At 41.5% G+C, this 72089-nt stretch overlaps 1 protein-coding gene across 3 annotated transcripts; it reads right to left on the reverse strand.

Moving 5' to 3' along the window:
- Window positions 1-42050: 42050 nt before the first annotated feature.
- On the reverse strand, window positions 42051-46630 carry LOC147880388 (putative potassium transporter 17). 3 transcript variants are annotated; one of them, XM_087371247.1, is made up of 9 exons: window positions 46326-46630; window positions 45993-46216; window positions 45505-45719; window positions 44732-44983; window positions 44327-44377; window positions 43938-44198; window positions 43772-43824; window positions 43279-43648; window positions 42051-43088 (listed from the first exon to the last, which is right to left on the reverse strand). In XM_087371247.1, exons 2-9 carry the CDS (start codon window positions 46214-46216, stop codon window positions 42151-42153), a joined length of 2364 nt encoding a protein of 787 aa, XP_087227373.1. In that variant the 5' UTR covers window positions 46326-46630; the 3' UTR covers window positions 42051-42150. The 3 variants fall into 3 exon arrangements, with proteins under 3 accessions (XP_087227373.1, XP_087227372.1, XP_087227374.1); XM_087371246.1 differs by having other exon boundaries at window positions 45993-46219; XM_087371248.1 differs by lacking the exon at window positions 44327-44377 and having other exon boundaries at window positions 45993-46219.
- Window positions 46631-72089: the final 25459 nt, after the last annotated feature.

The raw sequence follows: 72089 nt of genomic DNA on the forward strand, positions 1-72089 counted from the left end.
GGCTCTAGTAGGATTATTTATTGGCTGTAGTGTGAGTTTGATGATCTCATTGTCATTATGTAGTTGCCAGCATGAGATTGGCATCACTGCCATTCTCCATTAGTGGTAGTGCCAATGCACATGTGAGTTTAGGATTCCTTGTGCATGTGAGTTTAGGCTTCTCAATGACATTTCTTAGGGCCTAATAAGAGATTGGCACCACTATTCTAGGAGGGGTATTCCATTGTGAATCCAAAATTTTGAATTAGGACATTCCATTGGGAGAATGGCACTAGTGCCATTCTCCATTTTCCATGGGAGAAGGGCACTAGTACCAATTTTGAATTAGGACATTCCATTGTGAATCCAAAATTTTGAATTAGGACATTCCATTGGGAGAATGGCACTAGTGCCATTCTCTATTTTCCAATGGGAGAATGGCACTTGTACAAATTTTGAATTAGGACATTCCATTGTGAATCCAAAATTTGGAATTAGGAAATTCCATTGGGAGAATGGCACTAGTGCCATTCTCCATTTTCCAATGGGAGAATGGCACTAGTGCCAGTCTCCATTTTCCTATTACAAAGCCAAAAAATTAGGACATTCCATTGGGAAAATGGCACTAGTGCCATTCTCCATTTTCCAATGGGAGAATGGCACTAGTGCCATTCTCCATTTTCCTATTCCTAGTGCCATTCTCCATTTTCCTATTACAATGGAGAATGGCACTAAACCTATAGATTGATACTCCACTAATTCCAATGGGAGAATGGCATTGGTGCCTTCTACCTTTGTGAAGCCAAAATTTTGAATTAGGACATTGGGAGAATGGCACTGGTGCCATTCTCCATTTTCCAATGGGAGAATGGCACTAGTGCCATTCTCCCTTTTCCAATGGGCGAATGGCACTATTGCCAGTCTCCATTTTCCTATTACAAAGCTAAAAACTTAGGACATTCCATTGGGAGAACGGCACTAGTGCCATTCTCCATTTTCCAATGGGAGAATGGCACTAGTGCCATTCTCCATTTTCCTATTCCTAGTGCCATTCTCCATTTTCATATTACAAAGCCAAAAAATTAGGACATTCCATTGGGAGAATGGCACTAGTGCCATTCTCCATTTTCCTATTCTCCAGTGCCATTCTCCCATTGCAATGTCCTAATATAAATTTCAGTTTTGAAATACAATTTCAAACAGAATAATTTGAATTTGAATTTAAATTTAATATTGGAGAGAATGGCATATGTGCCACTCTATATATCCAAATTCAAAAGGGAACAATGGTGGGAAGAGCACTAGTGCCACTCTCACGGACTTCTTATGAGGTCTTGGAGAATGGCACTGGTGCCATTCTCCATTTAAAATTAGAAATTCAATCTCTAAATTTGCCATTCAATCATGAAAATCAAAATTGAGATTGAAGTTTAACTTGAAATCAAAATTTAAAAACTAGAATTTAGGTTTTGAAATACAATTTCAAAAGAATAATTTCAATTTGAAATACAAATTGAAATTAAAATTATCAATATGAATTTGAATTTAAATTTAATATTGGAGAGAATGGCATAAGTGCCACTCCATATATCCAAAATTCAAAAGGGCACAATGGCGGGAAGACCTATATTTCAAAATTTGAATTATTTAGTAGTTTCAAATCAAGACCTTTTCTCTCATTTCAATTGATGCCTTTCCCTCATTTACTTTCTATTCATTCCAAAGTGGATTGGAGAGGAGTATCAGAGTCTGAGAGTTTTACTCACCACAGCTCGCACGGAGATTCTTGAGGCAAGAAGGCTGAACTCCACCGAAGCTGCGAAGTTGATGGAGCTGGAAGCAAACAACACAATTGATGCTCAATCAGTTTGGTAGCTTCCTCTCTAATTCACGGATGTTTTACTTTGAAACGCTGATTTTCTATTGTTTAAGGAATGAAGCGCTCCCTTGGATTCGCCATAGCCAATTCCTTTATTTTATTAAGCTTTCCATAGTTAAATTCAAGCAAAGCGTACGTATGAAAGCTTACGAAAGTTAAAGTTTTGAAAGCTTTTGTTAATCATCTCAGAAAGCTTAAGTTTTGAAAGCTTACTATACGTTTAGATCATTTGGAAGTGTGAATCCCTTCATTCTTTGGAAAAGTGAATCCTTCATGCTTCCATTCTTTGGAAAAGCGAATCCTTCATGCCTTTTTGGAAGTGCAAATCCCTTCAATCCTTCGAAAAGCAAAGAGAATGAATAACAGTGAGCCGTGAATCCTTCATGCTTCGTTGGAAGAGAATCCCTTCAATCTTTGGAAAAGCAAAGAGTAGAGAGGCTTGCTAAACAGTGAGTAGGTGAACGATAGGCGGCGAGTCGAGCGGCGAGCATAGGAGCGATAAGGGTTTGAGTAGAACGACAATAGGCGGCGAGTGATGAGCGATAGGATTTTGAGTAGATGAGATGAGAGTGAGTTTTAGTAGATTAGCGATAAGATTATGTAGTGAAGCTAGAGGCGAGCAGACGAAGGCATGCTGTGATGAAAGAAAAGAGAGGGCCAGTCGAGCGGCGAGCAGCAAGAGGAAAAGCGAGGGCGAGTCGAGTGGCTAGCAGCAAAAGGCAAAAGGCAAGCTAAAGTTAGGAACTCGAAAAAGCGAAGGGAGGAAAGTCATGCGAAAGTACAAATGAGATAACGATGGGCTCGAAAGCAGCACAGCATGCGAGGCAATCAACCTAGGGCAACGAGATGAAGGTACTAGGGGCTTTTAATTTTTTACCTTCATTAGTTTAACCTTTTGCATTTAGTTAAAAAAAACGTTTAATAAACCACACAAGGATCTAGAAGCCTCTTGTAATAGGCTTTACAAGAACCACACAAGGCTCTAGAAGTCTCTTGTAATAGGCTTTACAAGAACTATAGTCTTTTCAAGAGCATAAGAATATTAATTGTGGCTTTAATGAATGCTTAGTTAAAAGAAAGTGTTAATAAATTGTATGTAACCTATCTACTAAAAAAGTAGACGAAGATGGAGAGTATCAGCATTTGATTGTGCCAACCAAAAATCTATTTTTGGTCGATGCCATCCCATTCGGCAAGATATTATAGGGAACGAAAACCTTACATATAAATTCTTTACGAATTATGTTAATTTAGAGAATGGAAACATACACACACACACCATCGACACGGACGTGCATGGATGCACACATGTAAACATATATACACACCCAAGCACACACACACACCTATGTGCATGTGCGTGGAACACACACACACACATGCGGGCATGCACATGCTCGCACATGCATGCAGAGAGGGGGGGAGAGAGAGAGAGAGAGAGAGAGAGAGAGAGAGAGAGAGAGAGAGAGAGAGAGAGAGAGAGAGAGAGAGAGAGAGAGGTTCTTAGCAAATGGTTGCTTTTAGTTCAGATGACATTCTTACTTACTCTACCAGACCCTGAATGAGCAATGGGAAGTAGAATAAAGAGAGATATTCCATTTGTACTAGGATGAAGCATCTTCCTATACCAATGTGAGGAGATCTTACCCTACGTACCACTACTTGGCTTAATGGGATTTAGCCTCTAGTAGACTTTGTTCTCATGTCTAAGTCAAATTAGTATGCCTTATGGAGATTAGGAGGGTCCAATCAGGCACTCTGTGGCTAAAACAATTCTCACAAGAAGTTCCTAAAACACTTTCAAACCCTCATACTTATTATTAATGAGAAAAGAATCTCCCAATCGCCATCAAAATCAAGAAACATAACAATATTGCAACTTCATGTTTCGAGATTGAGACGCTAGAACACAACCTCCATTTGTGTCATTAGTGCAGATGTGGGGAGGTACTCTTGCATTGGGAGGTGCGAGATCCAAGAAATAAGTTCTCATTGGAGTTTAGAATGCAAGCTTCAAGAGCAACACATAAAAATATAGTCAATGTTGTCTAGACATACTCATAGTGATGTAGAAATCGTAGACTTTGTGCAAATTCACAAACCTCTGCCTCTCTCTCTCTCTCATAGACGGGAATTCCACACACAAATCCTATCAAACATAAATTTCAAACAACAAGAAAATGAGTTCCTAGGGGGCTCCTACAATCAAGCTCCAAAGCTCTCAAATATAAATGGGAACTATACTACTCAAAGAAATGGTGAAGATGGGCAATGTTGTAGAGGGAGGGCTTTTGAGCGTAACAAAACCAAGGGCTTACAAGAGAGAGACACTATACTACAGGGGGGAGAAGAACACCATGGGCTGATATAAAGATAGGGGTGAGAGAGAGGCATTCCAATGGAATGGATAGGGTTGAGTCTCTGCTTCCATTCAGCTACTTCGACTTATGTCATGGCTTTGTTTCCTTCATCTCTATTGTCTTCTACAATTCTATCACCTTTGTAGTCGATGCATCTCGTCTTTGCTCACCACTCTGTGCACTATGTCTATGAGCACCCCATAACCACTTAGGTGCTTGTATAAATACACAGCATCAAACATCGGTTTGTTAAGTGGCTTGAGAGCCTAAGAACATGACAATGGCACCCTTTGTAACACTTCGAAAACCCTTTTCCCATCTTGAAAATGTTTCAGTGGTAAGCTCTTGATGAGTGAAGTTGATTGTTTCATTTTCTAATGCCACTACCTACTTTGTTTACTCCCACTGTATATTTCATGAAAGAGTGAATTCAATTGCAAATCAATTATTTTTCATCTACTCCTATATTAACTTCATAACTAAAAGTTAGGAATACTCAACATTAAAAATGGAGAATACATAATTAATAAAATACAAATATAGTAAACACACAAAAAACATACAGAATATATATATTATCATATTTAAATATAATCAAATATATCAATGAAATTGATGTATATTTCATCAAAGAGTGAATTCAATTGCAAATCAATTATTGGGACGAGTTTCATTGATAGATGGTGCCCATTAGCAAGACAAGAATGACTAGATTATAGTTCCCCATTGCCCATTGCCCAATCTCCCCTCCCCACCCCACCCCCCCTTCCCCATTGGGAGGATGGCACTAGTGCCATTCTCCATTTTCCAATGGGAGAATGGCACTAGTGCCATTCTCCATTTTCCTATTACAAAGCCAAAAACATAGGTCATTCCATTGGGACATTCCATTGGAAGAATGGCACTAGTGCCATTCTCTATTTTCCTATTCCTAGTGCCATTCTCCATTTTTCGATTACAATGGAGAATGGCACTAAACCTATAGATTGACATTCCAATAATTCCAATGGTGGAATGGCATTGTGCCCTTCTACCTTTTGTGAAGCCAAAATTTTGAATTAGGACATTCCATTGGGAGAATGGCACTAGTGCCATTCTCCATTTTCCAATGGGAGAATGGCACTAGTGCCAGTCTCCATTTTCCTATTACAAAGCCAGAAAATTAGGACATTCCATTGGGACATTCCATTGGGAGAATGGCACTAGTGCCATTCTCCATTTTCCAATGGGAGAATGGCACTAGTGCCATTCTCCATTTTCCTATTACAAAGCCAAAATGTTAGGACATTCCATTGGGACATTCCATTGGGAGAATGGCACTAGTGCCATTCTCCATTTTCCTATTCCTAGTGCCATTCTCCATTTTCATATTACAATGGAGAATGGCACTAAACCTATAGATTGACATTCCAATAATTCCAATGGTGGAATGGCATTGGTGCCCTTCTACCTTCTGTGAAGCCAAAATTTTGAATTAGGACATTCCATTGGGAGATTTTTCAATGGGAGAATGGCACTAGTGCCAGTCTCCATTTTCCTATTACAAAGCCAGAAAATTAGGACATTCCATTGGGACATTCCATTGGGAGAATGGCACTAGTGCCATTCTCCATTTTCCAATGGGAGAATGGCACTAGTACCATTCTCCATTTTCCTATTCCTAGTGCGATTCTCCATTTTCCTATTACAAAGCCAAAATGTTAGGACATTCCATTGGGACATTCCATTGGGAGAATGGCACTAGTGTCATTCTCCATTTTCCTATTCCTAGTGCCATTCTCCATTTTCCTATTCCTAGTGCCATTCTCCATTTTCATATTACAATGGAGAATGGCACTAAACCTATAGATTGACATTCCACTAATTCCAATGGGAGAATGGCATTGGTGCCCTTCTACCTTTGTGAAGCCAAAATTTTGAATTAGGACATTCCATTGGGAGAATAGCACTAGTGCCATTCTCCATTTTCCAATGGAAGAATGGCACTAGTGCCAGTCTCCATTTTCCTATTACAAAGCCAAAAAATTAGGACATTCCATTGGGACATTCCATTGGGAGAATGGCACTAGTGCCATTCTCCATTTTCCAATGGGAGAATGGCACTAGTGCCATTCTCCATTTTCCTATTCCTAGTGCCATTCTCCATTTTCCTATTACAAAGCCAAAATGTTAGGACATTCCATTGGGACATTCCATTGGGAGAATGGCACTAGTGCCATTCTCCATTTTCCTATTCTCCAGTGCCATTCTCCCATTGCTAAATTCACATGGAGAATGGCACTGGTGCCATTCTCCCCCCGCTACAAGGACAACTTTGTTGGTCTTATGAAATCCTTTGGTTGTAGTTTGTTCATAATCAATTTCCTGTCATCGTAATGAGAGGGGATGGCTACTATCAGATGCATGAATCAGGTCATGACGATGGTGAAAATAATTCATGCTTTAGAAAAAGTTTTATCAAATTGCTAAAATTTTTAGGGAAATAATTCATGCTTTCATGAAAATTTTGTATAGACTCATTCATGCTTTATAGAGATTTGCACCAATGCCATTCTTCCCATCTAGAAGGACATGTTTGATGGTCTTATGAAATTCTTTGGTTGTAATTTGTTCATAATTAATTCTCCGTAATGGTAATGATAGAGGATGGCTATCAGAAGTGGGGACAAGGTCATGATGATGGTGGGGAATGAAGTGGTTGGAATTGGTGGAGTGTGTGCAATAGATCCGGAGGCCTACTGTAGTGGTATGAAGATTGGGACAGAAAATATATCGGTGATAGTGGAGAAGTCTATCAATAGTGAAATGCTCTTGCCATTTCCCACTATGGATGCAATGCTTGTTGGTGAGGCAATTTGGAGCATTGTCAAGTGGCCTAAGGGCTCTCTAAAACATGTTGGTAATTCTTTAGATGATGCGGTAACTGAAGAAGCTGCACCAAGTGAGCCTAGCGACCTTATGTTGAGGCAATGCCAGTTTCTTCATTGGAAACTGACAATTTCATTCGTGAATCTTGGAAAGAGAAAAAGGTTGTCTTATGGGATGAGAGCAAAACAAAGACCGTGGGGGAAGGTGTGATCTTATATGTTTTCCCGGGAGACTCTATAAACTTTGACCTATTGGGTAACGATTGCATTAGTGTGGGTATTGAAAAGAAAGAACAAATTAGAGGAATTGACTCAGGGTCTTCTATGCAAGATGTCGGCTCTCTCAGCCTAGTAAAGTGGCCCATCAAGCAGATTACCTTACTTGATGGAAGCCCATTGCAACAATATGTGCCCATGGACCACGTTGCTGGTATAAATGAGTTGGTCAATGATCAAATGTTGAAAAGGGATGATCCAACATCAAAGAAAAGAAGGTACACTTTCATTAACAGGGTGCCTAAACAAAGAGAGCCTCCAACAGCAATGTACAAAATGTCACTAGATTCGGTGCAGTAGGTTTCTTCCATCGATTGTTGTGGGAGTAGGTGTTGCCAACATGCAGAGCGAGATCTCTTAATGAATCTAAGGAAGAACTTTTGGGGCAGCTCCTTGGAGTCTCGTACAAACTTTATATACGATGTGTTGTCAACGTCTTGGCATCATGACTACACAGGGAGGATATGCTACAACTTCAGGATAAAAGGTTGGGATGTCTGTTGTAGAGCATGGTATGAGATGCATGGAACTCCAAGGACATCATTTTATCGATATAGGGAGCAATTTCAGAGTGGTGTGCAGCGATATGTGCATGGCAATTCAGGGATTGTGAGGAGGAGAAGGGAGCACATAGGTATGGGAAGGGCTCTCATTCAACACTTTGTGGATAATAGCACAGAGCATATGCCTCACAAGAGTAGAACCATGCAGGATGGTTCTAGAGAGACACAGCAAGTGATACTTGAAGTGTATAAGAAGATAGACGTCCTACGTGAGGTCAACACTTCACTTAATCAATGTGGTTATCAGAGCCTATCCACATCCACATTTGGTAGGATTTGGAAATCAGACTTAAAAAATGTACCCCTTGCTAAGACGAGTGAATTCTCTAAATGTAGCTTATGAAGCCGGATCAAGGCTCAATTGGCAGCCACAAAAAGTCAAGATGAGCGCAATTCGCTGATGGAAGAGAGAAAGATGCATATGATACAGCAATAAAGTTGTAGGAACTTATACTATGCATGGCGTAGGTACTCCGAGATGATCCAAAAAAGTATGTATGCATAATCCATGATAAGATGGACCAAAAAAAGACGGCAATTCCAAGACTTCGGGTGAGGTCTAAGGACACCGATTCTGCATGGCAATTACAGGTTTCACTCATTGGAATGATTACCCATGGGCATGGAAATGGTCATTATGGACACTTCACCCTCAATGGTTTGTGGCCATCTGATCCCAACCTGACGATTGGATCGCTCTCAATTTGTTTGCGCAACCTCGAGAGGATGGATGTGCATGACCTTGGAGACCTTGCTATCAATGGGATTCCTAGAAGCAATGCTCGCCTTTTGAATGCTCTATGTTCAAGAAATGCTTTGGACTCCCATTACAGTTCTAAAGTTGCACATGTTTCCATAAGTGGAGCTAGCTTGTCTGAAAATGTAGATGTCACGATCACAAATGCAAATCTAGAAACTGTATCGAAAAGTGGCACGAAGTCTATCATGGAGGCCATGCCAACTTCCATTGCAAGGGCTACAGACACATGTGTGAATTTTTTTCCATCAAATACAAGAGAAAACCCACCCTCTTTAGAGGGGAGTGTTGCTATTGAGCCACCATTCCAAAAGTTGCCAGAGAACTTGCTACTCCAACTAGATAATTGTGGGTCTGAGAACAAAAATAGATACTTGTTTGCATACCTTTCTCTTCTTGTAGCAAGGAGCATTTTCACGACAGTTCAATTGGGCTTCTTGATGGTAGGGCACACACATGAGGACATTGATGCAATGTTCAGCAGGTTTTCTAAGAGCTTGCGGGTGGGACAAACATTCACTTTCCTGCATCTGATGGATACATTCAAAAAATGTACATCATCTTCACCGGCACCATTTGTTCTTACACGGGTTCCTAACTTCAAGGATTATGTAGATGGCTACCTATGTGATGGGCAAGAAATGCTAGTTGGACATGCAAAGCCATTACAATTTCGATTTTACATGCAAGTTGACATGCCAATGATGCAGTACAAGGTGCATCCAAAATCACCGAATTGGATGCCCATTGAAGGGGGAATCGAGCTATGGAAGAAAGATAGTGAGGGTCGATCATTGTTGCCAATAGGTTGTCCGGATATAGTGCCAATGGCTTCATTTGTGAGAGATCACTTGCAAGTAATATCAGGGATAAAGGATTACATTAAGTTTTGGGAGAAATGTGCAAGTGGAAAGAATGCATCCTATGAGTCCTACATTAGGCCAGTGATAGACTATTGGAAAACTATCAGAGATAGGAGTGTACAGAGAGTTTTGGCCAAGAACACAATCTCCTGATGAGGAGGATGATATAGATGCTTGCATTAATGATTTCCAAGGCTATGAGGAATGGAATGATCACTATTGTGGGCCTCTAAAAGGTAAGCCAAGGGAAGAGTTTAGACCAATGGTGGATGTTAAGCAAGGTGACTTCGTCTTGGTGAGGCCATCAGATCCTATATACCCCATATGGCTTGGGGTTGCCATATCAAGTGCCGAGATGGATGCTGCTTCTCCTAATTTCAAGAAATTATTAATTCAATATTGGGCACCATCAGTTAAGAGAAAGGGGCTCAGTCATGCAGATGCCTATGTTGATTGCTAGAACAAGTATTGGGCAGAGAATAGGTTGGATCCACAGGTATGGGAGTGTATTGATGCAATTGTCTGGTCATGGACATCAAAATTCATAAATAGACCCAAGAAGATCAAGATTCCACAGAGCGTATGTATCAAAGCACAGGAGAGCTTGCTTGGTATCAGAGCATAGAAAATGGTGTCGATTTTCTCCCTCTTAATCTCCCAAACTTCCATTGTAAGGTGTGTTCTCATGTGATGTTTTTCAATTGTTGTTATCTTGTCAATGGGTATTTGCATATTATTAATATGACAATTTTCAGAAGCTGACCTTCACCAACAACTGCTTTGTTTCTAGTGGAACTCACTATGCATGGTGTTTGTTAACACCACCAACTGGTGTTTATTAACACCTCAAGTAAAATATACATGTTGTCCCTAGACGGTGTTTATTAACACCACCAAATACATGATTTTCAAACTCTGCCACAAATGCTTTGTTCTGGTTTTTATACGCAATGAACTGTTTCACAACCAATGAAGTTTTTCATAATCATTGGAATTCCAAATATTAGCTTATTTAATATTGGTAAAATTCCCACAATCAATGGAAAATTTCCCAAATTTAATGAAGCCTTTCCCAATTTTAATGAAATCCACCCAATTTCGAAATTCCCAAAATGCAACTTTTGTCCCACTTTATCTAATACTGTGTTCTAGGATATTAATAGCCCCACCAATGCGGTGGTTTGCTTCTATTATTACAACATGAATGGATTTGTCTCGGAGGGGTGTCATCATATGTAACCCTATCACATGAGTTCAACAGAAGGATATGTTTAATATCTAAATTTTATAGAAATCAATTTACATCAGGGAGTGATTAAAATGATTTTGGAAAAAAATTATAGATTTGTATAGAAAAAGGGTACATTTTAAAAATGGAAATGTTACAGATAGGGGATTTTCCAAATAGTCCTTGAAGGCACGTGATATAGAGGGTTCATGCATAGTGACCCCCGAGAGGGATTTTTAGGATGTGTGGATTCATTATGGAAAACCTGCACGGTGGTTGTTGGGATATACCAAAAACAATCATGGGATAAAATCTGACTGTTATATTGAATTGATAAATAGTCTAAAGGGCATTGTTTTAGTATAGCACTATGCAATGAATTTTAGGATAGCACGGCAGTAGTGTAGGGATAGCACGGTCGTAGTGCAGGATTAGTGTAGGATAAGTTATCACTAGCATGGTCGTTGGTTTGTACTAGGATATTAATAGCCACCAGTGCGATGGTTTGCTTCTATTATTACAAGATGAAACTTGCTGCTGCTTTGCAAGGAGTCTTCTTTCTTCTTGTTGTTTCTCCCTTTGCAGACGTTGCAAAAGTGTCTTGCATTGCCGATTCAATACCGTGCTAGCGCTTTCCTTGACCCGTACTCTATTCCTTGTGCCTTGACTTGGCTTTTTACCTTTCATGTCTCGCAACCTCTGTCTTCTTCTCTTGCAAGCCATGATGAGCTACATGTTGCCATTGATGCCATGGCCATGATCAGTCCAGAATAGAAATAGAGAAGCTAGTTGGTGAGGCAAGCAAAGAATAGAAGACAATTTACCCGAAAGAAGACAATGGCAAACCAAAGTCTACGCAAGGTCATGTCGAGGTGCATGCAAATTGCAAGGCATTTGCAAGGTGGGGATAGGTTGCAGGTACTTAATCTTTCAAGATTTGATGGGCGGGAGGTGTGAAAATTGAAAATTCACACATGTAGCAAAATTTCAGCTGCCAATTTCCCCCTACTCCGATGATACATGTCAGCAGATTTGGACATCCCAAACAAGTGCAATGTGGCCTAAAATGATTCAAAACACAAACAGGCAAAAGGAAACACTATCGGGTTTGATGATGTGTATTATTAAATGCAATGACCTTTGGCACGCTTAAGAGCCATATAGCAAACAAGTGCATGGAAAAAGAAACAATTCCAAATTGTAAATAGTGTTGGATTTATTAAAATATCTTGGCAAATGCACAAATTGCACTTCTCCAACTTCTTCCATTTTAGGGTGAATCTAGATATCGATACCAATAACTATCAATGTTTTAAGACCATGCACCCACCACGCATTAGTCCCAATAGGCTGAGTGAATTGGGGCTACGTGCTTAGTTACAGGGAAGGTCTCCTAGATGCAACTTGTAATCATTTCACTGTGAAATATAAAGAAATACCGAAAGGGGTGCCACGGTGTTTGGGGCCAATCGGGTGCACTTGTCTATGTTTGTTGAGCAGGGGCATTCTAGTCTCCATCCCTTTTTTAGTGGTTTTGTTTGTGAACAAATGGGTAAATGCCAAATGGTGATCATGCAATGGTTAATGGTTGTGATATATGCTTTGTGAGTTGTAAATAAGTGATTAAAGGTTTAGTTCCACTGCCCTCTGAGTGATTAGAGGTCGGTTTCAGGGCCCTTGCGAGGAGGGTGGTGACTTAGGTTCAGTCAGGTGCATACAGATTTCTGGTCTATGGAAGCTTGAGTTTGTTTGAATTTATTGTGTGGTTTAGCAGCAGAGATGTTGATTTCAGAAGCCTCTTCAGTCCCCTCTCTCCCTTTCTCCTCCCCTAGATTTCTTTCTTTCACCATCCCTAACTTTGGAAAGTCTAGGAAATTGGATGGACTATTTACCCTATCTGGAAAGCGAACATCCAGGGTCATTTAGTGGCTCAAAAGCTGTGGAAACTGACAACGGGAGTGGAGGCGAAGCCAAAGGATATGGTGGTCAACAAGGGGGGAGATACTCATACGAGTAGATGGAGAGGAACTCGAAGCTTGGGAAGATAGAGATGCCTACGCCCTGGCATTGATCATAGGGACTACGGCGGACTTTGTGCTTCCTCACATCTAGATGGTTGACACGTCAATAGAGGTGTGGGACATTCTGAAGGATTTGTACAAGACAGATAACACATTCTGGATCTTGCTTCTTCAGCATCAGCTCTACAACTTGGATGTGGATGACCGCTTCACCTCTCCATTGACAAGCAAGGCTACATTGCTCACCTTCTCATATAATTCCCATTGTCCTACTAGATCTCCAAACACTTGAGGAATAAATTGATCAAGTATTACTTTAACCTTTGACCACATGATTTGACTACGATCGGGCCAGCTCGTGTAAATAAGGTCAAGTATTTAGGATATTTTTTGATCACGTAGAAATGTTGAGCTTGCATGGGCTCAGTTTCTTCTTCACTCAATCCTATCAAGTGCTCAATTGTTGTATTACGGGCAACCATATGAATCTCAGTCTTCAACTTCTCTTGCGTTGCCATCAAAGATGGGTGTGTAGACGTTGTAGTGATCTAGTGCATGCAACAGTTGTTTTGTAAGCACTCAAACTTCAAAATAAAGAACATCCAAAATACACATGCAAAATTGCAATGCTGGTGTAGACTAAATTCCTGTTATTGCATAACCATGTGGTTTAGCAGCAATGACCTAGAGGGGTGTGTGAGGGTAGGTTAGCCGCAAGGGTTGACGGTTCAGATCTCCAAGCGGTTGGGGTCTTCAACGGCTACTTCTCTAATCGTCAGACGATTCTGTACGCATGCTATTACTAGCATTACGAGGTCATTGTGTACACATATGTTTTGCGACTTATTGCTCTGAAATACAACATTCTTTAGCATTTTCTCGTTCTTGTGCATATCTGTATTTTGTTCTCATGGATGTTATGTGTATCATTTGTATATTGTTTCCCGTAGCATCTATCCATATTTATGATGCCACACATTGGCAATCATGATGCGCATTCTTACCATCACACAAGGAATTCATGATCGGGAAATTGAGCACTCATGTCGCTCCTTGCCATCAGTGTGGAGGCACTTCACATGGAGGTCTACACATAGTTGCACTCTCTCCGAAGGAGATTTGGGAGGAGATTGCTACGGTGAGGAGGCACATCCATGGATTTCAAGATGAACTCTATCGGATGCGATCCGACCCCCATCACCCTACTTATGGTCGAGCGAGTGTGGAAATTCCTATGAAGAACCTCATTCGGTGGTCATGGTAGTGAATTATGCGGTTGTTATCTTCCCAATAGGCATGCATGCACACATGCTAAAGGACCTCCTAATCCCTTGACATTGACGACGTGGCTATGGCGGCACAATAGTGATCCTGAGCATGGTGACGACAGTCTGCAAGAAGCTCTGGGAGGGGTCGATTGGAGTTAGAGTCCACCTGCTTAGTCAGTTTCACCACCAAGGCTGTGGGTATGGGTCTTGATTGATGCATGCCCAGTGTTGAATGCATCTTCATCTCCAACTACGGTTTTGGCATCTTCTCGATGTCAAGTATGCCAAGTTTTCGTAGACAGATGTTCGAAAAGGTGTATGGGATCAACAATCTGGAAGTTGTGGTACTGCTCCAACAAGAGGTGGTTTTTGAGTCAACCTTATTGGGTAAGGCGGCACGGTCGTTGTTGACAAAGTATGCAGTGAACCATTTCGTCACATATGATGCAGCCCGTGATGCATTATGGAGGCAATTTTGTTAAGAAAAAATGATTCCGCAAACTTTGGAGAGTTCATGTAGCTTGGAGCAAGGCACGATTAGGATGTGGAAGATTATGCATCCAAATTCAATTTAATCTTGCAACGTGTGCCTGCGGCTCAAAGCCCTACTCAGGAGGTACTCAATGACTACTTCATTTTGGGGATGTCATGGGATCTATGGATGGCGTTGGCCATAGTGGATCGGATGCGGACAATGCTCATGGCAGTCATGGCACAAGTAGTGCGAGTGGGGCAATCGTTGTAGGGGAGGACATTCAAGAAATGCAAATCTGGGAAGAGAAAATCCAAGAAGAAAATGTCCAAATCAAGGAAGTAGGATGATAGTGAGGGAGATTCAGATGCGACCAGCTTAGATAGAAGGTCTGAACGTACCAGTTCGGAGGATTTCGACTCGAAAGTAGAGACAAAGACTCGGAGAGCCTCTAAAGGGGATAAGGGCATGCCAATGGCTTATGGAGAAGGATCCATCCCTAAAGGCTTGAAGGTTATATGGTGCACTCACTGCCACAATCCAGATCACTCCACAGTCGAGTGTGCTCTTAACGTGAATTGGTGCACGATTTGCTTGACCAATACACACAACATAGCGGGATGCCACTACAATGGGCACAGTCAGAGAGCGGTTGGTCAGCAACAAGATGCAACTACATCTTTTGTGTAAGAAGAGCTGCAGTAGCAAGCGTTCCAGTCCCAACAACAAACATTCCAATGAGGTGGGGGTGGAGGGGAGGTGGAGGTGGCGGTGGTCGCGGATGCGGATGTGGAGGCAGGGCTCGTGGTCAAAATCGATCGAAAACCTATCTGTTTTGCTTGGGCAAAGGCCATTGCTGGAACAAATGCCTAGAGGCTCAGAAATGGGATCGAAAATGCGCGGAGTGACAAAAGATGTCCGGGAAAATGCCTAGCACTTCGATGGTACACATTGTTGATGATCCATTGGTGTGCCCGAAGATTAGCATAATCACTCGTGGTGGCACTAAGCTACGAGGACCAAATTTCAAGAACAGTGACAAGCTGCTGGATTGGTCAGCTCAGGAACACGTTTGATGCCAAGTCTGCGAGTTGGTAACAACAGAGCCTCCATTGATGTATTTGCCAGAGTCCGCAATCAACGATGCCTAGTAAGGCATGTAAGGTGCAGTTCACAGAACCAGTTGTTCAATCAGAGGCAGAGACTCAAGCCAAGTTCAAGTTACACTTACCAAGAAATGGTCCCAAGGTAGTCGAAGCTAACCAAGCCAAGACAGGTTACTTCTCCGCAAAGGGAGATGGGGTTGGAGTGCATTTTGGAGCTCCTATCCAAATTTCATTGGACAGGTTGCTTAATTTGGTTCCCAAATTCCACCAAAAATTGTTGCATTCCCTACACACAAGGTCTGAACTAGAAGAGGTGGGGCTATGTCAAGCTGATTCATGCCTAGTTCCGATGAGGGCAGTTCGGGGGTCAATATTGTCACTTTGAAGACTTGCCAAGAAATGGGATGGATGTCCTAGGAGCCGGTGCCATTCTTAGTCCGCATGGTTGATCAACGCCAGGTTTGACCACTCAGAATCTTGCAAGCCGTGGGTCTGGAGGTAGTAGGCATATCATTCATGGTGTCCTTTGTGGTGCTCAACATGGAAGCTGCAACACCAGAGTATAGCGTCCTTTTGGGTAGGCCTTGGTTGTGGCAAGAAAAATTCGAGAAAAATTGGGAGCAAAACATCATTTCAGTGCGGAGAGGGAAGAAGAAAGTGCGGGTCACAATGGGAGTGGCAGTGCCATTGGCAGATGCGGTCTGTGTGTGTTGGCCAAGACAGTGAACATGGCGGACGGATTGGAGGATGATGAGGAGGAAGCCTTTCTCAAGGCAAATCTGGAGTTGGGGTTCCTATCTTCACTATTGATGTGGAAGGCATTAGAGACAGTTACATCCATCAAAGTTTCCTAGCAGACGCAGTCAAGCCCTGGTTCCGAAGGAGTTTGAGCCCCAACAAGTAGCAGCAAAATTGGATGTACGAGATCTCCTGCAGTAGGAGAGGGAATTCAAAGAATGAATAAGCAGAGTCACGCGAGTTCAGGAAGATGCTCTAGATACGGTTTACGGAGGGTGCATCCAAACCAATCAAATTCAGCACTTTGTTGACAACTGAATTCCACAACGAATTGATTGCCCTCTTGCATGAATTTTCCAATGTGTTCACCTAGGACTATGCGGATATGAAGGGTTTGGATCCAAAGTTTTACCAACATCGGTTCAACCTCAAACCAAATGTCACTCCGACGAAGATACAGAGGTAACGTATGAATCCACACATGGCCAAGCAAGTGTGTGAAGAACTGGAGCGATTGTTGCGGGTGGGATTCATCGCACTGATTGAAAATCTAGAGTGGATTTCCTGATTATCATTGTGCCAAAGAAAAACAAGAAATTGTGGATTTTTGTTGACTTCCGCAAGCTAAATGTGGCCATGGTACCTAATCCATTTCCCTTGCCCTATATGGATCCTTCACATATAGGTGGTGTGGGAAGTGTTTTCACTAGTGGGGTGGTGATTATGCAAATTGTTGTGTCTACACCTATGGCATTACTAGTCATGGCAGAGCGGGTGATGGTGACTCTAGTGTCCATTGCAGTGGTGATTCCAGGAAATACTCCGATGGTGGGAGGTTCCCTTATGTAGTGGTGGATGGAGCAGCTTTAGCAAAGTGCAGCAACAACAAATATGGTGACTCCTACAACAGCAGTGGCAGTCTCTGATGCAGTGAGGGTGTCAGTAGAAAAAGTGTTAACCATGATCTCAGAGTCTGCAGGTGTGTCCGGTTTCATCCATCGGGTTTGATTTTTGGGCATAGCCTATGTATTTGCAGCTATAGTTTTGTTTTCATTTCCTCACATGGATAGCTTCACAAATTGGTGTGGGGGGTGAGTCTGCTAGAGTGAGCAACTTAGAGGCAGAAGTCACACAATTGCGCATGGAAAATGAGGCTCTGTGAGGTTAGCACGAACGGGTGCGGCAACTAGAGGACCGGATGATAGTCCTTGAAGCCAGAGCTCAAGTGGCGGAAGCACATTCGGAGGCCATGCAGCAACTACATGTAGAGTATGTGTCAAGCGTTGAGCATGAGTTGTTATGTCGACGTACTACAGACGTGCTGACGGAGTATTTGTGGGATTTTTTGAGGAATGTGAGTGTTAACATGGAGCAAATGGGCTCGCTCCTAGAAGCTCTTCAGGGTGACATGCGGGCAGAATGGGATAGGCAGGTGGCAAGATGGAGCGCAGCTGTTGTTTTGTCGACCTGTCGGGAGCTGGTTCCACATGAACGACAACCCAGTATGGATGGAGATGTAGGAGCTGGTGCAGGTTTCAATCAGCAACATGGTTTGCAGGTGCTGACTAGTTCTGGACCAAAGGGGTCTAGTAATTCTTTTGGTGGCGGTGGTGCAGATAAGGGAAAATGAGTGGTTGTGGAGTCTGTGTAGATTAAAGAGGATTGGCAGGCCAAATATGAAGAGCTGGAAGAAGGCATTGTGGAATCCGTTCTCCGCAATAGCAAAAGAATAGATGCGCTGAAGTGGTAGAGGCATTCACTTGTCTGTGGTTGGAATTGTGTGCCCATTATTTTAGTCTGTCACTACCTCCTCATCCTCCTTGGTGGAAAGAGGCGGATAGGTTTCTCAGGAAGTGTTATAATAAGCACATGCCTTTTTTGGGGTTGCCAGATCCCCCTTTCTATGAGCCGATGGGTGACTCAAAGACCTACGATGGCAGTAGCAATTACCATCGGGTGCATGGATAGACGAAGTATTGCCCATGGAGCAGTGGCCAGAACAGCAGAGGTAGTGGATAGAGATCTAAGCCTCATACGTTACAATGGCTGATGGAGCTAGAGTAGGATCAAAGATTGAAGATGTTCATGTGGAAGAGGCAGTTAGAGACGATTGTGGCTACTAGCTCGAGTGGAGTGATGATGCAGTTGCAGACAGAGTTAACTGAGAGTAGTGATGTGGGACTGAGCAAGGTGGGTGGCATTGTTGCACCTATTCAGTATATTTCTAGCTCATTTCTAGTTCGGATGAATAGTAGGACTATGATGATGGCTGCAAAAGGGCCTCGTAGAATAAAGTGTCAGTGTGCAGCTAAGTGCATACGTAACTATAATGTTTGCTTTTGGACAGGCAACATCAAAGATGTCTGAAATGCAGGGATGCTTTTGGACAGGCAGGAGAAATAAAAAAAGGACATTCAGACAGGCATTGTGACTACAGAGAGTGGATCTTTTTCGGGATGTTTTCGGAATGAGATGCTTTCCAATTCTTGTGTATTGAGTGAAAGGTGAGATTTAACTTACCACACCTAGTTCTCTACTGACGCTATGCCTAAAATGATTGTTGCACATACACTTTGCACCATGTAAGGCATGTGACTTCAGTTAGGAGATGTGCCAGTGTGGTTTGTATAGTCCACCATGAGTGCCATGTGTTATTGCATAATCATGTGGGTTAGCAGTAGTGACCTAGAGGGGTGTGCGAGGGTAGGTTAGCTGCAAGGGTTGATGGTTCGGATCTCCAAGCAGTTGGGGTCTTCAATAGCTACTTCTCTAACCATCAGACGGTTATGTACGCATGCTATTACTCGCATCCGAGGTCATTTTGTACACAGATGTTGTGCAAGCTATTGCTCCAGAATATAGTATTCTTCAGCATTCTATCATTCTTGTGCATATCTATATTTCGTTCTTGTGGATGTTTTGCATATCGTTTGTCTATTGTTTCCCATAGTGTCTACATGTATTTATGATGCTACAATTCCACTCAAAAGCAACATGCAACATGAACATCATTAACGTTTCTGAATAACTTTCGATCCTTAGAAATAAGCTACTAACTTTTCAAGCTAATGGTATATTATGTCAAGTAATTTGTGATCTCGCAACATAACTACTATAGCAATCACTACACAATCTTCTACTATGATAGAGCAAATTTCGTAAAGTCACTATCGAGTGTCAATCTATCAGCTAGTGGAGGCAAGAATAGAAAACATATAATAGCTTCACATAACCAAGATGATCTAGATTAGCTTTGCCAATCACACATCCGGTTGGGAAGAGTTTTATCGAGAGGAACTGACCGACAAAAGCGGGCCATCATCTAGATAAAAATCAGTTCTACTGACAACTATGTACAGAAATAGATATGATATATAAGAAAATCAAAGTAGGGGGAACCCGACTAGCAAATGCTAGCCATCAATTGGATTAGATCTTTAATATTACACACATCAGTCGAGGTGAGGTGAATTTGATCCAACCAAAGAGGATCAGATCTGACTGAGACATTAAAAAACATCTCTCCCTCTCTCTCTTTTACTTTCCCTCTCTCTATTTTACTTTCTCTCTCTCTATTTTCCTCTTTCTTTCCCTCTCTCAAACAACCTACTGACAGTCAGCCAGGCGAGGTGAATCCAACCGACCGAGGGGGGTCATCACCTAGCCTGATTGAGTGACTCTAAAAGCTCTAGAATCTCACCAAAAAGCTTGGGAGACAACTGTGGTGGAAAGCGATAGGTTTGGTAGGCCAAAAGTGGCAGGAGCAAGGTCCTTTTATAGGATTTCTCATAGACACCAAGCAGTACCATCCTACACCGCACAGTATGTCAATGTACAAGATTTCTTATCCTTCCCAACCAAGCCAATCCAAGGTGTCACACGTGCCAGTTGGACATGTACCATGCGATATAGGCAGGTTACCGGATGGTGTCTTATGGTTCTCTAAAAAACACTGCATGGTGTAGATGAGGGACCGTGTGGGGTAAATGATACCACTTGGTATGATTAGATATGGTGCGGTATTCATGTTATGATACGGTGCGGTAAGAGTGTACATCGTGCAATATTCTCTCGGTTGATAGCCGATGTAAAGAACCACATTTTTTTGCATTTATGGCATTAGGCCACGGTCTTTATTAAAAAGTACATATTTTAATTTTAAAAAATGTACTTTTTAAATCCCTGATTAATACCCTCACTTAGTAAAAGATTTTTAGGAGGAGGCAAGCAAGGTACATGCCAAACAGATTTTGTTAAAGGAACTCAAAAATGCTGAGTTCTCGGCTGAACTTCTTCTTCTTCTTCTAGGACCCTTGCTTTCCCTTGGCTAGGTTCCTACTTTAGATCATCTAGTGCCAACATTGGGATGTTTGTAGCATTATACCACTATGTTTGGTTATCATATTTGGGATTGAGAGTCCATGACCTAATATCTAAGCTCTATGGCCATATTGATGACCCAGTCTACCACTATCTCAATTTGGGGCACAATTCATCCATTAAAGCCTGAACAATATGAAGTGTTGGTGGTGGTATGGTATACCATGACTATAACTGCCACCTTTGTTGCTATCCATCATATCTCTACCATTATGGGAGAATTGGGTTCTCAAAAGGGCCTCATAAGGAATGGAAGAAATGGATTAGTCCTGATGAAAGGGCCAAGGTAGGTACCAAAAAGTCCTAACCCTGCCTCACCTAGGTGGGTTAAGCCCAAAAGTGACCCCACCTCTTACACCTCTTACACAACTCTTACTCCTAGGTGGGAACCAAAAAATTCAAAATTCAAAATTCAAATTTTGAATTCCCTCCCTCCTCCTCTCTACTCCCTCCCTCCCTCCCCCTCCTCCCTCCCCCACCAACCCTCACTCCCCCTCCTCACTCCCTCCTCCCCCTTCCTCCTCCTCCCCCTCCCTCCCTCCCTCCTCCCCCTCCCCTCTCCTCCCCTCCCCCTCCCCCTCCCCCTCCCCCTCCCCCTCCCCCTCCTCACTCCCTCCTCCCCCTTCCTCCTCCCCTTCCCTCCCTCCCTCCTCCATGCTTGCTCCTCCTGCCCTCCCCCTCCCTCCCTCCGTCATGCCTGCTCCTCCTCCCCTCCCCCTCCCTCCTCCTCCACCACTGCTCCTCGTCCCCCCTCCCTCCTAATCCTCCCTCCTCCCTCCCTCCTCCTCCACGCCTACTCCTCCTCACCCTCCACACCTGCTGGTCTGCCCTTCTTTCCTCCTCTTCAACTATTGGTCCTCCCTCCCCCATCCCTCCTCCTCCTTGCCCTCACTCTTCCTGCGTGCTGCTCCTTCAAGCCTGCATCTCCATACCTTCTCCTTCTCTACACTCCTTTAGTCATGGCACCATTCGAGGACGTCTACAATAAGTACCAGGCTCACTTAGAGTTGGAGGCTGAATATGCAAGCACACGTTGGATGGTCAAAAGCAGTAAAGCCTAATCTGCCTTCACATCCACCCTCATCCACGTTTAAAACAACTGAACAACACCATCAGAAGGCAAAAGGCATTTATTGAAACTCCTTAATTCTACACACCTCTAGATACAGACTCATACACTGGCCACATTTCCTCTGGAAGCCTAACAACCTCAAAAAGTCCCAGTGGACTACACAGACCAACACAACTCCATACTGACTGAGCTCAAGCTCAAAAAGCATTCAGATTCATAAAGCATCCAATCTGACAACTCAGCGGACAACCACCCACAAAGTGACCACGGTCAGAAATCTTATTATATCTTTCCCAAAGATCATCAACAAGCACTAAAACAATGTAGCCCATCTTTTTTAGGTGATCATCCATAACTGTAGTTTCCCTTCCACTCACACACCATGCTTTAGTGTAGTAGAGGTGCCACTCCTACCATCACCCGATATTAGTCTTCATGTCATGATGACAACCTCCTACTCATGGAAATCACCACTAATCTATAGCCCAAGATAATCTTCAGCTCGTACAAGAAGCTCTCCTAGCCTCTCGCTATTAGGTTCTCTTCTCTGTCGCCCAAGCTTACATAGTCGGATTGCAGCCATGGATTGCAGCCATGTTACTTCTCATCTATAGCATAGAGCTCTCGGTTCTGCTACCCAAACTCCCATAGCATAAGTAATGCCTACCCTCTTCACAAAACTTGTCGCCTTTCTCTTTCATGGGATGATCACAAGTATTACCACTCTTCTTTTGCTCACAGGGCTCATGAAGCGTATGGTCTCTATCACCCAGATCCTCCCAGCATGCAGTCATGTACTCTGCTAAAATTTCCTCTCTCCAAATCTCCTCGGCCTCTACTCCTTCACGAGTCTCATGTCTTGGTCTCTCTTGGCTGCTGTTCACTTGCTCACAAAGCACCCACCTTTATCCAAAAGCTATCCAAAAGCCTCTCTGCCCTCAACTTTGAAGCGATCATGTGCCCATTCGACAATTAACCAGCCCATCCCAAATAGCCCACAGACATGAAAGCAAGGCTTCTTGAACATCTTGGCTAGCATGCCACTTTTGCCATCATCCTGTTAGCTCAACTGGTTACCTTGTGCTTGCGTATGCTGACCTCGACTAGTCCCAATGCATGTGCATATAGATTCACCACAACCCCGGAACTCTCCACTTGCCTCTACACTTTTATGTCCAGCCCGTACTCTAGAGGGCGTCGATCCTCAACAGCCCATCTATTTCACACAGTCCTCATAGCCTCACAGCTTCCCTTCTTCCCATGGAGTGCACGCTGCCGTCCCTTTTCCTCAGCTCCTCATCATCGTAGTCCTCCTTCTCATGAGCTTCCTTATTTAAGACTGTGAGCCCCCCCACGATCAGCTTCCTACCTTCCCTTGTACTCCTACCCCCACGATCTTCCAGCTCCCATAGTAGCATCGCCTTTCACTATCCAGGAGCTTCCAGCCCATCCAATCCAAATGCCTCAAATCTTGCAGCTCCTAGTAGCAGCCATGGACCTCCCCTACATGAACAACAATCACGTCCCCCTCCGTAAGACCTTGAGGCCTGCTGTAGCGACACCTCTCTACTAGCCCAGAATCCCTCCATGCCTATCTCCTTCACCTCGACATTTCCAGGGTCCTTCAGCTCCCAGTACCCAAGCTCACATATCCTCCGGGTTGCCATGAACTGTAGAGCATGCTTCTGCTCACGGAGCTCTACTTTGTGACCTGACAACCCCTTCATTCACAGCTTGCCACACCCAGTCGGACTCCAATCCCGGTTAACCTAGAATTTCCATGCGAGTTCCTTACCAGCTCACAGCCCCTGCTCTCCTCCCGTTCCTATTGCCATTCTCCGCTAGTGGTAATGTGCATTCTTCTATGTAATTATCACTCTCTCCACTGTGCAGAGATCATATGGAATTGCGGCAATCTCTCTGGAGAATGCCACCAGTGGAGAATGGCAGTGGTGCCAATCTCATACCATGACCTTAAAACATGCACAAGGAATCCTAAACTCACATGTACATTGGCACTTTTGCCATTATCCTACTGCCATTCTCCGCTAGTGGTAATGTGCATCCTTCTATGTAGTGATCACTCTCTCCGCTGTGTAGAGATCATATGGATTTGTGCCAATCTCTGTGGATAATGCCACCAGTGGAGAATGGTAGTGGTGCCAATCTCATACCATGACCTGAAAACATGCACAAGGAATCTTAAACTCACATGTGCATTGGCACTTTTGCCATTACCCTACTGCCATTCTCCGCTACATATAACAGGACATGGTGAGAAATCATTTGAAGCAACTATCATCCTGTATAAGAAAATCCAGCCAGATGTTGACTTTAAGGCACTACAAAAGAAATTGGAAAGGAAGGACACAAGTATGACAGGCTTGATGGAGTACGTAGAGTACTTCCCATTTGGTTTGGAGTTTGAGGTGTTGATCCCAGTGATGAATTGCTTTAGAGCACCAAGCCAATATGTGTATAGGACGTTGACCCTCAGCTATGTCAATGACTTGGTCAAGAGTTTTGCAATGAATGCACGACCTCCTGCAACATGTGCATATCTTATGCCTTACCACATAGGCACAAATACTCCGATGTGCAAGGAAGAGATAAAGGTGGAAACGTTAAAGGAGTATAATTATTGGATTCTCGCAGGGCAGCATTCAATTTATGCTGCAAGGATATTTATAACTAAAGCACATGGAGAAGCCTTCAATCAACAAAAAGGTTTCTATACACGGAGGAAGGCGAGAATTGTTGTCAATGCACCAGTTGAAGCAAGTTGTAAGATATCATCAATGGCCAACATGGAGGCACAGACCGTTTTGAAAAATCAACCATATATCGATATCTTACAACACCTAAGGGCACAGTGGATTGCATTCAAATGACCAAAGAAACCAGCCCAAGGCCTTGTCAAAGGGCATAAAGATCGACAAAGTTGGGATGTAAGTAATAAACTTTGTTTTGTATGCATTTTTTATTTCAAGAATGTTTATGGCTTTGTAAAAGAAATGATAGTAGTGTCAATTCCCTGATGTGAGAATGGCACTAGTGCCATTCTTCTAGTTACCAAGTCATGCTTTTGACATGGTAATGGGAGAATCGCACTAGTGTCATTATTATCTCTATTACATGATTTGGATTAGAAGAATGTCTAAGATGATTTTGATTTTTTTATACAGAATTTTGTAGGAGTTGCAAGCATATCGATGGGCGCAAACTTGTTACCAAGGACACACACATGGTCACATACGATGATGACACCTACGAACAATGGATTAGGATTTTGACATTGGTGAAGCAGGGTGATCTTGAGGGTCGAAATCCCACAATAACATATATGAGGTGTCTGCTAGGATTGGAAGACAAAGATGTACATGCACTTCAAGCAGAGATTGAGTCTAAAGAAATAGTCTTGGTCAAGTCAAGCAAAGACAAGGACTCCATTGAAATGTCTCAACGGGCAATGGAGATTAAGCATGATAGAGCCCTGAAAGAAGCGCTCATCAAGGAGTTCAACTCACGTCACCCTTCGGCCCAACATCAAACATGGGATGCCCTTGCAACTTACTTCAAAATTGATTCAATTGTTTATCAGAGCTTTAAGGGTTCATGTGGGTCATGGGTCAAAGAGAAGCTGCAAGTTGGCAAGTCCACACCTGATTTCCCAAAAGCCGCGTCAATCTATGTTGATTGGGTGATTAGTTCAATAGAGGGTAACAAGTCTACATCGCAATCTTGTTTTCCTTGGACAATTATTCAAGTGAACATGGAGATGGAGGGGGAGAGCTTTCTAACACATCACTCCAAGGGACAACTTCCAATCAGCTTGTGTGTGCTTGACACCTCAGAGGGATCTACCAAAGGCGTGTGTCGGGATAAGGCTGCCTTCAAGAAGTTGCTCTGTGGCTTGATGGAGACCGTTGCCACTCCGTCACAGTATGTATTGCTATCATTTATGACAATGACAGAGATGGTAAATCTCAAGGAAGCAATGATAGAGGCTCGATTTTGGCATAGAAGGTTTGTGGGTGTTATCCATGAATCGGATAGTGCACAAAAGGGTTTGTCTGAGACCTTGTGTTTTTTGTCATTTGTCAGCTCACATGATGGGTTTGATGGATTTGAGCACATGTTAGAAATCACAAGGCCATACACAATAATTGAGGACAATATTCTTTATTCTAATGAGGGTGATGAGTATGGAAAAGAGGCGGTTGTGAAGCATGGCATCATCAAGGAGTGCATCAGGTGCTATTGTAGTAGGGAACATGAAGTTGTTGTTGACGTATTTACTAATGGATGTGTGGCATTACAAGCATTGTTAAGCAAAAGAAAAGTGATCTCGCTGGTGAAGACATCCCAACAGGCGACAGAGGTCAAGGCTATGTGTGTGGCACATGCATCAAATAATCCCCATATTAAGATTTGGTCTAGCATTGAGAGGCCTCTTGAGACACATAGAGCTGATTCACCTATCGATGAAGGAATTAAAGAGGGTGAGCATCACATTGAAGACTTGCGACCTTTAACTGAAGCAGATCTTGAAGCTATCCCAAAGATTACATTGGAAGATTTGGAGCAAGGTCTTTAGCTACTCATTTATGCCTTGTGTATTCAGTTTCAAAATAATATGACTTTTATGGATTTTCTCGATTGCACATACTCTCATCATATTAAAGATATTAAACATTAGGTATGATAAAATTGTGTGACATAATGACATGGGGAATGGTACTAGTGCCATTCTCCCTATGTCGGGTTATACGTAAGAGGTAATATTAACATTTTATGCGACCTCATATGGAGAATGGCACTAGTGCCATTCTCTCTTTGTGGTTATGTAGAAATGGTAATACTGTTATGTTCCTTTCTTGAATCTATGTTAGTTGAAAGCATTACAGAGATTAAAAATTGTATAATATTAACTATGCTACCAAAGTTTTGATTTGGGTGCTTTCTACAAATCTATTGGACCAAAGTAATACAGTATCTATGCTTTCAGATCATGCATTGTACATTTCTTTTGGGACATGGGGGAGGCACTAGTAGTATTCTCTCCTCCCAATGAGGGTATAGAGAAAGGCACTAGTGGCATTCTACATAACCTTATATGTAAAATGGCACTAGCACCACCCCAAGAGAAGAATGGCACTATTGCCATTCTCTCTATGAGTCCAGAGAGAAAGGTTGCACTATTTGCATTCTCAATTGACCTTTAGAGAGATTAGCACTTTTGCCATTCCCCAAAAATACAATGGAATCAGTGAACGACGATGGATAATGTTCATACTTTATTGTTATTTATTAGTTTCATATGCTTTTGTGCTTCGACATTGTTGAATACACTCTAAAGAATCAAAATATTTCTATATTCCTCAGCTTCCACAAGGACCAATGATGCATGGAAGGATGTGGAGACATCAAATGTGAGGACAACATACCACCAGTTATGGGGACTATCAATTACGCGATGGATGCAGGAGGTATAGAAGAAAACATAACCCCAAAAATGGAGAAAATTGCAAGGAATATCACAAATCCTATACTCTTAGAAGAGAACATGGATGAACGTACTGTCTCAACATTGGGGACAAAACTAGATAATCTTATTGTTGTTGCAAACATGCATGAAATCATAGCACCTGACAATTTGGATGAGTCAGAAGCCAGCAACTTCAAGGAGAATTTGGATCTATATCCACATACAATTTCTTTGGATATGCCACGATTAACAATCATATTAGACTTGAATGGCCTGTTATTAAGTCCCTGCTTATTCAAGTCTCCAATACATCCATCTATTATGCATGGCAAAAATAGTTATATGGTTGTTCGTCCTGGGTGCATAGAATTTCTTAAAATCTTGCTGCAAAGATTTAATGTAGGTATCTGGTCAACTGTGATGGAGCATAACGTACTTGATATGGTAGGAAAGCTGCAAAATTATGCATATGATATGGTCTCAGCAAGGATGCTACACTTATAGTAAGACAAGGATAAATAGGCCTGACAAGGTTGGTGTTGAGGCAATGTTCAAACCCTTAGCAAAAATGTCAAAGGCATTTGGATGTGATGCTAGAAGGACAATTCTTATTGATGACTCCCCATACAAGGCTTGCATTAGCCCTCCATCAAATTGCATATTTCCTTCAACGTTTGATGTACAAGACAAGGATGATAATATTCTACTGACAGAGTTGATGCCGTACTTACTACAACTCGATGAGACTAGAGATGTGCGCAGCATGATTGAGACAAATCGGTATGGACAATTACCTGTGATGGATGGGCATAAGGATTTCAACCTTGTCCAGAAAGTAATTGATGAATGGAGGGAGGAAAATCATGCATGGTCAAGAATGGAATATAAAACAAGAAATCTTCCTCTTGCAGATCAACTAAAAGAGAGGGATATAGGTGGTAGGGCAACCCATGGTGGTGATGGCCAGGTGCCTAAACTCAATGCATCCCAAATAAGACTTTTAAGGAACGCTCCGCAACTCTCTAGCATGAATGCTATGCAAGTTTCTCAATTGGCTATAGACCTAGGGTACAAAGGTCACTATATCAAGAAATACATTGCTAAGGGCTACATAACCCGACTACAGAATGCGTATTTTTCATGAAGGTACATATGTCAAAGTGTTTTTTGATTTTATATCAATATATATAACTGTTGTTGTAGCTAATTGAATTTGTCTTTTGTGATGTAGATAGATATACATTCAGATCAAGCTTGAGTAGGTACATACCAGAACGAGACCCATTTGGACCACCAAAGTTACCTGTCCCTATCAACGAAGTGTATGAAGGATATGGTGCATATTGTTAATGATGTTCAATATGGCAATGTGGTAGGATTTATTAACAGCAATAGAAATACCAATGTAAAGCCAAATGTTTGTTATGTATTTTCCCCTGATGTTCCACCTTGGTATGACCCCATGATGAACATAGATATTGCAGAATATGGTCACATTTGTATTGAATCCATAGATGATATACATGCAGGAGAGGAGCTATTTGTAGACTATGAGTTTTGAATAACAACATTTTATTTCTTTATACAATCATTACTTATGGGAATGACTACTTTCTTGCCAACTATGTAAATTGGTGCGTAATTGTTGTGTGTGAATAATATGGAAACATGTTCATAACTACAGTGTCTCTCGTGCCATTGTTTCTGGTGCCATTCTCTTTGGGGCTAGAAATTGAGAGTTTCTTTGGAATCATGATTTATTTCAGGGATTTCAATGGTGTATCAACAAATTATGTTTTCATCCTAAAGTGTACTTTTTTACTTTGCAATGAGTAATCAACATGACATGTAAAGTTATTTTTTTGTAATGCTAGTCAGTCCAAACATTGAAAGTGCACAATAAATGATTGTCATTGCCACCTAAATTACATCAAATGCTTGTCATTGCCCATTGATTTTCCATCAACTACATATCTTGCATTCATTCTCCTCAACTACATATCTTGATTTTCCATTAACTGCATATCTTACTAAGTTAAAGAGCCTGTGCATTTTCATTGCAATACTCATGGTTATTAATTACACTCTACATTTTTTAAACGGTGTTTTGGAGATTTTCAAATGAGAATGCTCACAACAAAAGCGAGTCTCAATATCAATGGAAATTCCAGAATTATGAAGGTGTCTTTGAACATCACTATGGCTCACGAGATGAATCTAACTCAAATGGGTTTCAAAGTTTATTATTTTTTTGATGATAACGTAGTTTAGACACTGATATTCTATTTATTATTTGAGAATGTAGTTGATATTTCACACTTCATGAATGGCTATCTAGTCTATTTTCACATATTTCTCCTGTTTTTTCATTGAGGGGAGCTACAATTTCTTCCAAAACTGCCATTCTGGAAATTGGGTTTTTCTCCGAATTGGGAATTGGAAATGGCATTGAGAAGCCTAAACTCACATGCTCATTCTTCTATGTAGCGATCACTGTCTCCGCTGTGTAGAGATCATATGGAATTGTGTCAATCTCTGTGGAGAATGCCACCAGTGGAGAATGGTAGTGGTGCCAATCTCATAACATGACCTGCAAACATGCACAAGGAATCCTAAACTCACATGTGCATTCTTCTATGTAGAGATCACTGTCTCCGCTGTGTAGAGATCATATGGAATTGTGTCAATCTCTGAGTTCATCAAACTCACATGTGGATTGGAATCGGACACCACTCTCCTATGATCATTGGAATACCCCTCCTAGAATAGTAGGGTGAACATTTGTACAAGTGGAGAATGGCAGTGGTGCCAATCTCTTATTAGGCCCTAAGAAATGGCATTGACAAGCGTAAACTCACATGCTCATTCTTCTATGTAGTGATCACTGTCTCCGCTGTGTAGAGATCATATGGAATTGTGTCAATCTCTTATTAGGCCTTGGAATGTCAATCTATAGGTTTAGTTTGTCTAGACAACCACTAGTGGAGAATGGCAGTGATGCCAAACTCATGGTGGCACCTACATAATTATACTTAAATCATCAGACTCACATGTGGATTGGAATCGGACACCACTCGCCTATGATCATTGGAATACCCCTCCTAGAATAGTAGGGTAAACATTTGTACAAGAGAATGGTAGTGGTGGCAATCTCTTATTAGGCCCTAAGAAATGGCATTGAGAAGCCTAAACTCACATGTGCATTCTTCTATGTAGTGGTCACTGTCTCCGCTGTGTAGAGATCATATGGAATTGTGTTAATCTCTGCGGAGAATGCCAACAGTGGAGAATGGTAGTGGTGCCAATCTCATACCATGACCTAAAAACAAGCACAAGGAATCATAAACTCATGTGGATTGGCAGTTTTGCCATTATAGAATGCCACCAGTGGAGAATGGCAATGGTGCACAAGGAATCCTAAACTCACATGTGCATTCTTTTATGTAATGATCACTGTCTCCGTTGTGTAGAGATCATATGGAATTGTGTCAGTCTCTGAGATCGTCAAACTCACATGTCGATTGGAATCGGACACCACTCTCCTATGATCACTGGAATACCCCTCCTAGAATAGTAGGGTAAACATTTGTACAAGTGAAGAATGGCAGTGGTGCCAATCTCATATTAGGCCCTAAGAAATGTCATTGAGAAGCCTAAACTCCCATGTGCAGAGATCATATGGAATTGTGCCAATCTCTGTGGAGAATGCCACCAGTGGAGAATGGTAGTGGTGCCAATCTCATATCATGACCTGAAAACATGCACAAGGAATCCTAAACTCACATGTGCATTGGCACTTTTGCCATTATCCTACTGCCATTCTCCGCTAGTGGTTGAGAGTTTCTTTGGAATCATGATTTATTTCAAGGATTTCAATGGTGTATCAACAAGTTGTTATGTTTCCATCCTAAAGTGTACTTTTTTACTTTGCAATGAGTAATCAACATGACATGTAAAGTTATCATTTTACAAGAATGATAGTCAGTCCAAAAATTGAAAGTGCACAATAAATGATTGTCATTGCCACCTAAATTACATCAAATGCTTGTCATTGCCCATTGATTTTCCATCAACTACATATCTTGCATTCATTCTCCTCAACTACATATCTTGATTTTCCATCAACTACATATCTTACTAAGTTAAAGAGCCTGTGCGTTTTCATTGCAATACTCATGGTTATTAATTACACTCTACATTTTGTAAACGGTGTTTTGGAGATTTTCAAATGAGAACGCTCACAACAAAAGCGACTCTCAATATCAATGGAAATTCCAGAATTATGAAGGTGTTTTTGAACATCACTATGGCTCACGAGATGAATCTAACTCAAATGGGTTTCAAAGTTTATTATTTTGTTGATGATAACGTAGTTTAGACACTGATATTCTATTTATTATTTGAGAATGTAGTTGATATTTCACACTTCATGAATGGCTATCTAGTCTATTTTCACATATTTCTCCTGTTTTTTCATTGAGGGGAGCTACAATTTCTTCCAAAACTACCATTCTGGGAATTGGGTTTTTCCCGAATTATCTAATACAGTCTTCTAGTGCAACCAACCACCGCACTGGCAATAACTTATCATGCACTAATATTGCACTACTGCCGTGCTATCCCTACACTACTACCATGCTATCCTAAAATTTGTTACACAATGCTATACTAAAGCAGTGCCCTTTAGACTATTTATCATTTTGTTAATCGTCAGATTTGATCCCATGCTTGTTTTTAGTATATCCCAACAACCGTGTTGGTTTCCCATAAGGAATCCACACACCCTATAAATCCATTCATCTTGTAATAATAGAAGCAAATAACCACACTGATGGCTGTTAATATCCTAGTGCAAACCCACCACCGTGTTGGCAATAACTTATCCTACACTAATCCTACACTACTACCATGCTATCCCTACACTACTGCCGTGCTATCCTAAAATTTGTTGCACAATGCTATACTAAAACAGTGCCATTTAAACTGTTTATCATTTTGTTAACCGCTGTCAGATTTCATCCCATGCTTGCTTTTACTATATCCCAAAAACCACTGCGCTGGTTTTCCATTATGAATCCACATATCCTACAAATCCATTCATCTTGTAATAATAGAAGCAAACCACCACGCTGGTGGTTGTTCATATCCTAGTGCAACCAACCAGCGCTGGTGATAACTTATCCTACACTAATCCTACACTACTACCATGCTATCCCTACACTATTGCCATGCTATCCTAAAATTTGTTACATAGTGCTAGTGCCCTTTAGACTGGTTATAGTTAACCATCAAATTTCAACCACCGGGCTACTTAAAAAATTTAAGTACTAACATGGAAGCAGGTCAATACAAAATAAGGTATTATGAGCACCATGAGAATATCCACAAGTTCAAGAAATGTCTGCAAGATTTTTATTATTTCAAAACACAACGATATTTTTCTTTTTCAAGGAAATTCAAGAATCCCAACTATCTTATCAGCCTCTCTATGGCAGGCATCTCCCAGCTCTTAAGGCTACTCTGCTGCACAATGGAAGACCTCTTCACACACTCAAATTACACACTGCTTGCTTGACTCTGCCGACTTATACGCCCATAGTAACTCCTTTCACAAGGGGTCCTCTTCATCCTGGTCTTCGCACTCTATACATCTTCGCACCTCTATCATGTCCTGCCAAAAGAAACGTACATCATGAGCTTGACAAGTACCTTAAAGGAGCAGGAAAACCAATAGCCAAGGAATGTCCTCCTTCTCTGGGTCTGTTTATGTGAGGATGCCATCTTACATCATTTTCAGATAGAAGAACAGCATTCCAAAGTTATTTAGGTATGCCATATATTCATTGTAGGTGGATCGATGGATAGAGTTTGGATTGGTGTATAGACTTTTGGGGCTAGATTTTGTAATGGGCTCTTAGTTTTGTCTGCATTACACTTAAATAGGGAGAGAGCTCATTGAGCCTGACCACCTCATTCTTCAGCCTCATGTTAGTTGTCTAATCAAAATCTTTTGTCTCACATTAGTTGTCTAATCGAAATCTTTCATCTCTCATTAGTTCACTAATCAAAATATTTCAGTCTCAGATGAGTGATCTAATCGCAATCTTTTGTCTCACATTACTTGTCAAATTGAAATCTTTCATCTCATTATTACCACTGCACTGGCATGGATCAAAGGACACTATCTGGTCACATAGCTGAGAAAACATTCCCAAGTCGACTCTAGAGAAGATTAACAATTCAATAGATTACACGCAGATTACATAGATTACAATCTCAAAGACTCCTTTACTTCATATTACATCTCAAGGATTCCTTGTTGAGGTCCCTGATTATAGGCTCGGCCCTTCTTGCTCCTTCTCAAAATGGGGCTGGTTCCTTCTTGCAGGGGCTTGGATTCTCCCTTCATGTCGCTTCCTATTTCCTTGATTTGAGCTTCCTGGTTGCAGGCTCGGCCCTTCTTGCTCCTTTCCTAAAGGGGGCTAGTTTCTCCCTTTAAGCTCCTTTTCCTCACAATTAGGCTCGGTCTTGGCCTTCTTCAATTTGAGCTCCTTGTCTTTAAGATTTTTTGCCCCAATGGCAAATTGAGGTGCAACATCTACTTTCTCATCGTAGATAGCTATAGCAAGCAGGCACATTTGATCTATCCATGACCTAGGCAATGGCGAATGGCATTCTCTACATAGCAATTTTGTATGCACAAACACTCCAAAGCAAAAAATATGCACAGGGTGGTAGCATGCAGGCCATCGGATATAGTAGTCATCTTACATGATCGAGGATGGCAAACCATGCATTTTGGACCCTGCTACATCGCACGATAAGCATCTGATTTAACTATTGCAGCCATCAATACCGCAGTCTTGCTTTGTACATGATAAAGTTGCTTCTTGATTCCTTCCTCCCTCATCCTAAGGCTGCGGATGTTCTCCTTCATCTCCTCCACTTTTTGCTCAATCTATGCGATAGCTTCATCTGAATCCCTTAACATCTGTTGAAGCTGCATAAATTGTTGAAAAACATCTTCATGGGCTATTTCCAAGACTTCCACTCTAGTTTGGAAACCTCTCATGATGATGTAAATTTTCGAAAGACATGGCAAGCTCGTGCAAACATCTATCTTGATTTTCTTGTAGGGTCTTGTAGCTTGCTCTTTGGACTTCCAACAGTGTTTCGAAAAAACAACCCTCACCATGGCTACTGCAAATTGCTCCACCTTGGTTGTTGGAACTTGCTCCACCGTGGTGGCTGAAACCTGCTCCACCGTGGTTGCTCTCTGCATCCTTCCTGGCCTAGGGAGCTGCCTCGTTGTCTTCTCCACTTCGGCTACCCTCTGCCCCATCCTTCCTGGCCTTGAAGCTCCCTCGCAGTTCTTGCATCACCTTTCTAGTTTCTACATTCTCCCTTTTTAGCTCCTCCATCATCTGGTTTTTTTCAATGTTCAATGTCTTCTACATGTTGCAGGCCATTTGTAAAGACCCTCCTTTTTGGCTCTTTGATCTTCAAGAGTCTTTCGCATCATTTCTAGCTCCTTGTCCACCATGTCCTCATCATTTCTCACTTCTTCGAGCCTATCTCGGAGCTCCTTCATGCGCTTCTCTGCTTCTTCTCTTCTATGCCTTTCCATGTCGACCAATTTTGTAGCGGGTTCAGCTTGCTCTTATGCCTACAAGGCCCTCGCTTGTGCCTCCTCTACCTTGCCTTCTGCACCTTCTCTGAGACTTTTCTCAAGTTGCGCTGCCTTTGCTACATCGGTGGTGTTCTCTTTTAGAAAAGTCACCTTCTAAGACATCTGCTTATTATATTGCTCAAAAATACCTTTGAGGGTAGATGCCATCAGGTGCATTGCAACTCCAGCTGACTGATATGACAATTGGGATTTGCCATCCATGTTATTCTTCAGGTTGGTTAACATGCTCTTGGAGATCTCCCTTGAGAAAGATACATCACATCGTTTCAGTTGCTCTAGTACTGCTTGAACCTTCCAGAACTTGCAGGTTCCTCTTGTATCAAAGAAGTGAATGGTCTTCTTTAGCACATCTTGGAGGTCTATTGGCAAGCTCGAAATCTTGACTCCACCATCTTTACTAATCTAAGCATTGGGGTATACGTCTAGAATATCCTAGCTCTTCCACTGCTTCTCAAACTTGCAAACTACCTCCAAAAATTCCTAGAGCATTTTCAATCACGCTTTCATTGATGCTAATCTTCTGACCTTGACAGACTAGTTGCCCCTCCTTCACGTTCAGCTCCTGTACCAACCTTGGGAAGTTTTGGAGAGTATCCAAATTGAGCTTTGAAGAGCAAGAGAGGAGCTCCCATATATCATGATTCCAAGATTAGGGGAGGAGGGGCTCTCGCACTGTGCTGGAGAGGGGGAGGGAAGATTGCGTGAGGAGCTCCCGGACTGTGCAAGGTCCATTACGAGAGGGAATAGAAGTTGCAGGAAGAGTGCAAGGGAGATAGAAATGGTCGAGAGGGATAGAATATGAAACAGTGAAGGAAATGGAATATTGGAGACTTGAGTCTACAGTCTGATTGCAAGAAGGGAGAAAGAAATGGTCGAGAGGGATAGAAGATGAAGCAATGAAGAAAATGGAATACTGGAGGCTTGAGATTGCAAAGGATAACGAAACGTTCAAGAGGGATAGAAGACTAAACGGTTAAGGAAATGGAATAGCGGTTTGTAGCCCGACTACACTATCAAGGTGAGAGCTACCACGGTGGTTGTAACCCGACTACTATCAAGGTGAGAGCCACCACGATGGTTGGCCCGAATTTTGATTAATTCAAGGCGACAGTACTGACTTACATGGAAATGAATGCTCGGGGGGGTCACTATGTATAAACCCTCTATATCACATGCGTTCAAGGCCTATATTTAAAGTCCCTTATCTGTAAAAAATTTCATTAATAAAATGTACCCCTTTCCTATACAAATCTGTAAATTTTTTCCAAAACTATTTTAAATAGTCCCTTATGTATATTTATTTCTGTAAATTTTAGAAATAAAAAAAATCCTTCTGTTGAATTCATGTAATAGGGTTACATATGATGAGTGACCCCCTGAGAATGAATGATTAGAGGTGGTGGCATCTAAGATTCCCAGCCACGTCTTTGGTGGCGGCTAAGACCCACCGGGCTGGCAGTTAATTACCAACCACCGTAGTGGCCCGAAATTACTCGGCTTCCAGTTACCACCACCAGGCTTGCATGCATGATTACTACGGGTGCAGTAAATTACTAGTCACTGGGCCTGCATGCTCAAGAGAGTACTAAAGTGCATGTTAATGATGGATTAGAGGTGATTAGGCTTCATGGTTTACTTTTGTGAAAACTACTTCTCGATGCTGGTGGCTGTCATCAACCATGTCTGTCGTAGCTACGATTCCACTGTGCCACCGCTCACCCACCACTGTGTTTTAGCATGCTTGATCACTATGAGTGCAATAAAAATTACCAGTCACCACGCTCGCATGCTCAATAGAGAACAAGAGTGCATGGTAATGAGTGATTAGAGCTTCATGATTTACCTTTGTGGGAATCATTGCCCAGTGGTGGTGGTTTTCATCTACCACATCTTTCGTGGCTAAGATTCCACCAGGTTGGCAGTTAATTACCATCCACCAGAGTGGCACCACATGGCGTCTTCTTCATGATTACCAGACCATTTGGGGGATTCCACCGCGGTGGCCTGCAATTAATATGGATGGAACCCTGGGCTCCAATGACCACGATGGCTCGAACTTTATAATATATATATATATATATAAGATCTATGGCATTTGGCATTTTACTGCATTGCTCTAATCCGTCCATGCTCTGCTACTTTGCTCCACACCCCTCTTCTAGCTCTTTTCCACCCTTGCTCTACTTTGCTTCATGCTCCCTCCTCCAACTCTCGTCACTCATCTACTCCCCTGCTCATCTCTTGCTTACCCACTCATCTTCAACACGCCTACTACCACCACCCCTCGATGCTCTGTGACCCGAATGTTATCTACCTTCTCGTATAAGGTGATTGCGGTGCACTCACCTGGAGTAGAAATGCTAGCACTAGTGGAGACCCTTCGTTCCCACAGTCGATTCCCCACACATGTGAATGTCATCACCTTAGATGACATGCTCATAGAGGGCCTGCTTATGGATGTGATGTATGGGTTCCCTCTAGATGTCGATGAAGGCCTTAGTATTTTCAAAGCAGAGTACTCTCGACTTGCTAGGGGGGTCGTAATATGAGTCCTGGAAATGTGCATGGCCTTCGGCCTCTCCATCGTATCCTCCTTTGGCTTCCTAAACATTTTTAATGCAACAAGCTAGACTAGTGGAAACCTGCATTGTACAAAATCCCTCTTACTCAGATGAGGCTCTCAGCAATGGTTGGATGTAATCTTTTGGGCTCTCAACGATCTTTTGGCTCACTAGATGTAATGTTTTGGTCTCTAAGGCATTTATGTAATCTCTTCTTGTTCAATTTGAGGCTCTCAGTATGCAGTGTTGTTAACTTTTATATTTGTATTTGAATGGTTATGGCTGCTACCTATAATCTTTTGGCCTCTCAACGATCTTTTGGCTCACTAGATGTAATGTTTTGGTCTCTAAGGCATTTATGTAATCTCTTTTTGTTCAATTTGAGGCTCTCAGTATGCAGTGTTGTTAACTTTTATATTTGTATTTGAATGGTTATGGCTACTACCTATAATCTTTTGGCCTCATTTATATTTACTAGTTCCCAACCTAGGAGTAAGAGTTGTGTAAGAGGTGTAAGAGGTGGGGTCACTTTTGGGCTTAACCCACCTAGGTGAGGGGGGGTTAGGACTTTTTGGGACCTACCTTGGCCCTTTCATTAGGACTTATCCATTTCTTAATCCATTCCTTATGAGGCCCTTTTGAGACCCCATTTCTCCCCTAATGTTTCTAGGTATCCAAGATTATCTTTGTTTGAAAAGTAAACACAAATATTATCCAAGTAAATGGCAATGAACTCGATGAGATAGTCTTGGAAAGTGTCTACCAAAAGGCATTCTTTAATCCAAAAGACATAACTTGAGTTGCATAAGCACCCCATTCTATGGTCTTGGACTGATCTTCTGTAGCCACAATGATTTAATTATAGCCACTTGAGCTCCATAAGAAGTCTTGGACTGATCTTTTGGAGCCATAGTGATTTGGTTATAACATCTGTAATCATCCATAAATTAGTACACCTCGTCTCCTACAACTTAAGGGTATAGGAAACCAATCAAGGATAGTCTGGGCGTTTAACTTCTGATAGTCCACACACACTTGGAGTTTGACATTTTTCTTAGGTACAACCACTATAGGAAATAACTAGTCACTAGAATCAATGGCATAAATAAACCCAGCACGCGAGATTTGATGCAAATTGTCTTTTACCTATTTGGCATAATTAGGCTTCATTTTGTACCTCTATTGTCAAATTGTGTTTGCATCTTTCACCAAAGGTATCCTATGTTTAAACAACTCAGAAGGGACTCCACACAGGTCTGTGTAACTCCATGCAAACACATCCTCACATTTGACAAATAAATATCAAATAACTCTAAGTGGCTTGGAAAAAATATTGGCACGTACCACTGTAACTGTAGTAGGGTTTTCTTTTGTACCTAAATTCAATTCTTTTATCGGCTCAGGAACCAACTACTCATTACCTAGTCTAGTGATAGTCACACTACCATTTTAGCCATCTCTTGTTTCCCTTCAGTATCTTCGGTGAAGTTACTCAAAAAGAAATATTTTTTCTTAACAATCTTCTCATTTTTCAACTTTATTTAAATGTCCGCAACCACTTGGAAAACTTTCAATCTCACCCACAGGTAGGATTTATAACTCCATAAATCGTGACTCAACATTCTATGGAAATGGATCTGTTACCTCGAATTCTGAGCACCAAGTCTTGCACGGACTCTCCCATGTTCTTCTTCAACTCAATTAACTTTGTTCAGACATCTTCTTTGTTGATTTCGTGCTTGAACTTATGCAAGAATGCTTCGGACATTACATATCAAATCGGGAAATATCCAATTGGGAACTGATTGATCCATCTCTGGGATTTTTTGGTTAAGGTACACAGAAAATAATCCATATACTCCTCATATGTTGTTACATCATTGATGTGACAGGCACATAAGAAGCTCTACAAGTAGTCCTGTAAGGGTCTTCATCATATGTGCCTTTGAAATTTAGAAATATCACTTTGATATTGGAGTTGGACTTAGACTTCTCTGCTCCATAACCCGAGTAAGCGGGTCTTCTACTTGGAACAATTGAGTCACTAGCCTTCCACCTATCATAACCACCTTCATGTGTATGAGGTCACCATAGACTCTCCCTCACTCGATGGTGATGTCTTCAGACCTTAGAGGTATAGTTCAACGTACGCATGTTCGCCGAGTAGCCTCTCTCTCTATTGTGAGAGGAACCCAAGCAAATTTTCTTAGTTTCTCCACATTCGCCTTGGGTCTCTGTTTTTTGAGGTAGCTACGAGTGAGGGAACCCAAGCGTCAACACTTTGGCGATCCTACTAGGAAAGGGTCAACTGAATTATGAGTTGATGAGTTGTCAGGCTATCAGATTTAAAGAATCGAGTTGGCAAGCCTAGTGTTGAGGTTAGAAAGGTTCACGTTAACCAGCGACGATGAAGTGAGACAGCTGATGGGAATTGTAGGCTATTACAAGAAATTCCTACAAGTGACTCCAGACGAGTGGCATCGTCTGGTGGTGTGCTTGAAGACCGACATGTGGGATACTCAAAGTATTTGGACTGCTACTCTGAAACTTTCTACCTTATTTGATGGTTACACACATGAAAGAAGATATTCGGCAAGGCTTGAATATTTCTTGAGCCAATGAAATTGGTTACATCTAACCATGAGAACGGGAGTGGTCTTCATACTAGATTTCAACGCCCAAAGGAGGCTGGCAGAACAAGCAACTGTCCATTAGAAGCGGCAAGCACAAGAAGACAGACTCGGCTATGCTACCCTAAGGATGGAAGTTGATTACTATGCAGAGGCAAAAGGATAGAATGCTGGTGTTTGATGAGGCGACTCGAAAGGTTGGTGGATGAAGGTCCGTCATGGCAAGTGGAGTCTAAGCACTCATCTACAGAGAGTTTGGAATTCAATCGGATGGCCATTTCTTCGATGGAACATAAAGATGAAAGAGAAAACCAATTTAGAGAATCAAGAGACGATCTTCGATAGTACTCAACTATCATTTGAGAGGAATGACATTGAGAAAGATGTGAAGGTAGAAGACCAACTATAGCTGATGGTCAAAGAAACAATCAACGAGAACAACGCCTTACTTTTGATGGAGAGAGACGTCGCACTCGATGTTAACCCAATGATGTGCTTGATGAAGATGCCCTCTCTTGCAATCCTAAGATTTGTATATGCTTGGGCGTTGGAGCAGATGATAGCATTAACACTTGGACCTCGGGTTTGCTATCGCAAGAGAAACACATGATGAAGAGAGAATACCAAGTCTTCCACACAATTAAGAACACTTAAGAGAATAGGAAGTTCATGACATCAACAAAAACGAGTACATGAGTTAATAATATCCATTTGTATTGGATCTAATCAAACTATCTTGATACAACCAAGCCGCCTCGGCTTGCAATGAACACTCCCTATCCTAGCAAGCTTAGGTGAGAGAAATAGTACTCGGCACACTATTCTCTTGTTCTCTTCTCTTCGTATTAACAAACAAACAAACTAGTTACCCAACGAAATTACCTTCCAACTGAATATGTGCTCGATGCACCAACACACATCTCTTGATTGGTGGTGATGCCACAATCTGTTGCATCTATGCTATAAAATGGTGCTCGGCTAAGACCATCACTTCCAAGGTCTGCACTCAGTGGCCGTACCTAGACTGGCTCCCTTGGGACATCAACTGAAGATGTAATATGTTACTACCCTCGTCCAAAATCTAGGGCACGAAGGGACAAGGTCCACATAGAATATGCATGGATTTCCTAAAAACTAGAATACTATTGGATTGAAGGTGAGTAATTTGTATACAGTTGATTCCATGAGATGACTACAATACAAGTGGATTAGACAATTTGAGCATCACATCGAAAAAGGATATAAATTCACATTTTAGTAGCCATGTTTATTGAGGTTGTGCATCCATGTTTGAAGTTAAAAGCTAATGGAGATGACTTTGGAGTAGATATTCACATTATAAAGGACATTGGTCTCATATCAATATGCATTGATAAGCAATTTCTCAATATGATATTTTCATGCTCTTGTTCGATGAATGATAGCGATGATTTTAGATATCTTAATATATTATGATTCGATTTAATGGAGCTTGCATTACAATCGACTAAGTTAATGCTATGGAGCTAGTAACAACGAAAATGGGATAATAATTTCAAAGAAGGGGCGAAAAATGACACTTTGAAAATTGTTGTTCGATAAAATGAACAAAATCACAACCCAAATTCAACATGTCATAATTTCTAGCTTTTGGACCTAGTGTCTTTTTTGGGTATCAATATTCTCATTTTATATTGGTGCAATCATTGGAATAATACCTATTTGAAAGTCATAAAACAAGAGAAGGAGAAACATGAGGAAACCTTTAAAATCATACTTGAAAGTAACTAAGTAGAACAACACTTCCGAGGAGATTATACTTGGAGAGGGCACAATGCTCGGTTTTTACTATGAAGTATGACTGTGTTGGCATTCTTTCATAATGGACATACATGTGTGATTCTTACTATGAAAAGCCATAGAAATTCCTGCTTGCGCTCCTATACTTCAGACAGAGAGCATACGTATATCGACTATACTTCATAGTGCATACCAATTTCGACCAATCTTGATGATGGTATCTTAAGGAAAGACAATTTGGAGCTGCAATTGTTGTGTAATAACCTATATATGTTGTTTATCAGCCAACTCCTCACCGACAACCATTCTTTGCTGTTGTTCTTGGCAACCATCTCTACTTTCCCAACCACAATCACAGCACCTTCCAGCTCCTGATCAACCATGTCTGTCAAGTTCTTTACAAGCTCAGACTGTCTCAACCCATCACCCAGCTGCATGCTCGGCTCCCCATCTCCATTGTTGCCCCCAGCAAATCTCTCAGAGCCTGAAGCTTCATTCTGAACTTCCAAAACTTCCATGTATGTCTCTAGCCCCTCCTTCAGCCGATTTATGAATTCTGTCCACTCCACATCAAAGGTCTCCGAATACCCATATCGGGCGATGCAACGGTAGACACCTTTGTGGTTCGTGTGCTCGAATGTAAAACGCTCGGCTATTGGAACTTCCGAAACTGATTTATACTCTACGTAAATCAGGACGATGAAGTCGTGCATTGAGCGCATGGTTGTCAAGTAATGCGTCAGAACGTGCGGTACTTTGTCTGGCAAATTGCTATACAAAAGGCACAGCCCTGGCACCCGCCTGACATTTACGCTGGAAAGGAGCGAATCCATCTCGTCAAGGTCAACGCAGTTGAGCATCTCGTATTGGTGTTTCGTTCTTCTCCCATACACCCAGCTGAGCATTATAAAAGCGAGAACAATGGCCACAATAAACGGTAGCCAACCTCCTTGTGGAACCTTGCTGAGAACAGCTGCAAGGTAGGACCCTTCAATGATACCGAAAATACACAGAAATGTAAGAGCTAGAGGGATAGCCGTATGCCAGACGACTACCATCACCAAGGTCAGAAAAAGGGTTGTGATGAACATCACTCCAATGACTGTCACGCCTGAGACCATGGCACAAAAAGTACTGTGTTTTAGAGGATATCAATGTTTACCCAGCTTCACTGTGACAGCAATCGTACCAAACCTCAATATTCCAGAAGACAATTTTGTAGTCAAAGAAACCAGAAGTCCAATCTAATCTGTTTCTCGTATTTCCATTACCCACCAAAGCTCAATACATGAAATGCTTACCAAAAGCGTTCCCTAGAGCAGACACGTCGCGAAAACCAACAACTATCAATGTGCAGAGGCCCATTAGGATATAATTCACTTGAGGAGAGTAGATTTGCCCTTGATTTTCCTTTGACATATGAATCAAGCGGACTCTAGGAAAGTAATCCAACGCTACTGATTGTTTTATTAACGAGAAGCAGGCGGAGATGAGGCCTTGACTGGCCACGACGGCAGCAAGGGATGCAACAAAGAACATGGGCCAGAAAACCAGATCTGGTACAAAACTGTAGAAAGAATGGACAGAAGCCTTCCGATTCTTTATCAAATAAGCGGTTTGTCCGGCATAGGTGATCAGATTTGAAGGGTAAACCCCAAATGCAAAAGCTACCTGAGGCAAAACACAATTCAAAATCCGTTGATAGCACTGAAAGTCGGCCTTTAAGCATCAAGAGGTATTTAAGCATCAAGAGGTAATTAGGAGAGGTCAAACACATAATTCGAGGGCATATACCTGCAGAGACTCTCGCGTAAAAAGGCCGAGATCTGCAAAAATAGCTTCAGCCCCTGCATTGCAACTGCCATGATGTTAGTGGAGTTGGAAGAATCAATGAGTCGAAGTCAACCAGCGCCTCTTTCGATCAAGCAAACTGCTGGCAAGGACAAAACGAGGAGTGTACCAGTAATGCAGAGAACAGTGCCTCCAAGAATATGCCAGCCCTGCTTCCCATGGCGAGAGAAGAAGGACACGATGTGGTGAGGAGATACCGCCTTGAAGATAGTTGGATAGTACACAACAATGTTGTATCCACCAATAATTGGAGTTGTGATCATCCACAATATCATGATAGGGGAGAAAATGAAGCTTACACGGTGAGGCCCGAATCTTTGGGCGAGGAACAAAGCAACTAATAGAAAAGCAGAAGTGGTGACAATGGCAGCTGCAATGTTTTTAAAAACAGTTGATAGATATCAAGTTTTTGCAAAGAAAAGATAGACAGATTCATAAGCCACGAGCAGTCTTAGACAATGTCATTATTTAAATTAATTTTTTCTTAGATGACATTACTCTGGTTGATGAATGTAGTCGCAATTCGGAGGCCATTGATGGCTGATAACACTGCCAAAAAAGTTGGGACACTAGTTACATGTCATGAGGGATGGGAACATCATGTGTATTTACATTCACCATATTCTTTTGTTATTACCAGAATCTGGGAGTTATACTTAAGCGTTAGCTTTTTGGCTCTCTTTCCTATATTTAGACCTCAAATTCTAACTGGTAGATTTGGATTCATCAGTGAGATCTACCCACAAGCCAAAGATCCCAAATCTTCAAACCACCAACCATGCACTCCCTCTCTGCCTAAGCCCCACTTTACTTCAAGCCATACTTTGTAAAGGGTAGCAATGAAATCCACTTCAATTTTCTTATTTGAATCTAGTTTCCGATGTTATCATGATTCAGTCGCACCTGATATTGCCGGAGTAAGAACACCATCTCCAATAAGCATGCACATGCCTAAAATTGTGACAGCAAATAAGATTGTCTGGGCGCCCTTGCTTCTTTCAAGAAACGCTATAATTCTGGACTGCAACGAGCTAAATTTTGCGTTGCCAGAGCCTAGATCCCTTGTGTTTGATGGGAACGAGTGCTTCTTCGGACCGACTCGGCCACTAATATTTACATGTTGAGAGAGTAAAGAATACAATGCAAATGTGCCTCCTTGCAAATCAAACAAAATAGGTTTAGTTGCTTTAAAGAAACAAGAGGTGGCATTTACACAAGGCAGAAGAAGAGGCTTTTTTGCTCCAGGTAGAACTATTTCATATCAAGGCAAGAGAGACACAAGTCAGTGCTTATACTAACTACGGCTAGTGAGGAAGAGTGGGACAAAAGGGAAGAGGAGGGTGGGGAAGTGATCCTATTTCATTTAGTCATTCACTAAATAAGCTGAATTGACTTGCATAAAAATACAAACGGTAAGAATATTAAAACTGACTAGGTCCTTATGAGGAAAGGGTCTTTTCTTAACATCTTTTATTTACCTGTGACGAATGGCGCTCATGACAAATAGAATTCCCAAGTAAATTGAGCTTTTACTAGATGAAGAAAAATCATGAACAGATTTTTAAGCAAATTTGTCTACAGATAGAATCATGAACGACAGAAAGAAACAACCCTATTACCAATGCAACTTAAATGAACAAAATTGTGAGCTCTGAAGAATAGAAGTGAAGCAACACCTTCCCCGTGATCGTGTGCGTGTAAGACAATGAACGCATACTTTATCAAGCCAATCAAGGTCAAGGTCCAAAAGATGAGACTGAAAATTGCAAGGTAGTCCTCGTCACCAAGTTCCGCAGTATTCATGGATGGGTAAACATACAAAGGGGATGTTACAAGAGGACCATAGACAACTCCCATGGTCTGATAAGCCAGAAATAATGTGCTGCGCTGCCTGCATATAAGCAATTGAAGTTTAAGGCAGTGCAGTGCATGAGTATCCCTTTTAACAACATGCTTATTGCCCATCCCCCTCTCTCTCTCTCTCTCTCTCTCTCTCTCACACACACACACACACAATATGTGTGCAAAAGATAGCCAAGAAGCAGTCGTTCATGGTACACAACGTATATATTGCCAAGATTCTACTATATTCGTGCTTCAAAAATTGGTGTGAAAAAAGACCGATTTGTCAAAAGAGTTTGTGAATCTTGAATACAGGCTTTACTTGGAAACGCCCGGCGTATCTTTATCTTGGCTACGTTCCTTTGACCGACTGTCCATTATGTCCACGAATGATTCCTCCTGAGAAGAAGCTGATATCACCGTGGGAGTCCCGGCTTCTCTTTTTATTTGTATTTCCAAAACTTGAGATCCTCGATCGTGGCGAAATGCCGATTCGTCTTGAACAGCTATGTCTCCACGATTACTGCCATACGCACTTCGTCCCATCTCCTTCACAAAATCAACCAAGCCGATAACAGTTTCAAATTCGATTTCTCCAACTGAAGAACGTAGGAATAAGCTGTGAAATATGGAAGGGATGATTGGTAAACGATACCTTGTCTATTGTGGTCTGCGGGGGAATTGGACAGAACGAAAGAAGAAATCAAATACTATTAAATGCTCTGTGCAGCTCCATGGGCAACGAAAAAAGACTGTGACGGTGTCCAGCATCACTGCTTGGAGCATCTGGGTCAACTAGTTTCAGTAAGGTGATGGGAGGCTAGTAGATGCCATTTAGTAGGACATCATCTTCACTTTACATGCCACTTGGGAGAGTGGTGCTTCAGGTTTGAGAGCTCCCACAGAAAGGCACGAACATTTATGCAAGGCTTAGCGTACAACCCTCCCCTGTTCCGGAGATTCCCTAGGCAGTGAACAGGGCTCTTTAAAAACAAGGTACTTTTTCTGACATACTTCACAAAATAACTTGAGATACTCTACAAGACACTTATTCCATTAAACTTGTTTGGTTGTTACCTCTTCCTCCTTTTTCCAAAATAGTCTTTTCAATGTGGGGCTATAACTTGTGGGTGTGTATCTAAAACTTGTGGGTGTGTATCTGCCCGTCTTGTTCTGAGGGGTTTCTGCCCCGTCTTGTTCTGAGTTCAAACCCCTGGCTCATCTCAAGGCCTTACCTTGGTCACCCTGTGTCGGTCCCCGCTCTTGGAGCTCATTCATTTAAACTTGTTTGGTTGTTATCTCTTCCTTTCTTGCCTACCCCTTGTGGGTAGGTCTTATAGTAATCTTTTGTGGTTTGTGAAAGAGACAAATCTGCCTTTTACATATTAAAGTGCGTTGCAATTTTATGCAAAATTTGGTGCACTCGCCTGAATACCCCCATATCCTCCATCTTTTACTCCCCCCTTTCTCTCTCTTCTTCTTCTTCTTCTCTCTCTCTCTCTCAGCTTTCAATTCGCCCCCTTTTCTGCACACCATCTTGGGCAGGCCTCTTGAATATTTTAAAACAGAGTGGCCTCTTTTTGGCATGCCAAAGGCAAAGCCATAGCATTTGTTTTGGGTTCTCCTATTATGGGAATTGTGCAAGGGCTTAAAAGAATGCTATGATAGAAGGGTAACGGAGAGGGCTTCAAGGGTTATCATAATCTACGGTTGAGGGTTAGGCCTCACGGTTCACTTGTAGGGTACATTATGGAAGGAAACCCCTAGAGGGTTATCATTTCTCATGGCCTTTGGCAAGCCTAATGAAATTTTCACCTTATTTTTTAACAGGACGATGTGGGGCTAAAAGGTGTGGGAGGGTATGTGCCAGTCCTGAGTTCAAGTCCCTCAGTCAACTTAGGGTCTTATCTCATATGGCAGCGCTGCACTGTTGGCACTTTCAATTTAAGTACAATGCCAAAAAAAGTCACTCCTTTTAACTGACGGTTTATTTTGTTAATAAAATTTTTTATTTGGCCCTAGTATTATGTGTACACATTGTTAAACACTGATTTAATACGTAAATGGTATATTTTACCACCAAGAGTACTCATCTTACAATGCCTCCTAAGATTAGAGTCACCTTGACAATGTGGCTTAGGAGTGTTTGGTTTAATTAGATTACTACCTTGATTGCTATTCCCATATCTTACTTTGAGGGTTTTTTGTTTTGTTTAATCATGATGATGGCTTATTTTATGATTTTGTTTAATCACAATGATGGCTTATTTCATTTATGGATTATTTATTATACATGTGCATGAACATTGTTAACGATCTGGTTATATAATTAAATACACCACCTCAAGTGGAGACTGTAATGCTTCTGCTTGAGGCTGTGATGCAAAAGGAGACTGAATTGTCTCTTGTTTTTCTTTGGCTCCCTTAGGTTCTTCATTGAGTCCATCATGTTGTTTCCCAATGGTAGCAGTTAGGTAGTGAACAGTCTTAGCCACATAAAATCTTGTAGCTCGAGCTTTGTATATGCTTCTATTGAGACATGTTCAAAAATTTCATTAAGGAACAACATGAAGCTATAGGCAACTCTCCACCCACTAGTAAACTTGTCTATCTGCTCCACTGCGAGGCGTGTCTAGAAATTTGGTTGGTCTTTATGCTCCTTGATTTTCATAATCGTAGATACTAACTTGTTTGCAGACATGTCCATCATGACAGGTTTCTGACCGCTTTCTCCTTTCCTCCAAAAAGTACTAGCTATGAGAGAAAGAAAATCCATAAAGATAGTAGGCGCTACACTCTCTTTGATGGGGTGTTATACCGTCAAGGCCTAGATGGGGTACTAAGACGGGCCATTGATGCAAATGAAGTACCTATGGTATTGAAGCATTATCATGATGGATTTTGTGGAGGCCACTATGCCGGTGACTATACAGCTAAGAAGATTTTACATGCTAGGTACTATTGGCCGACCTTGTTCAAGGATGTCACTATGTATTGCAAAACTTGTGAACCATGCCAATTCCTTGGTAGGAAGGATTTGCGTCCTAGGCAACATCACCCAGTGATGTCCATCCATCCATTTCAGAAGTGGGGAATAGATTTTGTTGGGCCCCTACCCATGACTGCTTGCAAAAAGAAGTATCTTTTGGTAGCCACTCAGTATGTCACTAAGTGGGCTGAAGCTATCGCCCTCCCCGCTGCAAATGGTAAGGCAGTTTCAAATTTCATATTTGAACGTATCTGCACAAGGTTTGGGATACCCATGGAAATAGTATCTGACCATGGGAGTCCATTCTTAAATGAAGCCGTGGAGTTGCTCATGGATCGCATGGGTATTGATTACCAAATTCTAGCATCTATCATCTAGCATCCATGGGACAAACGGAGCGGACCAATGGCCTCCTTTGTAAATCCATGGGAAAAATGGCCACAGGGAACATGAGCCAGTGGGATCAGAAGGTCACTGAAGCTGTGTGGGCTTACAACATCACTCATAAAATGTCTACAGGTCACACTCCTTTTGAGTTGGTGTATGGTACTGAGGCAGTTTTACCACTAGAGATAGAGATTCCAGCCTTGAGATTGGCACGAGAAGAGTGGATGACAGAAGATGAACATGTAGATGCCAGGTTGGTATAACTTGAGAAGTTAGATGAAACTCGACGCCTTGCACTACATCAAACATGATCCAAAAGAATCGACAAAAGGCATTCTTGGATGCTAAAATTCGCAAGGGATGGAAAAGACACTTTGCTGAGGGGGATGTTGTGCTATGCTTTGATAACAGTTTGGACCACCAAATGGATAAGAAGTTCCTGCCACTGTGGACTGGTCCATACAAAGTCATAAAGGAACATAGCAATGGGTCTGTACAAGTTTAGGAGCTGCACGATCCATATGGCAAGAAGGTGATCAACAAGCATTGTCTCAAGCCCTTCTTTGTGCGTGATGGTCCTAGGCATGGAAATGCTATGCATTCCTTGCTTGGGGGGCAGCTGTTATGGATAAATTTGACCAAAGTAAAAGGCATAAATATGTGTGTGTGCTTGTATGTGTGGCAATAGTATAATAAAATATGGTGTGCATAAGGCCCAGGGTTGAGGTGGCAGGGCATGACCATGTGCCACCCGAGTGCCACCCTTCCATGTAAGAGGACCCATAAGGTGTGTTGTACATAGTACATGGTAGTAATAATATAAAATGATAAGGTGGCATGGGTCCTCCATGCACCACCCCTCCACCTAGGCAGTCCCATGCCTACATTTAGTGAGATATGGCCCAAGGACCATGGGAGAAGTAATATAAAATAGGTGGAGATGGATATTATATTGGATTATTCCCTCCATGCAGGATAGGCCCATGTGGGGGGGGTTGTAGAAAGTCCAAGAATGCAAGTTAAATAATGGGAAAGTAGGATGAGGTGGCAAGATTCCTTGTGCCAACTCTCCACTTGTTCTCCTAGATGTTTGTACATATTATAAAATTGGGAAGAGACCAAGGGAGTATCTTAGGTTGGGATATGGGGTTGATGTATGTGGAAAAATGAGGCAAAGGGTTGTCACACACAATTGAGAGTGCATAACCGCCTAGCCCACATGGGACACTCTTCCACACACACCATGCATGTGGGAGGATGCATTTATTGGGAGAGACTCCCTCTCTTGGCTATAAAAGGAGGGAGATATTCCTTGATGGAACACGCTCATTCTTGTAAAGCCACCTAGCTAGCACTTTGATTTCCCCCCCATCTTTCCAATAGAGCATGACTCTCTTCCCTTGATGTCTCCATCTCTACATTCCACCTCCCATCATGTACATGCTCCTCTTCCCCCTCTTCCTTCCCCCTTGTGCCATAGTCTCCCTCTTCATTCCCACCCCTCTTAATCTTTTTTCCCCACCTATGTTAATGCTTCTTCCCTCACGTTCCCTTTTCCTCCATGGCCCTCAAGCGTCACCATGCCTAGTGTCTAGCCTCATGCATTGAATTCTTTTGTAGTTAATAGTAGCAAACATTTTTTCCTTGTCATCTTTATCATCAAATATGACTATGTTACATAGTCCCACTCTACCAATGGTGTTATGTAATATTCTATCAAGGAGTTGACAAATGTCATTCGGTGATATTTCATAGACAAAGAAAAGCTGAGGGCTCTCCCAAGCAGTGTCGTCGGATAAAAATTATTCAATGAAACTCCCTTGCACTCAACACTCTTCCCATGTATGAAAAAAAAGCCCTTGTTCAAAGTTTTTGCTTTTCTAAGAGTGTGCTTATTGATGACTTTTTGTGCATATGCATACACCTTTTCCGGAATTTCACTTGTCATAGAAGGAGTAATTTCAGATCCATCATCTTCTACCTTTACCAATTTATGTGCTCAAGCCTTTTGTTTAGCTGACAGTAAAGCTGATGCCGTCTGCCTCACAATGCTATGATCAAATTTACATTGGCTAATTGGAATATTTTTTTCTGCCAACAAATATTCAATTGCAGTTTTTACTGCATCACGCTTGACTTGTTGGATGATGCAATCTTCCATGCAATGATCTTTATACTTTTTGCCAAAAAACCATTCTTTGGACATTAATTTCTCTGCAGCAAAACTTGCGTATTTGTCTAGCAAGTTTCTTAGAGGCCTCCACATATGAGCCGTCGTCTCTTTTTTCTCAATCTTCTTTGCCTTGTCTTTAATCAATGATGGAGCCTCACATGTGACATCTCCCTTCTCACATGCAAGACACACATCTTTTATCTGATGGCAAACTTCATCAATATGGAAAAGTATGCTTGTGTAGTCTTGATACCTATCCCTTACTGTCTTAAAGATTGTAATCACCTCTGTTCTTTCCTGCTTTCCCCTTGGTACAATGGCACTCAAGCATGTGTAGAAGTCAACAAAATTATCCGCTTCCACTTTAGTTGCAATTCTTTTGAGAGTGGTCACAGGAGAATGAAAAGTTCTCCATATGGTCCTAGCTTTGAGCAACATCTCTGAAGTGGAGGTGATCTTTCGGAGTGCATGAATGTCATGATTAAGTCTTTCCGACTCAATCAAATATTTTTTCTCATTCTTGAATATACAAATGCATGCAGAATAGTAGTGAAATTGAGGCACACTCGCGAAGGTTTGATAAGTAATTTCTCCTTTGTTGTATGCCTCTCTAGAATGCTCATAACAAGCATAGGCATAGTGCTAACCATCTATTGCCTCAAATGTGCAATGAGCTAAGAAATTTCTCTTGGCATCCTTTATATGTCATTTTGGATCATTCACTGAACTCTGTCCTTCTTGAAGTGAGGGAATGTGTTTTCTGAGAAACTTAGTTAATTGGATCTCAAAATCTATAGGTTGAAAGAAATTGATGGATTGACTAGAATCTCCTTTGACTAGCCAAAATGCCCTTGGACGGAGTAGCAAATTAGAAACAACTGATTTTTTTCCATCAATCAAAACCTGAAAAATCTTTTCAGCATAGACAATATCTAAGGTCTTGCTGTTCGTGAAGATGCTTGCTTTGACCACCATTGAAGCATGTATAACTTAGTATTCTGGCCCCATATATATCCTAGATCCTCATCTGTCATAGCCTCATTCAAGGGAAGATTTAGGTTCTTCATTGATAACATTTTTGCTTCTGAATCTGACTCCATTTCAATGTGAAGGTAGTGGGAGAGAGGGAAGGAGTCTCACTTGCGGCTTTCTCACATACACAATGGGGGAATACACACAAAGGTGGAGGCTGAAAATAGTTTTCCTCTTCTTAGTTGTAAATGCCAAAAGAACTGCCAAAAGAACTCTAGTACAAAGAAATAGAAGAACCCTATATGTGGGTCTCAAACCAAACTCAGCTAACTAAGGTGGCATACTAACTGAGCCACGAACTAGAGTAGATAACGATAGCTGTCATCCAGCTATTATTCATGGGCGGTGTACCAACTCCATCTGCAGCTAACAGTCGGTGACATAAATGCACAACGGTCACCCTGGCATATCGCGAGTGGAGCTCGATATCTCAACACTCCCCCTCGAGCTCAATCCCAATTCTTGCACACTAAGCAGGTCTCTGAACTTGCACAGCTTCTATAGCCCAATGCCTTCGTGAATATGTCAGCTACCTGATCCTCTGTGCTGACATAAACTAGATCAATAAGACCTAGTAAAACCTTCTCCCACACATAGTGATAATGCACCTCAATGTGCTTTGTTCTAGCATGATAGACTGGGTTATTTGCCAAGTGTATACTGCTCATGTTGTCACAATAAATGACAACTGGTCCATCTGTAGACTGATCCATATCATAGAGTAGCTTATGCAACCAAGCTACCTCACATGCAGCCATTGCTGCACCCCTATACTCAGCCTCTGTGCTTGACAAGGCAACTGTAGGCTATTTCTTGCTGCTCCAAGTGACTGTAGCACTCCCAAAAGAGAATACATATCCACTAGTAGACCGTCCATTAGAAATACTACCAGCCCAATTAGCATCAGTGTATCCATGCAACTGTATCTGAATCCCAGCCTCATAAAATAATCCATACTGCAATGTGGACTTCACATACCTGAGTATGCATCTAGCCGCATCCAAATGCGGTTTCCTTGGAGCCTGCATAAACTGACTTACCAATCCAATAGCATAGCTCAAATCTGGCCTGATAATAGTCATATAAATCAAACTTCCTACTATGCATCTGTACATAGTAGGGTCTTCCAGAAGCTCACCTGCATCTACGCTCAGCTTCACATTCTGTTCCAAAGGAACTGAAATAGGCTTACAGCCTGTCATCCCATATTTGGACAGCATGTCCAATCCAGACTGCCTCTGCAAGAGCTGTATCCCACTTGGTGATCTAATCACCTCAATGCCCAAGAAATAACGCAGCTCTCCCAAATCCTTCATCTCAAACTTCTGCTTTAATAGCATTTTCACATGAAGGATATCTTCATCACTATCACCTGTGATGATCAAATCATCAACATAAATGACAAGCAGCATAATACCTTTCTCTATTTTCCTCACATAAAGTGAGAAAATTGCATTGGAAATCTGAAAGCCAATAGTGACAAGATACTATCCTATCTTGTCAGGCCATGCTCTAGGTGCTTGCTTCAAGCCATACAAGGCTTTCTTCAACCTGTAAACAAACTCAAGATGAACATCATGAAGATAACCTGGTGGTTGCTCCATAAAGACCTCTTCTTGCAAATCACTATGCAAGAAGGCATTCTTTACATCCATCTGATGTAAAGACCATCCCTTTGACGTAGCCATAGCAATGACTGCTCTTACAATTGCCATCCTTGCAACCGGACTGAATGTTTCTTCATAATCAATGCCATACGTCTGTGCATACCCCTTGACAACTAATCTTGCCTTGTATCTGTTCATAGAACCATATGCATTGTGCTTGATCTTATAAACCCACTTACAGCCAATTGCCTTCTTGTCTTTAGGCAAAGGCACCAATTCCCATGTAGCATTTGCTTCCAAGGAATCCATTTCTTCATCCATGGCTTTCTCCCATTTTTCATTTCCCATGGCTTGCTCTAAAGAAGTGGGTTCTGGTTCCTGTATTACTATGACCATATAGGCATAGTGAATGGCTGTAAATCCATCATATTTCAGCCTATCCATAGGATATCTAGCTCTGGTAGACCTGCACAAAATAGGCTCACTTCCAAGGTCTCTCAAAACATCCCTGGTCTTCCTTACTCTAGGTGTAACAACAGAAGGAATACCCAACTCATCATCAATGCTCTGTTCTGAGCCACTGGATTCACCATCCACATAAGAGTGACCTACATTCACATCAAACATGGGCTCATCTACCTTCTCTTTTCCTTTTCGTGATACCTGTGTACCACTATCTACATTGCTTTGAGGAGATTCTCTAGATCTCAATCTGCCTGTCCATGGTAAAGTATGTGAACCACTGCTAGAGGACACTACAGGTCCACTAATATTTTGTGATTGTTGTTGTGAATTCTATGCAGCATTACCATTTTGTGCATCTACATCAATCATCACATTTACTGGTTTATACCAGCTGCTCATCTCATCAAAAACAACATCTCTGCTCACTATAAACTTATGAGTAGAAGGGTTATAGCATCTATACCCTTTCTGTTGCAGAGAGAGTAACCAATAAAGATGCACTTCTCAGCTTTTGGATCCAACTTGGACCTCAACTCATGTGGCACATGAACATAGGCAATGCAACAAAAAATTTTCAGATGAGAAATATCTGGTTTCCTACCAGTATACATCTCCTCTGGCGTCATGCCATGTATTGCTGTAGTGGGAGTCCTGTTCATTATGTAAACTGCTATAGCAACTGCTTCAGCCCAATAATAATCTGGAAGGTCTTTTTCATTTAGCATGGCCCGAGATACCTCTCCAATATGCCTATTTTTCCTTTCTGCAAGTCCATTTTGCTGTGGGGTATGACTGCATGAATATTGCTGCTTTATGCCATGCTCCTGCAGGAACCTTGCAAACTCATTTCAGAGGTACTCTCCCCCTCCATCTGACCTTAGGCATTTTATTTGCAGGCCTGTTTCTTTTTCAACCATAGCTTTAAAAGCTTTGAAATGCCCAAACACTTCACTTTTTTTTTTCATAAAATGCACCCAAACTTTTCTGCTCTAGTCATCAATAAAAGTGAAAAAATAATGACAGCCTCCAATAGATGCAGCTTTACTAGTCCACAAATCAGAGTGGATTAATTCCAATGGCTTCTTGCTCTCTTGAACATGCCTAGGAAATGGTTTCCTTACCTGTTTTCCAAATTGACAGGCTTCACATACCTTATGCATTTCTGCAACCTTGAATTTAGGCAATCCTACAACAATATTTTGGGCCTGCATTGATTTAAGTCACTGTACATTAACATGACCAATGTGTTTATGCCAGATATCAATATCTGCAACAACACCAGTCCCATGTGCAAACATTGTTGCACTCAATTCAGGCATGTCTACATCCAATGTAAACACCCTGCCCTTCTTCTTTCCTTTTGCTATCAAGCGACCGTTATTTTTCATATCCTCAACAAAGCATCCATGAGGATTAAATCTGACCTGCAAGCCCTGCTCAACCATTTGACCAACAGAAACTAGGTTCTTGGTGATATTCGGGACATGAAATACATCAGACAGGTTTTTCTTTTTCCCATCCTGTATAGACAAAGGAATTTTGCCAATCTGCACAATAGGATGTGCAGTATCATCACCAGTCTCCACAAATCCTAGTTTTTCCATTTTCCTTGCATCCTGCATCTATTCTGCATGACTTGTCATGTGGTTTGACACACCTGAGTCAACATACCACACATCATTTCGTTCTTATGCACTTGTCACAAAATTGGTCGTGTGCTGCACCATAAATAGATGCTCATTTCTGTCATCACCCTGTCTACTAGAAGATGCATAATTGCCTTGCTGCAATTTTCCATTCATAATGTCATTCTGCTTTTTGTAGTAGTCCTTAGCCATATGACCGATTTTACCACATTAGTAGCATTCAACATTGCTATTTGCATTTTGGCCTCTCTGCCATCCACCATGGCCTCTTTGGCTCCCCCTGCCTCCAGAGTTACCATGTCCTCCTCCATAGGACTGGTTTTCTTGAGCTTGCTACATATTCTAATTTCTACCACGGCCTCCAGATCGGCCTCCTCTACCTCTGCCTCTACCTCTTTCAGCATTTGAGTAGAAGACAGTTTCTTTTGAAGTTCCTCCTGAAGAAGATGCACCCCCATTTCTCTGCTCTTCAAAAATTAGAAGAGGAAACAATTCTTCAAAATCAGGAAATTTTTCATGGATGGCAATGGATGTCTAGAACTATGCATAATCCTTTCCTAGACCATTCAAGGTCACGGAAACTAGATCATCATCTTCCACTGGCGACCCAATGGAAGCAAGTGCATCTGCAATTTTCTTCACCTTCATGTGGTAGTCATTGATGCTCATATTTTCTCTCTGCACATTGTGCAACTCTTGCTTGAGCTGCATCTTCCTGGCTTGCGTATTTGTGCTGTACATTTTTGCCAAAGTATCCCATGCCTCCTTTGGCATACTTGCATCCTGAATATGCACAATCATAGAATCCAAAATATTGATAGACAGCCAGTACATAACTTTTCTTGCTCTCTCATGCCATCCTTAAAATGCCTGCATTTCTTGTTGATTGGGAACATTAGGAAGAACTGGTTCTTCTTCATTTCTTGTAATGAACTCCCAATAGCCTTTTCCCATAAGGAAATTCGTCATTCTAAACTTCCATGCCTGGAAGTTGTTCTTGTTAAGCTTTTTAGTGAGAATCTATGAAAGAGAATCAAACGCCATTACAGAACACTGCAAAATATTCTATCACTACAAAAAACACAGCTTTTGCCTCACACAGGCAGATCTGCAAAACGACGAAATTGGTATTTGACCACACAGTCACTTCCTAGTGACGATTTTGCATCAATAGGCAAAAAGCATGATTTTGCAACTCCTAATATCTCTGCACACGATACAATTTCTGCGGAAACTTTTCACCGATCAGCAAAGCAGTGGTCGCATAGCAAAAAACAGGGCCTTTTTTTGAGTACCTACGAAGAACTTCTGCCTTCAAAACGGGCCTCGAAATGCCCTCTCACCACACCCCGAAGGGCGTCTCAATCTGAGACAGTGCACTCTTGCACTTCTGGCTGTGCTACCTACAGAGATTTGCTCCCAAACTCGAAAAAGGAAAGCAACACTGGTCCTCTTACCAGGACACCCTGAACTTGGTTTGCTTTCTTGAGCTCCTTACCACGAACTAGGCTCTGATACCATGTGAAGATAGTGGGAGAGAGGGAAGGAGTCTCACTTGCATCTTGCTCACATACACAATGGGGGAATACACACAAAGGTGGAGGTTGAAAACAGTTTTCCTCTTCTTAGTTGTAAAAGCCAAAAGAACTCTAGTACAAAGAAATAGAAGAACCCTATATGTGGGTCTTAAACCAAAATCAGCTAACTAAGGTGGCATACTAACTGAGCCATGAACTAGAGCAGATAAGGATAGCTGTCATCTAGCTATTATTCATGGGCGGTGTACCAACTACATCTGCAGCTAACAAGTCGATGACATAAATGCACAACGGTCACCCTGGAATATTGCAAGTGGAGCTTGATATCTCAACATTCAAGACCCTCCGCATCCTCTTTATGTTCTTCCTCTTCTCTTCTTTGCGCTTTCTTTGTATATGAACGATCTCTTTTTCGAGTTATAGGACTTGGAACTGTAGCTTGTGAAGTACTCACCTTTTGCATTTGACGTCGAGGTGTATTTTGGGGGCTCTATGTGAACCGCTTTAGATCGCCCTACTTCTTCTTCTATTGCCTCAACTTCAAGTATACTCAAGGGCTACACTTGTTCTGTTATTCCATCAACTTCATAAGCTATTCTGTAATCATAGAGACGGAGAACTACGAGCAGAAGATACGTAGATTGGAGGCATAGAAGCAAAGAACCGCACATGGAAGGTGCTACAGAACTACACCCAGTCGTAGGAGTAACGAATTTTATACCACTAGCCATGGAGATTTCGATCCCAGCAACCACACCAATTCTATTAACTAGAAAAGAATTTGAGTCATGATGCTAGACACAAGGCATGGCAATGCTTGAGGGCCATAGAGAAAAAGGGAACATGAGGAAAGAAGCATTAACATACGTGGGGAAAAAGGATTAAGAGGGGTGGGAATGAAGAGAGGGACTATGCCACAAGGGGAAAGGGAGAGGGGGAAGAGGAGCATGTACATGATGGGACATGGAATGTAGAGATGGAGACATCAAGTTAAGAGAGTCATGCTTTATTTAAAAGGAAGGATGGGGGGGGGGAAATCAAAGTACTAGCTAGGTGGCTTTACAAGAATGAGCATGCTCCATCAAGGAATAGCCCCCTCATTTTATAGTCAAGAAAGGGGGTCTCTCCTAATAAATGCATCCTCCCTCATGCATGGTTGTGTGGAAGAGTGTCCCATGTGGGCTAGGCAGTTATGCACTCTCAATTGTGTGCAACAACCCCTTGCCTCATTTTTCCACATACATCAACCCCCATATCCGAAGTGTAAGATACTCCCTTGGTCTCTTCCCAATTTTATAATACATTCAAACATCTAGGAGGACAAGTGGAGGGTTGGCACAAGGAATCTTGCCACCTCATCCTACTTTCCCATGATTTAACTTGCATTCTTGGACTTTCTACACCCCCCTCCCACATGGGCCTATCCTACATGGAGGGAATAATCCAATATAATATCCATCTCCACCTATTTTATATTACTTCTCCCATGGTCCTTGGGCCATATCTCACTAGATGTAGGCATGGGACCGCCTAGGTGGAGGGGTGGTGCATGGAGGACCCATGCCACCTTACCATTTTATATTATTACTTGGAAGGGTGGCACATGGTCATGCCTTGCCACCTCAACCCTGGGCCTTATGCACACCATATTTTATTATACTATTGCCACACATACAAGTACATACACATATTTATGCCTTTTACTTTGGTCAAATTTATCCATAACACCACTTGCCTAGGAATTAAAGGGTGTTACTAGTCTATGCAAACTTAACTTGATCCTTGAGGTTGTGATTCTTTCGGAGACTGAATCATCTCTTGTTCTTATTTGGGTGACTAAGTGGACTCTACCTCAAGTTCTTCATTGACATCATGTTGTTTCCCAATGGTAGAAATTAGGTCCTCAACAGTCTTATCCATAAAATCTTGTAGCTTGGGCTCTTTATATGCTTCTATTGAGACATGTGAGGTTCCTTAAAAAATTTCATTGAGGAACAACATGAAATTGTAGGCAACTCTCCACCCACTACTATACCTGTTTTTCTGCTGCATTGCGATACGTGTTTGGAAATTTGGTTGGTCTTGATGGTGCCTCATTTTTCTAATAGCAGATATTAACTTGTTTGCAAACCTTTCCATCATGCCATATGAAAAAGTGAATGTGTAGTAAATAATACGATGCATGTTCATAATGATATGTTAAAAGAACACTTACTTGGACAACGAGCCGTGAAATGCTCTAAATGAATTGACAAACCATTGAATGGTTATCATTAAGATCCCATACTACCATGCTCCAATGTAAACTACAGGACCAATAAAGAACAAAATATTCATTGACACAATGTTAAGTATTAATTGACACAATATTACAAATAAAAGTGTAAAAGAAAGGTGGGGATCATACTTAATTCTCATAATATGCCATAAAGATAACTAGCACGCTATCCAAATCTAAAGGTTGTAACCATGTACAAACATCATTTATCATCTTCTTTTGCTATCACTAAGTACAGCTAAAAGGAGAGAATCGAGCATATACACACGATTTTGTACCGATCTAGGAAAGTGAGATATAACCGTACTGCAACAATAAATAAACAAATAAAAAATTTGAGCAAGGAGCAATAAGTAGTTATATCTGACTCTCCACCAACAATTGTGGCCAGCCATCATTTTGCTTCATTGTCGGGCATGTTACATACTCTTTTTTATCTTCTTAGTCACCTTCCAATTGCATAACTGCATCTATAGGACCTACCAACTTTCGAGCCAACCTACACATCATAATAGATAACATAAATGAATGTGTGCATTGCATATGATGCATCTCATGGAAGCAATTGTGCCATAAGTAGGTTATACTAGATGTATGGAAGTCATTGTGCCATAGAAAGGTAATACTTACTCTGACACATAGCCATGGACAGATGTTATTGAATTGACAATGAAACATGGCTTGGATAAGATCTCCACAGTCCACAATGAAAAAAGTTAGAGAGAGAGAAGTTTAGAGAGAAAGAGAGAGAGAGAGAGGAAACAAGTGGAGTGAGAGAGTAGTCGCGATTGCTGCCACCAGTGAGCGAGTGGAGGGAGTGGAGTGAAGTGAGGGAGAAAGTGAGTGAGTGGCTGTAGTAGCGAGATGAGGAGTGAGGGAGTGGCTGCGGTTGCTACCACGGCAGCGAGAGGAATGGACTGTAGCTAGAGAGAGAGAGAGAGAGAGAGAAGGGGGCCATGGTCTGAACAAAAAAAGAGAGGAAGGTGTAGGAAATGTGTGTGTGTGTGTGTGTGTGTGAGAGAGAGAGAGAGAGAGAGAGAGAGAGAGATCAATGATAGGAAAATTAATTAGGAAATTAATTCCTAGAGGATTGGCTCATATGGTAACCGACCTTTGCAGCATTAAAGGGTTTTCTAAAATATTTGTATCTCGGGGGTTCACCTCACGGAATGTTAGTGTTCCATATGCATTCAAATAGAGGGGTTTTCTAAGATTTTAAGAAAAATAATTAACAAGGTTACAATAATGGGAGGGTTTTCAAAATCAAATTTAGAACAAATCCGTTAGTTCATAAGAGTGGTGGTTTTTATTAGGGAGAAGTTTTAGGTGAGGGGTTCTCTAAATATCCCTTGAACTCGCGTGATACATAGGGCATACTAATCCAAGGTTTGCATGTAAAGCATATTGATGACTGAACAATGCAATCACATGCATATAAATTAAAACTTAGTTTTTTGCATTCTTTTTCTAAGGGTGAATGATATTTACCAATACCGAGTTTTATATACGACGCATGCTAACGAATCAACATGAAGGTGCAACTTTGTACCATAGAGTATTCCCGCTAAGATTTGCTCACATGGGATATTGATCCTTATTTTATTGAAGATAATCCTTAGAACTTAACATAGGTTCTTGAGAATGTTTAGATGTAAAACATATTCATCAAGAGAAGTTAATCATGAAGATATTTAATTAGTAATTAATTGAGCTCTTCGTGTGAGGGGCTAGCATTGCTGTAGTACACAATAATTAAGAAATTCGTGCTTGATTTGAAAGCATAAATATAAAGTCTCGTTTTGTATCTTCGAGTCTTTCCCTTTTCCTAGAGTGAAATATCTTCTTGACTATTTATCCTTTATCGAGGTCGAATCACTCGTAAAGTATCTCAAGTGCGCTTTTGTTGGAATCCATCGTGCTGTCTTGGTCCGAATCACTTGTGATTGTAAAGTATCTCAAGTGCGCTTTCGAGGGAGCACTTTCGTTGGAATCCATCGTTGGAATCCATCGTGCTGTCTTGGTCGAATCACTTGTAATTGTAAAGTATCTCAAGTGCGCTTTCGAGGGAGCACTTGAGTATGACTCTTTGCCATCAAAAGTTGACTCGTCACGCAATGGATTTTTTGTAGCTCACACTAGTTTATAATGCTTCCGTTAGCCTTTATGATGCGATGGTTAACTAGAAACACAGTTTCGTTTGCTTGCCCATGAAGGAGCACAGTGCATTTGATCGTACATGTCTATATTGGATCTTCACTGCGGAGGCGGTAGTAGACAAAGGTAGCTCAAGACGACAGTATACAAGGTATGTGTGTACCAGAGACCCCTTTGAAGTTCTACATGTTTTAAGCTTATTTCTAAGCTCGTACTTTTGGCAATGCGATGGACGCCAATTTGGAATTGTTTTTGGGCGTGGTTGGTTTTGTGAAAACCATCACGTCAAAATCATCCTTTTCAGGAAAAATCATTCGTGGAAAGGATGGATAGTCAGTCAAAAGAACGTAGCCAAGGAAAGCTGCGATCTGGGCGTTTCAAGTCATGCAGTGTATTCAAAAATCACGAATCTTTTGACAGATCGGTATATTTACGGGTGTCTTGTTCACACCATATTTTGAATCTTCGTACTATCATTATGCTGCATGAACGATTGCTTCTTGGCCATCTTTTTGCACATAGACTCTTGGCGACTAAATTTTCAAACGAATATGTCACAACAATTTTTGCTGCTTTGCAATTTCAAAGATTTCACCTCTTTTATGCCAAAACTGTGGGTTTTGAGAAACTTCCAACAATTTGTGCTGCATTATAGACACTATCACTAGCACCTGTCACCGCAATACCATAAATGCTCGCGCCTCTTACCAAAATCATTTATAGATGACCCCTCTTTAAAGAGAAATAAAAAATGAAAATATAAACTTTTTCAAGAGAAAAAAAAGGATAATTAAGCATGGCCTATGAGCACTTTCCAAGCTTGGAACAAGAATTAAACTAAAACTTCAACAACAAGGTTCAAACTTGGCAAAGCCACCCCCTAACATTTACCTCCCACTACCAAAAACTACATCTCCACATCAAGTGTAAAAACCCACTTTGCCTTGCCAGGTATAGGGTGCATTGCATACTATCGTGTTTCTATTTGAACATGACAATGTAGTGACCAATGGATGACTCCATGCCAATTCCTTCTCTATAATCTAAGGACCTCATCATAAATACATTGATTTTGATAGCACCCTACCATTTGAAAAGCCACATGTAGAAACATCTAAACACATTGGATTTTGATTAATATTGATGAAGCACTTACTCTTCTCTTGCTCTCATTAATGTTGGTAGAAGGTCAAACTATAGATGAAGAGACACCTTGAAATTCATGGCTCCCTAATAGGATTCTCCCCCTCCAAACATGCATGTATCTCCTAGAACTCATGCTCTAGCACTATTGCTTCCTTAGATACAAAGCATTTCTCAATGCCATGTTGCAAATGATTAGCACTTCTAAGGAGTCCATTGTTATCACATGCATACAACCATGTTGTCCCTCAGGTTAGGGAAATCAAAATTGCCATTCTCTCAATACAACTGATGGCAAATGCCTTATCTTCCCTAAACATTGTGATAAATTAAATATCTCCATCATCTTCCCTACACATCGTGATAAATGAATATCTCCAATCTACAATATAGGCACAAAGAAGTCTTCTAAGTAGTATCTCTTGTAACTCATCAACCTCCTTCTCTACCTCTTCTTAGTCACCTATTGATGGCCATGGGTTCTGAATCATCTCTAAAGGGTGGCTCTTGTCTATGTTATTGAATGTGCCTAAACTCTAATTTCATAACGGATGGCCCTAGTTGCTTTTGCTAATACACACAACAATCTCTAAGCTTGACACCTTGCTTTCCTCTTCCTATACGTCTACAAAATGCTACCCTTGCTAATTAACTATCTTATCATACATTACAAGGGTTTCCTCTACCAAAAAATTAGACCTTTCTTCCACATCCATGTCCTCTTTCCCTCCAATAAGTGTTGGGCTTTCTTCAATAGACCTAGGGAATTAGTAGATCTTTTTTTTTCATAATCTTCACACAAAAAGCTATATCCAAAGTTAAATTTTTGGTCTAATGGTGTTGGAAACAATGGTGAACATGTAAAGGAATAAATTGTAATCTAGAAGTGTTATTTTCCCAAACAAAGAGCAAAATAATGATAAATATCGTCTACTATGGCACTAATCCTAGAACTAATTAAGCTGAAAATCCTCCTTATCAGAGGAACAAGGTGTCCCAAGGATCAGTTTACACCACACTAGTCATAATCTATGGACGCACCCTCCCCCTCCCCCCCCCAATGGTGGGGTGAACACGTACAGAGAATGGATCAATCACCAAAAGGAGTAAGCTTAAAGCTTTGCAAGAAGATTTTAAATTTTCTCTTTGATGCAGTACTATCAAAATACCAAACTACCTTTGCAGTATCACTCGTTTTGACTGAACTGTTCTCTAGATAAGGATAAGAACATAGATTCATACAAGAAAAGACCACCCCTAAACCACATAGTTTGTTGATGCATTATATTCATCTGTGTTTGAAGCATACAAAACTAAGATAGACATCAAGCTTCCTTATTCTTCTCTTTCTCTTATCCTTTCATGCATATGATGACCTAGATTCTTATAGTAATGGAATTTCTCTTTTTTTTTCGCTTTAGCTACATCATTCTATCTTGTGAGATGGATGAACCAAAATAGCCTTAAATTGTGAGCCACGTTTAGGTCTGTATTTACTCCTCTCATATACTCCAAGTTCTTGATCACTCACTTCCTACAAGTTGGGGAAGCCTTGTCTATTCCTCCTATTATAACAAACTCACTAGCTCCTTAGATTATAGAGGAGGTTGAGCATTGTCTCTCAAGGATAAAGTGAGTGATATGTGGAAGCTTAGGTAGGAATTTAGTAGTGATAGGAATGTCTTAAAGATCGTCTTTTCTTGAAATGATCTCAATAAAAAAGCTTAACTCCACCATCTTTACTAATCTAAGCATTGGGGTATACATCTAGAATATCTTGTCTCTTCTACTACTTCTCAAAGAAGTGTGCTTGCAAATTGCCTCTAGGAATACCTAGCACATTTCCAATTATGCTTTCAACGATAGTAATCTTCTGACGTTGACAAACTATTTGTCCCTTCTTTATGTTCACCTCTTGATTTGGATTTGTGGTAGTTACTACCCGGTGGTGGTGGATCTCATCAGCCACATTTGTGGTGGCTAAGATTCCACCAGGCTAGCAGTAATTACCAAGCACCACAGTGGCCTGCAATTACTCACCTACAAGTTACCACCACCAAGCATATGCTTCATGATTACCAACCACATTGTAATTAATTTCAATTTCTCGTCTGGGATGGTGCCTAAGATTCCACCACGGTGGGATGAAATGGCCTCTAGCCACCACAGTGGCTCGAACTTTATAATATATAAGATGCAATGTGGCATTTGGCATTCTACTTTAACACACCCTCCTCCAGCTCTCTTCTGCCCCTGCTCTACTTTGCTCCATGCTCCCTCCTCCAACTCTCATCACTCATCTGCTCCCTCATCTGCTCCACTGCTCACCCACTCATCTTCACCATCCTACTACCACCCCTCGATGCAACGTGATCCCAATGTTATCTGCCTTCTCGTATAAGGTGATTGCGTTGCACTCACTTGGATAGGAAATGTTGGCTCTACTAGACTCTCTTTGTTACCATAGTCGATTCCCCCAATATCTGCATGTCACCACCTTAGATGTGTTCAAGGTTTATTCAACCCTGAATATTTCAGAACTACACCTTTCCAACCATTAACATGAAGCAAGCACAAGCATACACAATTAGATAAGAGTCAGAAAGGTGGAGTAATCCAAATACAACTTTCAGCAAAGAACCATCTTCAACATTGGAACTACAGCCAAAGTACTTCCCTTCCTTTGCTTTCCAAAAGCAAATATGTAGGCTAAATACTGTCAAATAGTAGTCTGACTATTACATATCAAGAATCATTACAAAGAAGATCCTAGAAGGAGTTATAATTACCCACCAATATGGTTCGTATAATTGCCACTCATGTATATGACATGTGAGCTTCCAACTACCACATGACTTTGACTTAGCCTAGGTGCCTAAATACCCCTCAACAAGATGACATGGTCACATAGGGCCTCTATATGGCTATGCTATATGGGTTTATCCTAGATGTCCAATGACAAGGGCCTCAGGATTTTCATATAGTTGAGTACTCTCGTCTTGTTGGGGGGGCTGCAATCTGAGTCCTAGCAATGTGCATGGTCTTCAGCCATTGTCTCCTCCATTGGCTCCCTAAAAAATTTTAATGTAACAAGCTGGGTTGTACAAATTTCCTCTTGCTCAACGAGGCTCATAACCACTCAGTAATGGCTGGATGTAATCTTTTGCCCTCTAAGGCTCTCAACGATCTTTTGGTTTGCTAGATGTTATCTTTTGGTCTCTAAGCCTCTCACCAATTGCTGAGTTTTTACATTTATGTAATCTCTTTTGTTCAATTTGAGGCTCTTAGTATGCATTGTTGTTAACTTTAATATTTGAGTGGTTATGGTCACTAGATGTGATATTTTGCCCTATTAGGCTCTTAGCAATTGCTTAGTTTTTATAAATGTAACATCCTCTAGGGGCAAGGTTCATATCGACATGCATTATACAATATCCAAGATGCCACTGGATAGATATGGCATGTTAATATGGCCCTTCTTCCTAAAGGGGACCCCTCAAGGGCCATATTGTCAATTGCATTTCCTTTGTTGCACAAGGAAATACATTTTCCTTGGTACACAAATATATATAACTCCAAGAACTAGCATGATGGTTGTCATAGATCTCCTTATTTTTGCAACATGGTGGTCGTCATAGATCTCCTCCTATAATACATAAAACTAGGTAACAGATCCATAACTCCAAGAACCAGTACGGTGGTCGCTCTAAGACCACCTTGAATTATGGGTGATGAGAGGTGGTCAGGCCAGAGACTCCAAGAACCAGTGCAGTGGTCTCTCCAAGCCAACCTTGAATTTTCATGATCTACATGGGTGCACTGCCCAACGATAGGTGGCAAAGCTTCGGCAAAAGGCTACACGATGACAGGTGGTCAGGCCAGAGATGCATTGTGGCGATGTTTAGAATGACAGATTGCATCTCATTATTATGCTAATAACTAGCGTAGTGGTTTCTCCAAGCCAACCTTGAATTTTCATGATCTTCATGGGCATGCTACCGAGTGACAGGTGGCAAAGCTGCAGCAAAAGGCTACGCGATGACAAGTGGTCAAGCTAGAGATTGCACTGAGGTGGTGTTCAGAATGATCGATTGTGTCTCATTATTATGCCAAGAATGAGCGCAGTGGTCTCTCCAAGACAACCTTGAGTTTTCATGATCTACATGAGCATGCTGCCCAGTCACAGGTGGCAAATCTAATGCAAAAGGCTATGCGATGATAGGTGGTCATGCCAAAAACTACATGGCCCAAAGTAGCATAGAGATGCATGATGTAGTGCAGAGTTGCCTTGTAAAGAGATTTTAGGTGTTCAGAATAAATATTTTGTGTCTCAATATTACCCCAATGTGGCATCATGATGTTGAAAAAAAATTTGGCGAGAGTGCGGGTCCATGCAAAATTCAAAATCGCACCCAAGAGTGCATTTCGTTGTGGCCCCAAAATGGCCCCAAAAATAGTTCCATGATTGGCTACCCCCAAGCAAATATTGGCCCCACACAATGTATTGGGCTAAGAATAAGGAAAAGGTCTCATTTCTCATGAAGGATCTTGCAAAATTGAGCATGTATGGAGAAGAATATATGTTTGAGCATCTAGCTAGGATCCATGCTCCTTTTGCCCCAAAAAGGTTCCTTGCCAAAGGAGGCACCACCAAAACCCTGCCCAAACTATTAGCCACCAGATCCAAGGAAGTTCCCATCCATGCCAGCATACCTAGAAAATTGACCCACACTGAGCACCCCTTATACATGAACTCATAAATGTTGAATGCCAACAGACCTCCAAGATGTGCTAAAGAAGACAATGTGCTTCTTTTCAGATACGAAAGGAGCCGTGAAGTTTTGGTAGGTTCAAGCAATAGTAGAGCAATTGAAAGGATGTGATGTCTCTTTCTCAAGGGCAAAATCTCCAAGAGCATGATAACCAACTTGAATAATTGTATGGATGGCAAATCTAAATTGTCATCTCAGTCCGCTAGAGTAGCAATGCACCTGATGACATCTACCGTCAAAGGGATTTTTGAGCAATATGATAAAAAGATGTCTTAGAAGATGACTTAGCCACTGATGCAACAAAGTCAGTGCAACTTGAGAAAATTCTTAAGGAGGGTGCAGAAGCTACTTCTGGAAGATTGAACTTTGGTATGATTGTTGTCACAGTGAAGCTTGAAAAGCAAAAATTTCCTCTAGAACACAATACTTTTGTGACATGTTCTCAGGGGTGACAATCATTGGAGTGATGTTCATCACAACCCTTTTTCTGACCTTGGTGATGGTAGTCGTCTGGCATATGGCTCTCCCTCTAGCTCTTACATTCCTGTGTATTTTCAGGATCATTGAAGGGTCCTACCTTTCAACTGCTCTGAGCAAGGTTCCACCAGGAGGTGGGCTACCATTTATTGTGGCCATTGTTCTCGCTTTTATAATGCTCAGCTAGGTGTATGGGAGAGGAACAAAACACCAATATGAGATGCTCAATAGCATTAGCATTGCAAGATGAGATGGGTTCCCTCCTTACCAATGGAAATGTCAGACGTGTGCCAAGGATGTGCTTTTTGTATAGCAATATGCCTAACAAAGTACGACACATTTTGAGGCATTACTTGACAACCATGTGCTCAATGCATGACTTCATTGTCCTGACTTATGTAGAGTATAAATCAGTTTCTGAAGTTCTACTAGACGAGCATTTTACATTCCAGCATACAAACCACAAAGGTGTTTGTCGTTGCATTGCCAGATATGGGTATTCTGAAACCTTTGATGTTGAGTGGACATAATTCATAAATCGACTGAAGGAGGGCTTAAAGACATACATGGAAGCTTTGGGAGCTAAAATGAAGCTTCAGGACTGGAGAGATTTGTTGGGGGCAACAATGGGGGTGGGCAGCTCAGCATGCAGGGTGATGAGTTCAAGCTATCTGAGCTTGTGGAGGACTTAACACACATGGTTGGGAAGGAGCTGGAAGGTGCTGTGATTGTGGTTGGGAAAGCAGAGCTAGTTGCCAAGAACAAAAGCAAAGAATGGTTGTCAGTGAGGAGTTGAATGATAAACATGTATAGGTTATTACACAACAATTGCATCTCTAAATTGTCTTTCCTCAAGATACCATCATCAAGATTGGTGGAAATTGGTATGCTCTATGAAGTCTCTATGAAATACATGAGCCCAAGTAGCATTTTCTATGGCTTGTAATAGAAGAACCACACTTATCTCTCTATGAAGTACATGAGCCCAAGCAGCGTTTTTTATGGCTTGTAATAGAAGAACCACATATATGTCCATTATGATGGAATGCAACGTGGCCATTCTTCATATGGTTTTTGATAGTAAGAACCACACAATTGTTCATCATACTAGAGCGCCAACATGGTTGTTCCTCATAGCAAGAAATAAGCATTGTGTAGGAGGGAGCCCCTCTCCAAGTATCAATAATGTGCTGAAGTTTTATATGTTCTACTTAGTTACTTTCAAGTATGCTTAAGGTTTCCTTATTTTTGTCCTTGTCACTCCAAAAAATTCCAAAGCATTTGAAGGTGGCCAATTTGTATTAGCTTATTTGGTTATGATCCAATTTAATTAAATCGAAGCTACAATGGATTTAGTTAATGTTATGGACATAGTAATATCTAAAATATGATAATAGTGTTTCTATTTTCAAGATTCTGTCAAGATTTAATTGAACTAGAGTTACAATTGATGCTATCTTCAAGATTTTGTGAAGATTTAATTGAATCAAAGTTACAATTAACTAAGTTATTTTTCGATCCCTAATGGCTCTACTCTCCTAAAAAATTCCTCTCTCTGAGGTCCGATCATCATTAAATCAATGCCATGATTTTTCTAATTTTGTGTTTAAAATTCAAGAACACCTCTGCCACTAACTGCCTTCACATCCATGTAGCTTCACATACAACTGCTCCTTTGCGACTAGTCCATGAATGTGTGGTAGCATGTGAAAGTGAATCACATCATTTCAGCTTGCAAATTCATCCGCTTCTTGTTGAATCCTCACTCTCTAAGCAATTCAAGAACTAGCATCACTCTAAACACTTATTTCATTAATTTTGGACTCATATGTTTACATTTGGACTAATCTTAAAAATCTTTCCCAAATGGAAAGTTTACTTTATGAAAATGTCATTCGAGAATCAAAAGTTTACTTTCTGGTATTGTCATTTACACATAATAAATATCACAATATCTCTCTACAATCATTAGGGGAGAAATGGGGTCTCAAAAAGGCCTTCAATTAGAGTTTCTTAATTTCAAGGATATTAGGGAGGGATTTGAGGTGTACCAGTGAGAGTGCTCCAAGGTGTGGGACGATGGTATATTGAGGTGGAGGGTGGGAAGGCTTGGAACCAAAGCCCTTGTTGGTTGTTTCCCTTATAATAGGGACCACCCAAACCATCCTCACCTCCCTTAACCCACGCTTAACCCTCCTTCCATGTGCACCTTTCCCACATCAGCCCCAAATGGCATTTAAGAGGAGGTGGGCCCTCTTGGGCGAGTTTTGATTACCCCTTCAAAATCAAAAGTTTACTAATAATGCAAAAACTAGGAAACATAATTCGTACCTTACTCTATATTGCAAAAGTCCTAGTATAGATATTTATTTTTAAGAACTAGCTTTTTCTTAACTTATTAATAATTTAAGTATACAAAAATTCATGAAAATATTAAATATATATACACATATATTTATATAGTTAAGGTCCATGCATGATATTATTTTACCATGCGAGTCTTCAAAAATCTCCCAGACTTAATAACTGTGTTAATAAACATCTTTTAGAGTTTTGAAACTCCAAAATCTCCAAGACTTAATAATGGTGCCAATAAACACCTTACAAAGTTTTAGAAAGCAAAAATGGTATAATCTCAAAGAACTTTATAAACACCTTGCAAAAGTTACAAAGGTTTTTTAAGATGTGTTTGTACTCAGTGAAGCACACATCTTTAAATGACACATATTGATGGAGGACGAAAGAGAGGGAAAGAAGGAAAAGAGAGGAGAAGGGGGAGAGACATGGAATGGAGGGGGTAAGAGAGGGGAAAGCCTCGCGAAAGAATAAGGTACCGGACGAGGAAGGGGAGGAGAGAGAGAGAGAGAGGGGGGGGGCAAGGCAGAGAGGGGAGGGCGAGAGGGAGAGGAGAGGGAAGGGAGGGTATGGTAGCTCTCTTGATGCCGCAGCAACAAAATTTTATTTTAAAAAAATAAAAATTGTGCAGTCTCTTGCATTGCCATGGTGGGGAAGAAAATAAGGGAAGGGGAAGAGAGAGAGAGAGAGAGAGAGGAGAAGAGGGGATGGGAAGGGGAAGAGAGAGAGAGAGAGGAGGGGGAGGTAGAAGAGAGAGAGAGAGAGAGAGAGAGAGAGAGAGGTGGGGGGGAGGGGAAGGGGAGGAGAGAGGAGAGAGGAGAGGGAAGGGGGGAGAAGAGGTCTCTTACATTGCTGTGGTAGAAAGAATTTTAACACAAAAAAGGAGGAAGGGGGATGGGAGAGGGAAGGGCCAGGGAAAAATGATCTTTTAAAAACAAATTTAAAAAGATAGGTGAATGGGGGAGGAAAAGCGGTCGCATTGCTGTGGCAGCAACAAAAACGCTATCGCAAGAAAGCACAATGAGGGTGGGAAGGTGTGGGAAAGGAGTAGGAAAGGGTGGGAAAGAAAGGGAGGGAGAGAGGAGAGGAGAAGGGGAAGAGAGAGAGAGAGAGGGTGAAAAGGGAGGAGAATGGAAAGAGAGAGGGAGAGAAGGAAGAAGAATGGGAAGAGAGAGGGATAGAAGGGAGGAGAAAGGAAAGGGAGAGGGAGAGGGGGAAGGGAGGGCAACACGAGAGGGAGAGAAGGGAGGAGAATGGGAAGAGTGGGGGAGAAGGGAGGAGAAAGGAGAGGGAGGGGAGAGGGGGAAGGGAGTGTAACACGAGGGAGAGGGAGAGGGAGAGGGGGAAGGGAGCGCAATGTGAGGGAGAGGGTGACAGAGAGAGGAAGGGAGGCAAACATAGCC

Source organism: Dipteris shenzhenensis, chromosome 32 (genome assembly GCF_047967505.1).
Source record: "Dipteris shenzhenensis isolate YYH24624 ecotype China chromosome 32, Dip_SZ_1.0, whole genome shotgun sequence".
NCBI classification, from domain to species: domain Eukaryota; kingdom Viridiplantae; phylum Streptophyta; class Polypodiopsida; order Gleicheniales; family Dipteridaceae; genus Dipteris; species Dipteris shenzhenensis.

What these genes read in the sequence shown, in the direction of transcription:
- LOC147880388 (XM_087371247.1), bottom strand. Translation starts at nt 46,216, where the DNA reads ATGGGACGAAGTGCGTATGGCAGTAATCGTGGAGACATAGCTGTTCAA. An exon ending in TTACGCGAGAGTCTCTGCAG is followed by an intron (nt 43,649 to 43,771) that starts GTATATGCCCTC and finishes GTTTTGCCTCAG; the next exon opens with GTAGCTTTTGCATTTGGGGT. An exon ending in TGCTCTAGGGAACGCTTTTG is followed by an intron (nt 43,089 to 43,278) that starts GTAAGCATTTCA and finishes CCATGGTCTCAG; the next exon opens with GCGTGACAGTCATTGGAGTG.